At 48.3% G+C, this 63,459-nt stretch overlaps 3 protein-coding genes across 5 annotated transcripts; 2 read left to right on the forward strand and 1 right to left on the reverse strand.

Annotated features, from left to right (window-relative positions):
* Positions 1–2,177: 2,177 nt before the first annotated feature.
* Positions 2,178–8,960, forward strand: OVOL2 (ovo like zinc finger 2). The gene is made up of 5 exons (XM_035557562.2): positions 2,178–2,197; positions 2,260–2,519; positions 3,095–3,285; positions 5,913–6,102; positions 8,650–8,960. The coding sequence occupies exons 2-5, from the start codon at positions 2,420–2,422 to the stop codon at positions 8,958–8,960; spliced, it is 792 nt and encodes a 263-aa protein (XP_035413455.1). The 5' UTR covers positions 2,178–2,197; positions 2,260–2,419.
* A 4,482-nt stretch (positions 8,961–13,442) lies between these two features.
* Positions 13,443–21,803, reverse strand: MGME1 (mitochondrial genome maintenance exonuclease 1). Of its 3 annotated transcripts, XR_007707958.1 has the most exons (7): positions 21,470–21,753; positions 20,436–20,619; positions 17,027–17,628; positions 15,555–15,777; positions 14,989–15,121; positions 13,711–13,892; positions 13,443–13,605 (listed from the first exon to the last, which is right to left on the reverse strand). XR_007707958.1 is itself a non-coding variant. In XM_035557539.2 (6 exons), the coding sequence occupies exons 3-6, from the start codon at positions 17,562–17,564 to the stop codon at positions 13,471–13,473; spliced, it is 1,029 nt and encodes a 342-aa protein (XP_035413432.1). In that variant the 5' UTR covers positions 17,565–17,628; positions 20,436–20,619; positions 21,470–21,803; the 3' UTR covers positions 13,443–13,470. The 3 variants fall into 3 exon arrangements, 2 of the variants coding, with proteins under 2 accessions (XP_035413432.1, XP_035413440.1); XM_035557539.2 differs by lacking the exon at positions 13,711–13,892 and having other exon boundaries at positions 21,470–21,803; XM_035557547.2 differs by lacking the exon at positions 13,711–13,892 and having other exon boundaries at positions 21,502–21,787.
* Positions 21,804–21,823: 20 nt separating this feature from the next.
* On the forward strand, positions 21,824–36,960 carry SNX5 (sorting nexin 5). The gene is made up of 13 exons (XM_035557520.1): positions 21,824–21,942; positions 28,537–28,641; positions 29,137–29,247; positions 29,821–29,942; positions 30,295–30,418; positions 31,045–31,140; positions 32,015–32,120; positions 32,206–32,281; positions 33,107–33,146; positions 33,233–33,319; positions 34,384–34,543; positions 35,288–35,373; positions 36,399–36,960. Exons 1-13 carry the CDS (start codon positions 21,910–21,912, stop codon positions 36,444–36,446), a joined length of 1,194 nt encoding a protein of 397 aa, XP_035413413.1. The 5' UTR covers positions 21,824–21,909; the 3' UTR covers positions 36,447–36,960.
* The last annotated feature ends 26,499 nt before the right edge of the window (positions 36,961–63,459 follow it).

Here is a 63,459-nt window from a genome sequence, read left to right on the forward strand (position 1 = left end):
GCGTAACGTTTCTGCAGCGGCTGGTGGGGAAGGACACCAGGTGACGCGTGATTAAATAACAGCTAGGAATGGTGTTTTTAGGCAAGGCAGCATTTGTCTTCCGCTTCCCAATGGGCTTAGAGGCGTCTGAACCAGTGAGTGGTGCCAGAGTGATGCTCACCCTCTTGCTCCTTCCCTGAGCGTCCAGGAGCCGGACGGGGGACGCTCCCAGCCCCTTTCCCCTTGTGTCCCCAAAGCTCTGCTGCCAGTTTGGGGCAAAAATGCTGCAAGCAGAGCAGAGTGGGCTAAGCCCAAACAACACCAAGGCACGGTCAGTCTGTATTTCCCCCACCACCAGCAAGGTGCTCCATCTGATCCAGGCAGTGTCTCCCCATGCCGCCTCTCCATCCCTCTCCTCTCGCCTTGCCAGAGGCTGCAGGACCTCCTCTCCTCCCTGTGCCATCAACTCCAGGCACACAGCAGCCCTGACTGCTCATTAGGGCTCCAGAGCCAATAATAATAATAATAATAATAATAATAATAATAAAGTTCCTGATTCAGCCGTGCGTGTAAGTGCACGTCTGACTTGGAGCACCCAATTAAACTGAAGAGCGTGCTCCGGTACCTCGCTGAGTGGGAACCTCAAAGCAGGGTTTGAAAAAGCCAAGAACACGCTGAAGTAGTCACAGCAAGCTCTTCATTCAGGAGTGTTGTGATTAATGACGTTTGCTGCCTCTGTTGGCTTAAAAGACAAGGAGTGGTTAAAATAAAAGAAACCTCAAGTTGAAAGCGTTGCAAAAAATCAATTAAAACCCGTGTAGTTGTGTCTTGACCTGGAGCAAAATCGCAGACATAACAGAGAAATTACATAGCCTTAAAGAGAAAGACAGAAAGAGGAGGTTTATGTGCGGTATCCCCCCGAAGGCACGCTCGGGTCGCTTCTCCCCCAGTGCTCACGGGTGCTCTGGTGTCCCCGGGGAGCAGCAGGGGGGTCCCTACTGAAACGCAGCTCCTGGCTGGGAACACCAGGGGTTGGGATGCTCAGCCCTGAGCCCGGCCATGCGGCACCTGATGGTGGCTCTGCTCAGGGGCTGGGGCCATCGCCCACCAAATGCTGGAGGTCCTCACCCCGGGGTCTGGATGGACACACGAGGACCTGCTGCATTCGAGGGCAAGTCCTTTCCAGAAAGCCCCAGCTCTGGCCCCTGCCACCAAACAGCGAGACCCCCGTCATCTCCCAATGGCCCTTTTGCTCTTTGGGAGGAAAATGGCAATTTTGGGGGGGAGCGATGCCGTCCGCAAGGCCTCCCCGTGCGGGGAAGGAGCTCTCCGTGCGCAGCCCCAGCAGCCTGCGAGGATGTGCCCGGGGAGGAAGGCTTGGAAATAACAGGCCCAGGGCAGGAGAAAGCACCCCTGAATGTTGTTAAATATTCAAGGACACTCCATGCGCGGGCTCTGCGGCGCTCGGAGACTTTTCAGTGCAGTTTTGTGGGTTTTCTTCTGTTTCTCTTGCTTCCTTCCCCCCACCCGTCCTCTTTTCTTTTGTTTCATTTCCACTTCGGGAAGAGGGGGGAGAGGACAAGAGGCAAATAAAAAAAAAAAAAAAAAAGGTGGGGGGGAAGGATAGAGAGAAAAGACCGAGGCCTTGACACGCTTTTCATTTGAAACGAACGACTGCAACAAAATAAAGAAATAAAGCCTTTTCTTTTTTTTTTTTTTAATTTTTTTTCCTCCTTCCCAGAAGAAAAGCTTGTCATTAAGAAAAAATAATAACACCAACAACTTTCCCTGCCTGCTGCTGCCCCGAGGACAAGCCCAGCCGCTTCCCCGGCACCCCGGGGTGGGCAGCGCCGGCGGGACCCCGGCCCAGCACCCATGGGTGGGGGGCACCGCCGCCGCCAGCGAGGGGGCTCCGGGTGAGGCAGCAGCGGGTTGTTATTTTATTTTATTTTTTTTTTTTTTAAAAATCCCTTTTTTTTTTTTTTTTTTTTCTTCTTAATTTTCAGACGTGAAATTCTTTTGCAAACATTCATGCCTTAGGAAGGGCTGGAACAAAGCTCAGCCGCTCCAACCGGTCGGACAGGTAAGCAGACTTGTTGACACCGTTATGTTTGCAGCACGCATGCTCCTTCCCAAGTTTCCTGGTGCATTTTTCTATTCCACCTTATGAAACTTTCCTCCCACCCCCCCCCACCCCCCCCCCCCCAACACCACCTCCTCCCCTCTCTCTCTCTCTCTCTCTCTCTCTCTCTCTCTCCCCCCCCACTTTTTTTTTTTTTTTTTTTTTTCGCACCCTCCCCTTCCCCTCCCCGCTCCTCGGGCCCGGTGCGGGCGGCAGCGCGGTGCCCGCTCCCCGCCGGGGTTGCGGCCGCCGGCGGGGGGGAAGAGCTCCGTGCCGAGCCGTGCCGAGCCGTGCCGAGCCGTGCCCCCTGCCCTCGCCATGCCCAGAGCCTTCCTGGTGAAGCGGCGGAGCCCGCAGCCGGCCGTGCGGAGCTGGGCTGGGCTGCCCGACGAGGAGCGAGCCGACACCTACATCCCAGGTGAGGCACCGCCGGACCCCCGTTTTGTCCCCGGGGGGCGACCCCCCGAGCCCGCTGCCCCCCGGGGAAAGGGGGCGGTGGGGAGCCGGGAGGCGGCCCGGTGGGGAGGGGGGCCCCGAGCCTCGCACCCCCATCCCCGGGGGTGTTTTGGGAGCCCCCCGTATTGGGGTGGGAGGTATGGGGTGGTGTGGTGGGGGGGGAGAAGGGGTTGGGGGTCCTCCCGGCTTCCCCCCTTCCCGCTGCCTCTTCCTCCTCCTCCTCCTCCTCCTCCTCCTCCTCCTCCTCCTCCTCCTCGCCTGCCCTTGCCCCGGGTATAACGGGCAGGCGGCGGAGCGGAGCTGGCTTGTTTGAACTTTGGGACCGTCCGTGTTTGAGTTTCCGATTGCGGAGCGAGCAGCCCCGGGGCCCGCCCGCAGGTTAAACAGCCCCTGCCCACGGCACGGCCTCGGGGGGGCCCCGTCCCGCTGCCCCCCGCTCCCCTCACGCCACCTCTGCTCCCCTTCCCTCGCCCCGTCCCGCTCTCATCCCGCTCCACTCTTGGTCTCTCTGCATCCCCGCCCTCGGCCCCGCTGCAGGCGGCATCGGCTGCGTCCTTCTCGGCTACGAAGACAGCTGCAGCCTGGAGAGCAGCGGCAGCAGCGGGACGAGGGACGCCGAGCCCAGCGACCCCCCCACGCCGCAGCCGGCCCCCGCAGACCTGGGCACGGCCGGGGGGATGCTGCTGGACCTGGCCGTGAAGCGCCCCGTGGTCAGGTCGAAAATCAAGGTAACTGGCACGGGTGGCCCCGTGTGGTGACCCCATGTTGAGGGCGGCTGGTGGGGGGCACCAGGCGCCGAGCTCAGCTCCGTTAGTCCGAGGTGCCAGCACCCAGCCCGCAAACCGAGGCAGTCGCCCCCCAGGAGCAGGATGGCGGCGTTGGGACGAGCCTCGCAAGCGATGTACCGTAATCTTCCAGCGCCCTTTGCCTTCCCTTAGCCCTGCCCGGGCCGTGCCGCCCCTGACCTGCTTGGCCACGGGCCCGCCGCAGCTCCGAACCCAGCAGGAAGCACCAGCGTGAGGAGTCGTGCCCCGTGGGACGGGGGTGGATCTGGCCCTCAGCGCCAGGCCTCCTCCAGAGCCCTTCTCCCAGGTGGTGGCTGCGCGGCCACCCCCTCGGTGAGGCTTCTTCCAGCCCCATGCCCTCGTGGCTTATCAGGGCAGCGCCTGGGAGAGGTCCTGTTGGCACCTCGCAGGGTTCTCGGCTGAAAGGGAGCGCTTATCTCAACGTGGGAAGCCCACGGGCAGGAGCCGTGACAGGCTGGGTCCCCTGGGCAGGGCCAGTGGGGCAGAGCGGTGCTTTCACCCCAAAGGTGGTGAGGGCAACTGGGGAGTGGGCTCCTCAGGGCGCTCAGACCCCAAACTCCTGCACGGTGGGGTGGGATGTGCAGTGGGATGCATGGTGTGATGTGAGACACAGGACCATGTCCATCTGCGAGCATGCCAGCTGCCCCTTGAGGTGGAGCCAGGCCCCCAGGCCACCCGTGTGCTGGGAAGGAGGAGATGCCTTTAGCCATGGCTAGTTAGCACCTCGTTAAACCCTGGCTGCTGCTCTGCTGGACAGAGCTGTAAATGTTCCTGCTGTCTGTGTGGGGATTACAGAGTTTCAGCCATGGCATTGTCAATCTTGTGATGAACACTGCGGTTTTCCTCTCCTTATATGCAGCCGTGGTGAGGTGGAGCCCTACCTGTTGCCCAACGTACTTCTCCCTCTGCTGCCCCTCTAGTTTCACATCTCGATGTCTCACAGCTAGCTTGTTGGTTTTTTTTTTTTGGCTTTTACAAACCATTTCAGGTAACGTTACTTCATGAGTAAGTGAAGGAGGAGGAGCAGGAAAAATAACTGGCTCTTCAGGAAAAAGAAACCCCAAACCTATTCCTCTTTTCATGCTTCGCTGCTGTTTGAGTTGAGCCCACTTCTTATAATTTAGTTTGTGCTGCTAGCAAAAATTACATCGAAATCCACGGAGAGGACCTGTGTAGTTAACCTTGTTTCTGCAGAGTTAGGTTTTCTACGAATGCCACAGAAACTTGCCAAAAGCACCCCGAGTGCCGATGCCGTGTGTGTGGTGCTGCTGCTCTGCTTGCTTTCACCTGGCTCGAGTGGCTAGCAGTGAGCACATCGTCTGCCCCAAGGATAATTAAAATAATAATGAAGTATTTGCATATTCCAGACAGTAAACTTTCATTGTAAGGAATGCTCTTCCCAAGAGCTGAATCATCAATGTCTCCCTTAGTCAAGTTAGGTCATGGAGTTGGTGCAATATTTTTGGTATTAGAAATGGGAATGAGGAGATTAACCCATAATGACACTCTCAAGCTAATTAACCAGCAACGGGGACCGATGGGAGGAGATTAGTGCCATTGTTTTAGTCTCCACTGAGTCAGCACAACCTTGCTTCAGTTTATCTCTCCAAATTTACCTGCGCAGCCAGAAACACCATTAACTTTTTTTTTTTTTTTTTGGGTGAAAAACCTCCAGCAGAAACCAGCGATGTTTGCAGGGAGGTCTGTGGCGGGACATCCCCAGGGAAGACGTGGCAGCGTGCGGGAGCATCTCTGAAGGGGAAGCTGCAGGGCATCGTAGCATCTCCCACAGCCTTGAGTTGTGAATTAACATCAGCTCGGCGTGGCAGCGCTGCTCCCTCTCCCGATGCTCCTCCTGCAGTCCAAGGGGCTTTTATTTGTGTCCGCTCCTCGGTCTCATTCAGCCGGGGAGGGATTCAAGCTGAGCTTGCCGTACACGGCCACGCCGGCACCGAGCTGAACTTCCCCATCCCCTGCAATGCCCCTGTGCCGACACAGCTGCTTTTTTTTAACCTCGCCGAGCCGGGCACTGGCAGCGTGAGCGCGAGCGGTCACCGCTGCTCGTCGAGGCAGGCAGCGGGGAGAAGCGCGAGTAGCGGAGGTGCTGCCGGCAGGGAACGCTCGCTGCCCGGTGGCGAGGGGCTCGTGGCCGAAGCAGGCGTGCTGGATGTGGCTGGCGGAGGGTCCCTACTGCTGGGGGGCTCGCGGCACAGCCCAGGAGGGGGCCAGCAGGCGGTGGAGAGGGGGCTGCTGCTTAGGCATGAGGTCTGCTGCGCCTGCAGCCGCGTCCAGCGCTCCCGCAGGTGCCGCTCGCTCCCCGGTAGGGCCGTGTCCGCCTGACGTCTGCCCCGGGTACCTTACTGCAGGGCAAGCAGAGGTCTCCCAAATGCTTTCACTTTTCATTTTGAATTTATCCCCAGAGTTTTTTAACGTAAACAATGAGCCAGCACCCCCCTCCCACCCCCCCTTTTTTTTTTCTTTTTTTTTTTTTTTTTTTTTTGTCTTTGCCATGTCGATACCTACTCACCCGGTCCTGTTCCGTTCCCCAGTTCACCACGGGCACCTGTAACGATGCGACGGTGCACTCCTGCGAGCTGTGTGGCAAGGGCTTTCGCCTGCAGCGCATGCTCAACCGCCACATCAAGTGCCACAGCCAGGTGAAGAGACACTTGTGCACCTTCTGCGGGAAAGGCTTCAACGACACCTTTGATCTGAAAAGGCACGTCCGGACCCACACTGGTGAGCTTGCTGTACCCGGGGGCTCTGGGCTGCTCGGTGGGGGGTGCGAGAAAGGGGTGAGACGGGACAGGGACAGGAGGGGAGGGTAAGCCTCCAAGGGGAAAATGCGAAACCAAGGTAAAGCAAAATTAACAAAAAAATAAATAAAATAGCAGCGATGTGGTGGAGGAAAGGGAACGATGTGAGCCCATCTCCCGGCACGCCTGGCTCCCGCCAGCCCCAGCCGAGCGCGCGCCGGTGAGCGTGGGCAGGCGCTGGGTGAAAACGCTTTGCCCTCTAGAGGAAACGAGCAGCAGTTTCTCCTGCCGTGGTGCGAACCGTCCCTGCGGGCTGGGCTGTGTGGAAAGGGGCTGTGGTGCGATTTTTGGCGCTGTCTGGAGAAAGCAGAACGTGGCTCACGCTGCGCCTCCGGCTTTTGGGAAGCCAGGCGACACGCCCGTGGGCAGCCCGCAAGCAGCGCTGCACAGTCCCGTGCCTGCGTGCTGAACTTGTCTTACCTTAGGCAGGAGTTTACGAGGCTGGTTTTTACCCTGCGACGATTTAAAAATCAGATCCGTGAGGGTCTGTCCTCATTCTGAATGAACTTGGGTCAAAGCAAAGCGTTTCAGACACTGGAAGTAGGGTGCTCACCCCTTCACAGAAGCGCTTGTGTTAACCTGGAGCATGGGGAAGGCTGCTTTTTTTTTTTTTTTTTTTTTCCTTTTTTTTCCCCTCAAAGTGGAAGCGGTGGTTTAAACGCCCTTCAAGTCCATCCTCACCAAACAGGCGCTTTCTGGCAAGCCAGGCTGGCTGCGCTCAGGAGGCTTTTAATTTGCACTGCAGGGCACCCAGAAGAGGCAGCCACATCTCCTGGGCGCGCTCCACCTTTCCGCATTTGCCGTTGCCTACAGGACCTGCTGGTTGCTTGGGGTTGCTCTGCAGTGCCCTTTTCCTTTGCTTATGGGATGAGGCAGAATTAAGCAGGTGCACTGCTAGCGGCGCAGCAGGTCCGCTGGGAGCTGCTCCTTAGCAGTGGACCTCGCAAAAACGATGCCGCCCCTTTTGATTTGAATGCACTGGCCAGAGCCGATGTTTTGGGCTGGTTTGGGTTGTTTGCCAAGAGCCACAGTTGTGATTTTTTTTTTTTTTTTTTCTTTCCTGTCGAAGTCGATTGCTGTTGAGGGAAGCTGGGCGATGTTCGAATACTGGGGCTGGGAGCGGTAGCGTGGGCTTTATTCTGTCGCAGCAGGTGCTGGTCTACACCTGCTTTATTGAATTTCAGTGTCCCGGTGGGAATTGTTTGTAACTGGACTTTGCAACAGCAGGGTAGTGTCACAGGGTGGGAAACCTGAGCCTGCCAGTCGAGGTTCACAGCATAAGCAGAGTTAAATGTTAAAAAGTAACTAATATATGCAGTTAAAGGGAATTTAAAAATGAAGAGGTACAGTTCCTGATCAGCTGATATAGGTCTAGACCCGTGCAGATGCTGAGAGGGGCAACCCATCTCAGCATCAAGATGCTTCTTGGAACTCCGAATGAGCTTGGATTTCTGGTAAAGATTACAGCAAGTGAGTTGTGAACACAATTCGCTTACAAAGTTAAAGCCGTCCGCTGCTTTACACTTCACCCTTTTTTGCCTGCCTGTTACCCTAGGTCTGATCTTCCACGCTCTTTCCATTGAAGAAAAAGAGGGTTTGGGCTAACATTGTGTCAGCTTTAAGGCTGGTCTTTGCTTGAAAATTTACTGAGCTACTCCCTAATAAGTAAAATCACAACAGTGTTTGGGTTTTTCTAGCGTTGGTAAACCCTGAAGTATTTTCCCTTCAAGTGCTGGGGGGGTGGTTGTTGTTAAATCAGTGCTGACTGGTGATAAAATGGATGCTCCACTGCTCGGTCTCTTTTATAATGAAACTGTTCAGGCATTCAAATCACAAGCCAGCCCCTTCTTCCTTCTCCGGAGCACGCATACGTCTTTCTTTCATCTTAATGCACTTCTTTTCTAGAACCCGAGCTTGTAAGCCCAATAATTAAAACTCTATCCTGTGAAAACAGTCTTGCTTGTTTGAAGTGCTGCGATCGCTGAACGCTCGTGTTTGGCAGCCATCCACCGAAGCGTTATTAAGCGTTGCTCACTAAAAGAGAAAAATTAACAACTTACCGAGATACAAGATTTCATTCATTGCAAATGCCAAGATGAAGGGTTAGCTGGAACCGACGGTTTTACCTAATCACAGGACTAAAATTTCAAGTCAGGCATTTTAAGGAGTAAGTTATACCAGAGCGGATAATGGTTTGTTCTTTGGGATCAAAGCACTGATGGGCACCTGTTAGCTTCAGCATCTGCCTGAGCCTTATCAAAACATTTCTATATTCCCAAATATCTCAAACCGTTCCTGAAAATTTTAGCCTAAAAGTAAAATGTCCTATTTAGAGTTTCCTTAGAGCAGCTACCTATTGCTAGGAATTTGCTCAATATCTATTAAGACAAAGACTTTCCCTTAGCTGATTCCTCACTCGGCTGTAATAAATGTAAACCAGAAGAGTAATCGCTGTCTTTTGATGTTGTAGGAATTCGTCCTTACAAATGTGAGGTTTGCAACAAAGCATTTACCCAGCGGTGTTCCCTGGAATCCCACCTTAAGAAGATTCACGGGGTGCAGCAGCAATATGCCTACAAACAGAGGCGAGATAAACTTTACGTGTGCGAGGATTGCGGCTACACCGGCCCCACGCAGGAGGACCTGTACCTGCACGTCAGTAACGTTCACCCTGGCAGTGCTTTCCTGAAAAAAACCTCAAAAAAACTCGCGGCAGTTTTGCAAAACAAACTGAGCCCTGTCCTGCAGAGGAACTCCAAAGACGACGACAAGGATGAATAACACAGTGGATTACAGTGGGCTGCAGGAATGAAGTTTACATGTAGGACTACATATATATTATTATTTTTTTTTTAAAACTATTTTGGAGGAAATCCCTGAAAGAAAAGGGATGCTTTTGTTAACGGGACTCTATTGATCCTGGCAGAACCTCAACTTGAAAGAAATATTCCCACACGTGATGCAAACATCTGTCTGGTCAAAAAATGGAAAGACTGGAAGGGGCTGTCACCTATTTGATGGAGCATTTACTGAACTGGCATTCAGGTGACCTGCTTTGTTTCAGCTCTGCTACGCATCCGAATGGCTGCTGACCACTCAGTTCACCGTTCCCCAGTGCATTTCTTAAAGACGACAACAGTTACCTCCTGTAAAAATTGCCTTTGAGAGGTTTGGGTGAGAGGGGCCACGTAAGAGCAGCTACGAGTACATCGTTCTCATGTGCAAAAATAATTAAAATGAGCTTACAAACAGGAATACATTGTATCGGTACCTAAGTTTAAATGTGCAAATAACCTTAGCTCTGACCCCCCGTGCAGTAAACTAATGATTTCCAGAGCCGTGACCCAAGGCGAGATGAAACTTTATTTAAAAAGGACGCGGAACATTTTCCTCTCCTAAACTTTCTTCTTCTAGCAAGCGACATTCCAGGGCAGCCTTACGGTCACGTTCTAGGTACTTTAAGCTGTGAACTCATTTTATCATATTTAGATTTAAGTGTGTAACCTTAACTCTGACTTCCCTGGACGTGTTATGCATGCTTTGGGGATTATTACCACATTTGATTATTACCACATTCTCTTAACATACATCAATATCAAGCCAGAAACTCAAAGAAAACACTTTAATGACTTGAAGATTTATATTTTCTGTCACATTGAAATGCATTTTTGTGTGTATTTTATGGTGTGCATGTGTGTGTGTGTTGTTTTTTTTAAATTTTTAAAAATCAGGTGCCTTTAGTTAGTCCAACAGAGCTGCGCAATGCAGTTAAGAGCACAACTTAGGCTGTCTGCCTCACAAGATCAATGCAAAACTATACGCATGTATCTGGCCCCTCATGTGTAATCACCATCAGTTTAAATGGCTCCTGGTGAGACTGATGCTACCAGGGAAGAAGGTGGTGATGATGATGAGGGACTGGTACGATGCCTTTGTTGTTTTCAGACTCCCCTTCTATTCCTGCTCCAGCTCCTGTTGACCTAGGACAACCGAGATGGTAGCGCTATAGGGACCATCAAGTGCAAATTCAGGGATTAAAAAGTAAAAAAAAAAAAAGTAGAGGTGCTGTAACTGTTGTTGCTGAAACTTCCTGACACTTTAAACCTCTTCAGAAGTTGCTGCAGCCCTTCCTGGGCACTTGGGTGTCTAAGTTAGGAAAGTCAGGGTGGGGTGGCAACTTCCTCAGCAATCACAGGTTATGCTGGGCCAAGCACATGTTATTCATCTGTCTCATGTCTTAATGGACACAGCTGCTAAACAGGTTTTAATTAACTTAAATGCATCATAATTAATGGTGTTCATTTTTAAATACCCCCAAAGTCATTTGTGTTTCAAAATAAAGCTGTACTTTTGGTGAAGATCACGCCACGTTCTGTATACGTTGAAACAAAAGCTGAACCATAACAGACCTGAAACAGAGTCATGGCCAGGACCAGAATAATCGTTGCTACTAAAATGGTAAGATTCTGAGAATCAAACAAAACAAAAAACCTCTCAAGATGCCTTGGTCTTGTACAGACATATGCTTGAGTTCTTGCAGGGAAGAGCTTTTAGGGTTTCTAAAGATATAAGTATTTTATTCAGCACAACTGTGGGTGCTTGGGACCTTGAAAATGATGATAATAAAGTGACGCTACTGTGTAAAGAACAAACTTGTAATCTATGTAACAGGAAAGTCTGCAGAATACTTCAATAAATAGCAAGTCCATGGAAGAAAAAGCATCTGAGGTAAATTACAAGATACTTTGCAAAAACATCTAAAGCTTACGCGCTGATCCTCAGTTCTTCTGAGACAGTGCCCCTGTAACTGAGTGGTGTCAGTGGAAGGTTGTAGGACCCAGTGCTTTTGATTTCCCTCCACTATGCCAAACTGTGTCTCTGCTGAAGGAACCAGACAGGTTGAGGTGGGTCCTCTATGTGGCTTCAAAGAAAGCACTCAGGGCAGCAGAACAAAATAGTATGTAACAGAAAGTAGCAGAATCGAAACCGCTCTGGCTGGAGAGCAAAGCTCCAACAAGGCTGACCCTACAGCTGCAATGACTGCCCCCATCACCTGTTTTGTGCAGAAGACAGATACTCCCCGGAGCAGATGCCTTGGGCACATCAGTTTGACAGTCAGACGAGTTAGTTTAAACTGGTGACAAAGGGGGTTTCAGTTTGCATGGGACTGGCAACGTCTTGTTACGGGACAAAACTGGCAACAGCTTCTTCAGAGCTGTTTGAGAGCTCACACGGGGATGCCTGAGGCAGCCGGGCTTCCAGAAGTGCTAGACACGAGGAACTTCTACCAATATTCTCTTTGAAGACTGCCTACCTCCTCCTGGCTCTCTGATGTTACAGGCTCGTCCAAGACTTCAGGATAGTTTTACAATCTGACATTGTCTGATAGGCTGCCAACTTCCGTAGCAGAAGGCTTTTGTTACACAGATGACCACAGGTGAAGCCAACAGGTGCCTGTGCTGCCCGGGCTCCAGGCTCGTCCTCACTCAGCAGGAGGCAGGATGAGGATGAAACCTTACAGAGCCCAGAGACACCCAATGGCTGTACGCATGAGGCACTGAGGGAGGATGCAGTCCCATCCCAATGCTGCCCAGCTGTTCCGTACTCCCTTGATTTACCCAATCCCAATCAACACATGGAGTCCAGAACATTTTATCACCTCCTGCTTCTGCCCAAGACAACTCCTCTCCTGTTTATGCCCACCTTCTTTGCACCTCCAGAGCCACCTTTCACAGCAAATTGACTGTGTTCAGTGATGTTGGCCTACCCACTTGCTAAAATTCTGTGATGTGGGGATGTACTTGCCAAACAGGTACAACTTCTGAGCACGCACACAGCTTTGTTGTAATCAGCCATCTCTGAACCTAGCTTCTCAGTCTCCACGTTTGTCTCTTTAGTTAGAAACCTAATTAACCACACTGTCACCAGACCAGTGTTTGAATGAGCAAGTACCAGTACAGCTCAAGGTTTACTGCGCAGGTTTCCACAGTGCAGTACTCCAGAGGAGCTGAGGACTAAACACTACAGAGGCTCAGGTTTCTTCAGCAGCAAGCTTGCCTGTTGCTTGTTTAGATATGGCTCTGGCTGATTTTCTTGAAGTTCAGGGGTTGGGCTTATTTTTATATGCAATCTTCAGTGGTATTATGAAAACTCATACCTACAATTCAGAGAAAAAGTGGATGAGGAAAAAAGCTTTCCAGGCTTGCAATGCACAAAGCACTATCACCTGACATCATCAGGGCTTATTCTGTGTGTCTATGAACTTAATTTTATGAAACAAGCTTCAAAAGTAACGCTTCTGTTTTAGAACATTTATTCACAAACTTATTTGAAAACAAACAAACAAGAACAATTCAAAAAAAAAAAAAAAGCAGCTCTTTGTCCCTCAGAAGGCCCAGCTTCAAAGTCACAAGTCTGGGACTGTTACAAGGAAATGTACTTGCACTGGCAAACGCTACAACCTGACCCTGGAGATAGTTCCATATGGGAAGGCTCCTTGTCCCCGCAGACCCACAGCCAGGTCAGAAGAGCCCTAGACAGTCGCAGACCTGGCCTGTAGAGCCCACTGTAAGGTCACAACCTAGTGCCCAAAGCCCATTTACACTCTCGTATTTATTTTACGTGGGCTACGCAGCCCGTTAAGAAACCTGCAGGAGGGCTTACCAGAAGTAGTCAAACTTCCCACCTTTCAGAACACTTGCTGGAAATTTTTAAGTGTAACAGTTCTGCCCCTCTGTTCCTAAGCCACTTCTGTTATACAATCAACTTTTACTCAGTATTTTAAACAAGCACTTACGAGAGTTTGGTTGTAATTCATCGAGCAGTTTTCCCAATTGTATCTTTTCTTACAGCAACAAATAGTAACAGACCTGTTAATAGATATCTTTGAAATGGGCAAGAACTAAGCTGGCTGAAACCCAGTCTACTACATTCATTCATTGTTTACATTTCTCTCAGCACAGACAACGCAGATGTTGTTTTGCTTTAGTTTACCCATTCCATTTTCAGAGTCTCAAGCTCTGCAACAGCTTTTTCTCAAAAATGAAAAAAGGATAATTCGACTGACTGAAGTCTCCTACAACTTAGGCAAATATGCATTCCCCGTTCTGATTTTTCTTTCCTTTTTTTTCTAAGGGGAAAAACAATATTAAGAAATTAGCTCAAGTTACTAAAAAAAGAATATTACTTACAGTATTAAAAAAAAAAAAAAGATTTAAAAAAAAAGAAAGATTTGTGCCTTGGATCTGTGCTCAGACCACTTGCCTTGACCACTTGTATAGCTTAGTTTGGGTCAGTTTCTGTCCATGTATTCCTCGAGGCGCAGAAGCCACTTATTCCAGTACTGTGAGCACAGGTCTGGATCCATGAAATGCGGATGTGCGGGGCAACCGTTCTTATAGGCAACCACTATGAGTCCACAACTGACCTGCAGTTAAAACCAGGAGGCTGTTAGAAATGGAACATTTACACGCAACTTCAGTCAGCGGTTTTAGAGACCAAGCCTGACTGCAAAATGTCAGCTTACACATACATATCACAGACTCAAAGAACAGCTGAGGTGGGAAGAGACCTCCGCAGGCCAGCTGGTCCAACCCTCTGCTCGAGCAGGGACACCCGGAGCAGGGTGCCCAGGACCACGTCCAGGTGGTTTTGAAGATCTCCAAGGAGGGAGATTCCACAACCTCTGGGCAGCCTGTGTCAGTGCTCCATCACCTGCACAGTAACAAAGTGCTCCTTCATATCTTAAATAAGAAATATTTAGTTTATAAGAAATATCTAAAGAGAGAAAACGAGGAACAAAACCCAGCAATAATTCACCGTAAGATACTTGGAGACTAACATTCAAATGTTGGGAGTCCAGAGCTCTGACTGACCTGGGTGAAAACTGGAGGACTCAAACTCTGAATATCAATTTTTTAGGGTCCGCTTACACCTTCCAGATGCTGTTAAAATTCCCAGTGACTGACGAGGTTTTGCCTGGGGTCATATGATCAGACTGACGCCATTCTCCAGCATCACTCTGAGTGGGAACGCTTACTCAGGCCTGTTCTGAAATATTTAATACTTGACAAACAGCTCTAATCCAAACACCGAGCAACCAACAGGGGTGAAGAGAAAGTGGTGGAGTCAGAAGGCTGACGGCAGAATCCTTGAATTACTGCCCGTACTGCATTCTAAGGATCATGTTTGTTAAGCACTTCAGATCAGTAAACCGATCTCTGTAATATCCTAGAAAGTCCTTTGCAGAACCCATGAATTACCCTGCTCTCTTCTGCTCTACATTTTCCCCCCTTCAAGGCTTTGCATTGAAATAACAATCCTTCAGGCCAAGCAGGCCTGGCTAGATTGCCTGTGGAGTCTTTGAAGCGACACATGACGTGAGCAACGTGCTCCCATCCCATTTCCCTGTTTGCAAGGTCTTTTGCTTCACTTCCTCTCCTCCCGCTTCCTACTCCTGACACAAACCAGAAGCATACAGAACTAAGCACTGGGGACTGGCCAAATGTCAAGTAACCGGGATTTCACCTGACCTCCTGGGACACCAAGCATCCATCCCTGAACAGGGATTCCCTTAAAACCAGGGACAAGATACTACTGACAAGCAATGGCAGCATGATAAGCAAGAGTAATGGAATCATTTTACAGTACAGCTTTATGTCAGCTAAACCTGATCTAAGCCCGGGCTGCTTTGTTACAAATCCTACCAACAGTTCCATCACGGCCAGCAGGTGCTGGAGACAGTAAGTGGGGAGAAATGAAAGTAACAGGGGCACTGCTGCTTGTCTTGGCAGGTAGCAGGCCTGCTGACCTGGAAGTCGTAATTGGCATCGTGATTTATGGCTCCAACATATGCTGCAACCTGCAGTGGGTTGTCAAAAGTATTCTTCAGAGACGGCTTCAGTTTCTCTGATGTCTTCCAGTCAATCACACACAACTGGCCTCTGCATAAGACAACAAGAAAGGACAGTGTTTTAGCTTAAAATCAGTCACAGCAGGAAATTAGACATGGCACAGCAAAGACAGGTGTATCACTCAGCCCATTTCAACCCGAAGTCCTGTTGCTCGTCATCACTTCCAGTCTAAGGAAGTCTCCCCCATACTGGTAGCTTAGATCCCAAAATTCAAGGTGTAGTAACACCTGCTGCAGCTCCTGGAGACTGCTGAGGATCACCTAACCCTGCCCTGCTCAGTCAGGCATCCTCCACCAGGAACAGCGGCGCTTCTGTCAGTGGGCTCACCTCTGAGTTCATCCACTTCACCCCCTCTCAGAGATTTTCCCAGCTTCCCCTCAACAGCTCACCAAGGCGGCTGCTCCAGCCTCCCACGTGCCACAGAGCACCAATTATCGGGTCTCTCAGAGAACCAGGACCTCACCGATACTTAGCCACGCAGTCTACCAGGCCCAGATACTGAAGAGTTTCATGCTGAACTGCGCTTTCCAGAACTTTGACTTCACTGATATCTTTTAAGACATGTTGCACGCTTGTTAAGTAGCCAGAAATAGCAGCGTCTTCTCCCTGCTCCTTAGTTGCCAAGTCTTCAGGTAAAAACATAGATTCCAAAGCTGCATGGAAGAGCTCTCCTTGGATGAAAAGATCTAAGAAAGATGCGACATTTCAGACACTACTCATGATACACGATGGACTTGTATATTAGACATTACACAACAAACCCTTAAATCAGACAGTTTTTGTACTGAAAACTTAAGGATGTGGGGAGGAGAAGGGAATGAGATAGAAAAATAACTTGTGTCAACAGTGAAATTATCTCTCTTACATTAATGCTTACTTTACTTTTTTTTTTCCCTAATTCTGCAGAAACAGAATAAGAGCTTTATTTTACTGTTTATTAAAAGGCATTGTTTTACTGTGTATTAAAAACGTGAATTTCTGTGAACGAAAAAAATATCATTCCAGGCTTCTGGCTGCATTTGCTTCTTCTGCTGTACAGGTTCATTTGAACTGAACAAATCTGAAATGGGTGGGCATAGCTCTTAGGAGCAAGGGCTTATCTCAGAAACAATTCAAAGACAATTTTAAACAGCTATATAAGGTTGTGTCAGTTCTTCGTACTAAGCTTATTCAGTCAAGCACTTTGTAGCTCAAAAAGAGCATAAACAAAGGATATTCAGTTTTCCAAAAGCATAATTGTTCATGTGAGGAGCACTAGGATGTTTATCAATCTTGCTGCAAGAGCCTACCTATTGCTCCCCAGGTCTCCCCAAATCCTCTTCAGTCCCACAGCTGGGGGGAGCTACCTTATGAAATGAAAGCCTCTAAAACCTCTGAACTTCACAGAAGGGGCTGGCTGTACTCTACATACTCTACATACTGAATGGTTACTGAAGAACTTCAGCATATTTGGCAGGACCTGTTTTTTAAACACTCAAGGTGATACAATTTCAGAATGCTCACTCCCACCTGTTACAAAGTGCCTTTGGATCTGCAGGCAGGCTCAATAAAATCAGCTGGAAAATATCTATTTGTAAACAGATATCTATCTAATATATATCTATATATAACAGATATCTATCTAATATCTATCTGTAAACAGCACGTAGAGAAATAGTGGAGAGGCAGGTAGGACAGAACAAAGGGTGTCTACAGTCTAATTCTAGTTTCCCCACTCGTTTCTGAATCAGTTTTAGCAGTCCTAGAGCAAAGATTAGAGCTTATATTCATCGAGAACAGGTGCCCTCATAATATGCTCTTCTCCCCTGAAATGGAAACAAGGAACTTTCAAAACACTCGACTTCTAGAGCTGGATAATGCAGCTCTGGTAACGTGTCCCAGACAACTATTCAGACCATTGCTCCCACTTCATCATGACACTGTGCTAAGACTTACTTTTAGTATACTCTGCAAAACCATCCTTCCCAAGTTCCAGTATCATTTTCTGCTTCCACCTTTCTAGGTAAAAGGCTTGCTGCGGAGGGATGGTCTGTTGAAGGATACGGGTAACACTGGGTATTTTTGTTTTTTGTAAAGCAATTTTCATGGGAAGGCTGGAATCGCTGTCAAGAAGTGGAGCTCTCTTGTTGGGGTTTATGAGAGGAACCCAGTTCTTGGGAGCGTTTGTTTCAGCTTCATTTGGAGGTGCGTGTTTAAGTGGTTGTCCACATAACAAACCGTCTTCTTCAAGTATCGTCTCTGGTGTTTGGGCACTGGCTTTGTAAGATGTAACAGAATAGACCAAGCTGTTGTATTTTTCTTGATCAACTTGTTCATAACCGTTCGCTTTTTTCTTTTTGCTATAAAGACAAGCAGAGGTAGCCAGACACATGTATGGGAACTGCTTTTTGCAATATCGTAGTCGAAAAACCATTTCCAGTCTCTCGGGTTTCCTGGACAGTAGCTGTAGGAAATTCATTCTGACAAGAAGCATTTGTGACTAGTTACAGTTCTCTTCCTTTTGTTAGGAGCAGTCTGTAGGATACCAAAATCTGCCCCTGTAGAAAAATAAATCAGTTATTTTCAGAGTCATAAAACACCATCAACCATTTTGTCCTTTGCCAAATAAAGAAGTACTATGGTCATAAAGTGCCTTCATACACTTTATACCACCAAAATTTAGATAAACAATACAAAAACAAAAAACCTGTAACTAATGAAAGAGGAAACGATCCTGAGAAGAACCAGCGCTGGCTGGCAGAATCTGAAACAGCAAACACAAAGATGCCGCAAGTAGCAAAAACTGCAGAAGGTGCTCTTACAGCAACAGTACCAGAACTGTCAGGAAAGGAAACACACAAACTGATCTGTAACAAACCACCCCCAAAAGTAAGAGCGGGGAATAAGAAACAAACAAACAACCCTTTGTAGAGGAGAATGAAGCAAACCCATTGACGTGAGACAGTAAGTGTGATTAAGTTCACAGCGCATGCTGAAATTGGGAGTCTTGAGACTGGGAAAGCCAGAGAGAAATCAGACACGTTGCAAGTACCTTCAGACTTAAATAAATCTTTTAAAGACCAGAGGAAAACAAAAATTATTTTTCCAAAAGAAGTTTCAACCATAGTTACGTTCTAAGACACTTAGGAAGTTTTAAAACAAACCCAGTATACCATAATTATTGTTCATGGCATAGCTTTCAAAACTATTTTATAACTCCAACGCTAAGTCCCATGGAAGTCTATGAACACGGCTAAAACAAACACGTGAACTGTGGCATTTAATTCAACGCTCAATAACTGCAGAATTGAGGCCTTTTCTCCTACTGAAAGTTATCTGCCTACCACTACAAAGTTCCCTTCCATCCATCCTCTGCAAAAGAATACACACAACACACATCGCCAGTCAACATCAGCATTTTGCTTTGGACAATACTTTTAACAGTACTCTTTTTTTCTTCCCCCCCCCCCCCCCCCCCCCCCCCCCCCCCCCCCAGTTCTTACACAGCACTTCATACACTGCCCAAAACGTAGGCAGCACAGAAGACAAATACGTGATAGGAGGAGTTATTTTGCATGGACAGATCCTGAACTCACGCAGAACTGCAGGGACACCAGAGTGTGGGTGCAGGCATCTGTCACACAGAACAACTTGCAAAGTGGGGCGATACCAGCTGCAGCTGTTTAGATCAAGGAACCTTGTAACAAAAGGGTGAGACCTTGGATTCTGGTTCCATAAATATTGTTCTTCACTTGTGAAGGACAAAACCTGCCAGCTGTAGAAGTTTAATCAGCAGTAGGCAGATACACCACATTTTTTCTTTACCGGCTTTACACTTTTCACACTGACTTTGTAAAGCTTGGGCAAATAATAACTGATCTAACAAAAAGCGTACATAAAACATCAACAGTGCAAACAGATAGCATGCAACCTCTGCAAAATTAACCTGTCAAAAGCAGACAATTTCAACCATTTTATTGCCATGAAAGCGTGCAAGTTTTGCCAAAAAATAGAGCAACCTGTTTTAGACAGGTTACACATCAGTGAGAAATTGGATTGTCCACGTTCTGTAACTTCTGCCCTGCTTTATTTCATGGATGTCTGAGGAAGCTTTACAATGTTGAGTGAAATATATCCAAATTCTCTATTACCTCTCATTTTTATTCAGTGTCAAGGAACTGTTTCTACAATTTGCTAGAAATTTGTAAGAGCTTAAGAAGGTACTTTTAATAAAGTACACGTCTGTTTGAATTTTTCAGTCCTTCTTGGGTTTTCAGCCAGTGTATTTTGTATGGCCTCATTTTTACTACTAATCATTCTAATGCATTTCTTTTTAAGAAGCTCTCCATGTTTTGCTTTTCAACTATCAGAAAGTAGCTCACTTCTGCAAAGCTGCTATGCCAAAATTTGCAACAGCTCATTCTTCTAACACGATCACATTTTTTAATAGATTTGCGATCTTGGAATTGGTTACCTGTCAGAATCTGCCACTTGCTGAAAAAGAAGCAATAAACTATATTAGCACATTACATCAGGTTTCACTTTGCTGCAGGTGGTAACAAGAAATAGCAAAAGCTTCAGAAGAATACCTAAGAGTCAAACCTTAATACCATAAGCTAATTTTTTCACGGTATTTTTTCCATCATAAAGAGCAGGGCACAAAAATTAATCTCTTCGCTTTCTGGGGTCTGCCTCTAAATAAGGTTACTGAAGCTGTAGTTTAAACTAAATAGGAAAACAAAACAAAACAAAACAGAACAACCCTTACTCAAATGCAATAGTATCCGAGCTTGCAGTTTCTCAGGCCATTGTTTAACGGCCATTACAATCTTACCCAAGTGCATCAAGTGCATCCATCAGAACAGAATAAACACTGGGTCAATGACTGGGTATTTGTTAAGCTAGCCAGAACACAAAAGAAATAGCTTATGCTGGCTTTGTGTCAGTGGCAGCAGGCAAGATGATACCTGATCAAGCATAAAGCTCACTTGTAGTAAGCTGCCCCCTCAATAATTTTTAAGGAGTAACCTTATACCAGACCAGTGCTTTAAATCAGAGGGCCATGAGAATGCTCAATATTACAAGCACTAAAGCTGATTTACTGTAACACTCATGCAGTGTTTCAGTAATGTCTAGTACGAATTTTAAATTTACAGCCTATTTTGTTCTGGAGTAATATGTCTGGAAATGTTTGTGCACAGTATGAAGTGAACAACAGAGAAAGGAAAAGTTTGTCTGCTGCTGTGCTGTTCTACAAAGATGTTCTAGGACCATTCAGAAATAAAGAATGCTTGTACTTAACATACTGAAGAATCACATGCGTTGTTCAGTTAATCGCAGTGACATTTCTGTACAAAGAACTTACATTTACAAGAAAGCAAAGGGTCTGGGGCGGCCTGGATTTGCTCTTGCACAGACAGACTGGAATTTGATGGATATTTCTCTCAGGGGAAGCGTCTCCCTTCTCCCTCAAACCGTTGGTGCTGGTAGAATTGTTTCAAGTACCGTGCGATGAGCCAGACTGCAGACTTGAACCGAAATAAAATAACCTGAAAAAAGCACAAAAAGAAGAACTTTTTTTTAACTTCCCCAAGCTAGTTGACTTTGCAGCTCCAACATCAACGGCACCAACATAACTGATGAAGTTTTTCCAGGATACGAACGAGCAGCCTACGTGTGAGAAACAGAAAGGATCGCTTCAGTGTTCATGGCCACCAAAACACTGCTGCAGCCATGGTTTCAGACAGCACCCAGTACACCTTTTTCTTCACTCACCAATCAGGCAAACAAAAGCACTAGCTCACTTCAGAGATGCTAAGAAAGGACACTACTAAACATGCTTACAGACCTGTTATCCTGCGTACCTAATTTGAGTACATCGAAAACACTTACGAAGGTATAATTTTAAGTTAATATCACAGGCTTTTGCCTGATAAGAAGTAGCATTACTAGTTGATGTGGAGAGGCAATAACAACTTTTTAATTTATTTTTTCATCAGAAAAACAACAGTAAGCTATGTTTTTCATCAGAATAACCACTTTTTTTTTTTTTTTTTAAATAGCATTTTAATAACGTGAGGCTCTGAGAGCTCTGTAAACTTTAGGACCTTGCACAGTTCCTCATTCCCCATCTCCCTCTGTCCACCTTGCTACTCATTGCCCTGCCGCAGGTTATAAATACCCATCCCCCATCCGGGAAGAAAAAGAGGAGAGAAAAAGAGTAAGGAGAAAAAGGCGCTTCCCAATTTAAAAAAGGATGGAAAAAAGGCTCAGCTCAGCAGCCCAGCTTCCAGCACAAGCCCGTACCGGAGAGAAAGGAGCCCCCCAGCAGGCAGCAGCCCCCCTGCGTTGCCCCAAATCCCCTCACAGAGCCGCCCCCCAACACAGCCCCCCCCTCACCGTCGGGACGCCCCCTCGGGGGGCGCCGGTACCTCAGGGCCGCACTGCCCGCTCGGCCGCACACGTGCGGCAGCAACACCGCACACACCGCGCATGTGCCGGCGCCCCGCTGCCTCTCGGGATTTGTAGTTCTGCACCCCCCATGCGTGTGGGGGGCGCTAAAGCCCCTAAAAACCGTTGAAATAGGATTTCTTCCCTTCTCGAGGTTTTATCCTTTTCATTTAAAGGGCTCCCAAAACGTTTAAAAGCGAAGGGAAAATAAGAAAAGCGCCGCCATCTTGGATGAAGGCGAAGCGGCGCCCTGCCCTCACTCAAGATGGCCGCCTCCTCGCGCGGGCCGCCGGGAGGGGGGGGGCGGTGGCGGTGATGGCGGCGTGAGGCGGCTCCGCCCCGGGCTATATGAGGCGCGGCGGGGCGGGGGGCGGGCGGCTGCCGGCGACATGGCTCTGCTCCGGGAGGACGCGCAGAGCAAGGTGAGGGCTGCCCGGCTCCTGCCCTGGGGGTGCCGGGGCTCGGAGGGCGAGGTCTGGCAGCGGGGAGCCGCCTGGCATGGCGCTGTGCCCGCCGGGGGGCGGCTTGTGCCGTGCGGTGCTGGGGGCGTGAGGGCTGTCTTCTCGTCCGTGCTTCCCCCAGCCCCTGGGGGATGCCTCGGGAGGAGCTGAGCGGAGTTGAGCGTCTTGTCCTGCAGATATTTGCTTTGGATTGCGAATTAGTGTTTCTGCCTCCTGATCCGTATGGAACTTAGCAATGGGTAAAATATCCGTGCTCCCACCTTTTTCTGCTCTGCATTAAACTTAGCAACGAGTAAAATATCTCTCACTTAAGAATAGCGAGTGGAAAAGCCTCTGTGGGCTTGGATCTGCGGGTGGGGAGGTGAAATGCCAGCTGTCTTGCAGCACCTCGTGCCTTTGGTCCTGTGCCTTCCTGCCTTGGTAGGCAGCAATCTTGGGGGAAGGGGGAAATATGCCTGCCGAGGGTCCAGTAGCTTTAACCCCAGCAGAAACTGGCCAAAGATTAACCAGGTTTGTCAGGTAGCGGGGCCGCCTTGGGATTCTGGCTGCTGGGGGGAGGATAGAAGTGCTGCTATCTTGTCTGTTCCTGTTTACCTAAGGAAACAGCAACACGAAGCTGGTATGTGGCCCGTAGATAAAAGCCTCTCTGTCTATAAAGGAAACTTAACAAGGTATTAACCTTGAGTAGGAATCGTTGGGAAGTATAAACTAAAAGCTGACCCTGAGTTGGCAAAGCAGGAGACGGTCAGGATACGTGGGAAGAAGAAGGGAGGGTGGGATAAGGGGGATTGGAAGTGCTGTGGGAAAGGCAGTATAATGGGGAGGAAAACACTCTTCAGAAAGTGAAGTAGTGAGATTGCCAAGCTAAGCTTGTGTGAATGTACCGGTGTTTCGTAATGTCACTGTTTTGATAGCTTAAGTGCAGGCTTGAGCTTTCTGAATACTGGTCTAGATCAAAATGGTGACAGTGGGTATTGTAGCAGCTCTTCCTAAAAAAAAAAAAAAAAAGAGTCAGTGGAAAACTGACTGTAAAAAACTGTCATCACTTCTGAACAGCAGTTCTTAGTGCCAGACAACTTCTTCTGGGTGCTCTGGGAAGAATGAGACCTATCAGGTCTTGCTTATGCTCCACAAGAGAACTGCTGCATGGGAGCAAAAGCTTGTACAGAGATGAACTGCTAACAAGGTGAAAGCTACTGAACAGGAATAATGTACTACCCAGGACATAAATCTCTGTAAAGTTGGCCCAGCAGCCTGGACTAATGGTAAAATTTCAGATCCATGGGAGTTGAAGAATGTATGGTGGGGCTGTATTGCACAGTTCCTTCTGCCAGCTCTGGCCTCGCTGCAGGAGGCCACTAAAACATTCTTGTAAGTGCTGAACACGGCTTAGGGGCTTGCTTCTGTTGCACAGTTTCCATCTTAACTGGGCATACTTCATGTTACAGATGAAATATGGGCTGGAAGTGCTGTGCTGTGCAGGCAGATTGCTGCGGCGGGGCGGATTTGGCCTGTGCTGCCAAAGCTGCTGCTTGACTCCTGGAGAGCTGTGGGAGTGGAGAGAGGGGTGGGGGTGTCCTGGGTGCTGCTAGCTGGAATAAGGGGAACTAGAGGCTTTCGCTTGGAATATGGGATCCTTGAATGCTGCCAGCCCCGTCCCTCTGTAGGTGTGTGACCGCTTGCTTTCTGCAGAGTGAAGCTGAGATCCCTGTGGCAGGAGAGCGGAGTCATCAGGCCTGCTTGTTGCACAACCGGTAGCAACAGGTGCTATGGCTGTAGACCCTGCTTCCTGCTTACTTGGCAGGCACCACGCTTGGTGAGGAACTTAGAGGGCTAGACTAAGCTGCTATTTGTCTTAGAACAAAGACTAAGAGGGCATAATCAAACCATTGCATCCCTGGAGTTCTGCTGTCCAAAATGACCAAATTGGGGGTCTGCTATAGCACGAGTAGTGATGTGAAGAGTGCATGTGAGAAGGCTGGTTCGGTTTTCCTGGTGATGTGTAATTTGTTTTACTTTAGGACTGTTTCAACTAAATATCAGAGAGCTAACAGCAGGTCTGTCATGAAGGCTCCAAAATCAAAGCTTTTCATCTACTGTACTAGCTCCTTGCTGCTGCAGGTGTGCGGGGTACTTTCAGACATATTTTTACTATCTTGATTAAGGGGAAACTTGTGCTGAATATGACTGAAACATAATTCTAGCAACTAATGCCTGTGAAATGTGCTGTCCAGATACTTGGAAAGGCTGCTGGTTAGCTTCTAGGTGTTGAAATGAGGTGCTCTGGAACTGAAAGGTCTGTATAAACTTCTAGAAAGCATCATGATCTTCTAGTGCTCTCTAGAGAGCACTTATGCTGGTTTAATTAGACTACTCTCTAAAAACTAATGGATGCTGGGTAGTGGCAGATGTAATTACTGCTGACGTCTTATTTGTGGCTGTTTGAGTGGCAGCAGGGAGGCGATCAGCAAAAGGATGCTTGGTTATAAGGTAGCTGACAATATGTAGAAAGCTCTGATGTGTAAACTCCTGTTGAAGGGGTTTCCTTGCTCCTTCTAGGAGCCCAGTTATGTTGGAAACCCCTGGATTAATCGGGTTTTGAGAATGAATACGGGTTCTTACGTCACTAGTGGTTGGATGCTGTGTCACAGCTGCTTGCACTGGCAGATTCTTTTCTTAGAATGGAGAAGTAACATGGTCATCTAAAAATGATGCTAAAACTGCAAGGAATGTAACTTCAAAAGCAGCAGCTCAGGCCGCCCCACAGCCCTGGGCAGCCTCTGTGGCCAAGGATATTTCCTTCCACTGGGTGCTCGCAAGCATGAAGGTGTGTGCTGCATTGAGGGAAGCCTGGGCAGAAACTTGTTCATCAAGTTGAAGTCTGAGGAGCTGATGGTCGGTGCTGGATTGTATTTAGGTGGTCTGACTTCTTTTTTTATTGTCTTTAAGCAATGGAAATAAACAACTGTTGCAAAACTCTGCCTGGATTGGCCGGAGTAGTGCCCTCCCTGCTGTCTCTTCGCTTGGGCTTCTTGATGAGGCGATTATGGCACTACCTAGGGCACTGCGATAACATCTGGGTTGTGTCCTGGAGCTGGAAGCGATCGATATGATGACTCTGTTGTTCTGGAGAGCTCTGCTTGATGTCCTGCTCTAATTTCTGGGTCAGGCTAAGTAGGAGTCATGGTGGACAGTCTGAACAGGGAAGAGTTTTTTCCCTGAATCCTCAAGAAAGCCAAAGGATCCCAGTGCAAGTCACTAAAGAGGCATGAGCCAAGAACTTCAAAGCATCAGAGCAGCTGCAACAGCTGCTGTGGTTGTTGCAAACCAGAAGCCTCTAGAACCTTTCTGAGGAAGGGAAACGAGAGGTGAAAGTGGGGGCACTGCACTGAGCTTGGGGAAGTGCTCAGGTTTCTAACACAACCTGCCTGTCTCCCTGGTAGGGGCTGCCATCCTTGGCACCTCCCTGCTGTACGTGAGGCATGCTGTCACCTCTGCTGAGCTGTGGATATGGCTGAATATGGGGAGCTCAGCTGGGGTGACTTCCTGGGAAGGCCCTGGGCTGTGTGTCTGCTGCCGTACAGGAACCAGCTCGGGGCCTGCAGATGAAAGAAGGCTTGGCAAAGCCTCCGTGTGACCATAAGCGAGTTGTTTCTCATTCCTGCGTGTAGGGTGGGTGTAGAAGGAATGGAGTAAAGCATCCTGGAGGATGAGTTGCTGGTGCTGATCGAGGGCTGGTGCAGAGCATCTGCTTGGGGTGCTCCCTGGGTGAGTGCCTTGTGGAGCTGGGACCAGAAATGGGGCTTCTTGCTCCCAGTTCAGTGGGGAAATGCTGGTCCAGCGCTTCCTGTGGGGGAACAAAGCCCTCTGCCCCGAGGTTGGGCAATGTGAATGCTCTCTTTTGTAGTATGAGCCTTTCTGCCGTGGTTGTGTAATCCAAAAGGTCCCCGGCCTGGAGTTAGGAGCCTGCAGTGACCTTCACAGGAGGAGAGTAGACCAGTGGTTTTCTGGTCCTCAGTTTCGTATTACTGAAGGGCCTGAAGCTAAGACTCCTTAGGGGCAGAGCTGATAATCCTGTGCTCTTTTCCAAAAGTGATACGTTTGATGTTTCAGCCTGCAGCAGTCAATAAGCATAAACTGGGCCATGTATGTTCACAGCAGATGTAATGGTACACAAACTGCTTTGACCTGACGAAGCAGTACCACCTCATGTCCATACGCCCCCACCTCCTGTGCAGGCAGCTACTCAGCGCGGAGGGGTGTGAGGACAGCATCTAATCATGAGTTACTTTCTCTGCAACACTTAATAAGAAAGCTCACAACTTCAGGACTGGATGATTTGTGTAATCCTTCCCTTGGTTTAGCTGAGGGGAAGCAGTTTCCTTTGGCTTATCGTACTTTTCCCAGACTCAGCAGTTTGTATTGTTAGCTCTGCTGATCCTGTTTGGACAGTGAAGATAAGTAAGCAGGATGCAAAACACCGAGTAGAAGGGTCTGCATCTCATACTTTGGCTGCTAGCACGGTCTGGCTATCGTAGCAGGACGTGCTCTGTAAGCTCAGTGCCCTCCCTAACCCCAGCAAACAGCTGGGATGCAGCAGGTAGGAATCTTTATATGGCCACAAGGATGGAGGCTGTGGTGGCCGGGGTATCCCTCGCTCAGGCATGAGGAGCTGAGCATAACAGGAACCCCTGGTGACAGCCAGAGCCAGCCAGCAGCAGGCTGGGTGGAGGCAAAAGCTGCCCTGCAGAGGTCCCTTCTGACCTCAGCCATCCCGTGAGAGGCTCTCCAGCCCGATGGCTGGGTCCTCTGCAGGCTGGCAGAGAGGTTTCCTGCTTGCTGCTCTGGATTGCAGTTCACAGATGGCCGGAGCAGGGGGAGGGAGCCGCCGAAGCTTTTTGGAAGTGACGCCTCACCTTAAAAAGGGCAGCCTCTCAACAGCTCTTGCGCAGCTTTACAGGAGCTTAAAGTGGCATCTGAGCCATCTGTAATGTGAGGGGGTTGCTCAGATGCTGTCTGGGCTGCCGTCAGATGCCTGTGGGCTCGGCGCTGGGTCTGGTGCTTGGCTGGTGGTACCTGCAGGCTCCTGCCTGGTGGCCTCTTTTGGCTAGCATGCTGTGGTGTGGCAAAACAGCATCGGTCCTGGACCAGCTCTCTGCCTTTCTTTCCTTGTAACACGTTTAAAATTTTCCCTAAAGGACAGCCTTGGGATTTGGCCCGGCTCTGACAGCTGCTCTTCAGCGCACTTCCCCTGTTGTGATCCCTGGCAGTTTCTCCCTTGTGCAGAAAATAAGAGTGATGTGTTAGTGCTGAAGGAAGAGCCTCTGGAAAGACAAGTCCTGTGGCACAGGAAGGCACCATATCGTGGTAGGCTGGGCTTCTTGAAGAAATAAGTCCCCTCCTGCTAAGGAAGGCGCTGGCTCTATTTAAGGCCCCTCTTTGAATCACTGAAGGTAAATCTGGTCTCTGTTGAAGCTGGTATGCTCTGGGGCCTCCTGCAAACAGTTTTCTTGGGGCACATCCTCACAGCGTGCTCTGAAACCTCTCCCTGGCTGCTCTGAGTAGAAGCAAATAGCATTAAAACGTTGCCAGGCCCAAAACTGTGTCTAGGGAAGATAAGACCTGAATTTAGCAGAGGAAAAGAGGCTCGTGGCTACAAGCATAAATAGCTTTTGTAAAGCAAAGTTCGGGTATCGTTGAATCTGGTTCTTATTCTAGCTTACTGGGGCTTTTATTAAAAAAGTGTGCATTCTAGCAGCAATTAATAACATGATGCCAGGTATCTTGAGAGTAAGTTTATGCAGATGTGGTGTTAGTGCCCCGGTGTTCTTGGGTTTTGGTCCCGTTTTTGGCAAGCAGTTGGACCTTAGACTCATACAGGAGTCTAAAGAGTCTTTGTGCAGCTGCTCCCCTCTTCCCCCAAGGTCAGGGAGAAGACAGCCTTTGCAGCTGCCAGCAGCTACTGGAGGTGGTGCCTGCCGTCCTTCTGGGAGATGGGAATGGTACAGTGACCGATCTGCGCCCGGGGAGGAAGCACCAGCCTATGGCTTGCACTTCACGATAGATAAAATCACTTAATTCTTCTTGTGCCAGACTGAAGCAGCTGTCTGATGTAAGGATGAGGAAACGGATCACAAGACTAGGCTATTAAGCCTGGGATGATGAAGAGAAAACTATTAGGGTTGTTACTCTCTTCAAAATGGTATTGTAGGCCTTGGCTTGTTGTGCTCCAAGTAAAGAAGCTGGAGAAGTGCTGGAAGGAGAATGTGGAATATTTCTAGGGAGAAGCAAATACCTTTAGTGTGATCTCTAACGATTGGTTTTGCAGACTTTAAGCTGCAAGCCTTTAAGCCTTTTTTTCTTTCATGTGTTTGGAAGGGAAGGCTTGTGGCAGTGATGTGCAGCTTGTGTCAAGGCTGTCATATTCCTTCATGTGTACTCTCCTGGAGGCAGCAGTCCAGTGCAACACGGTTTTTGTTGACAATGATGACCAGTCTAGCTTCACTAAGTCCGCTTGATGCTTGACCAGGGCTTGTTCTGTGAATTCTGTTACAGCTGAGGTCTGTGTCTGTAGACCTGAATGTTGATCCTTCTCTCCAAATTGATATACCGGATGCCCTGAGTGAAAAGGACAGAGTGAAGTTCACGGTACATACTAAGGTAAGAAGATCATGGGGTACTAAGTGGACTTTGTAAATATGATGCGGATACTCTGTTTGTAATACACGTACCTGCAGGAATGGACTTGGCAATGAGGAAAATCTCATTAGATGGAGTTTTTCCACTTAGAGGTGGCCTGAGGCTAAAAAGGCAGAAACTTTAAATTTCCTAAGTCTTGAATGCTCCATTTAGAGACAAGGTAACTGATATGCTAGGTTGGCTTTCCTAAGAAACTGTAGTTTGTGATCAGAAGGCTGGGGGTGGGGAAGCCAGCCACTGTGAAACTTCACAAAATAAACTGTATTAATGCTGCTCTGCAGCAGTGCCTGTTCTTTAAATAGCGTCCTTAGTAGTAAGACTCACTCGAGTGCCAGCTCAGCTAAAAGAGTAGGCGAGGCTCTTACTAGGCAAAATAGCTTCCTTTGGAAGTAGACAGAACTGTTTCTAAAAGCACTAATTTACAAAACAGTAGGGCTTCTATATCTTCTCTTCCAGACTACGCTGCCAGCTTTTCAAAGCTCTGAGTTTTCAGTTACAAGGCAGCATGAAGACTTTGTGTGGCTGCATGATACGCTCACTGAAACTGAGGAATACGCCGGACTCATTGTAAGTACTTCCTGAAAATGCGATTCTAAATAACATACTATGGTGATTTAATATGGAAACTAGTAAAGACACAAAGTTTGCTTTACCATTGTTGTTAGTGTTTCGTGACTCGGGTATTCCCTATGCTTGCTTCTGCTTTAATTACCAAACAACTCGAGTGTTACGGCTCTACTGTTAAGCTTCTGTGTAGTTTGGCTGGGAGCAGGAAAACAGCTATACCCTCTGTGAGTCCTCAACCCCGTCCTGGTACTGATATCTGCCTGAAAATGACACAGTGGGCTGCTCTATTAAATAGTCTCTTGGGTCAGGATTATTCAGCTGCCACAGGAGCCGCTGGCTAGTGGGTGGAGAGTAGAGGCTATTCCTCTTGGAATAGCCCCTGCGCTTCAGGGGTACCACGGAGCTGGGAGGGGCAATCAAGCACCTAGACATCAACTTGCCTGTAGGCTTCCCGGGTCCAGAACCTTCCTGGCTTGGTATGACCATATGAAAGAGCCTCTCTACAAAAGATGAGAAGTAATTTTGGGAAACTTACACTTGCTATCATCTATCATTAACCAATTCCTTGCCTAGATACCTCCAGCACCTTCAAAGCCGGACTTTGATGGTCCCAGAGAGAAGATGCAGAAACTAGGAGAAGGAGAAGTGTCTATGACAAAAGAGGAGTTTGCCAAAATGAAGCAAGAACTGGAAGCGTAAGTAGAGTCTGCTGAAGGCTGAATGTAAATAGGTCTCCTGGGAGAGCAACGTATTTGTTGGTTACTGATGTTGAGTGTGACTATTCTGGAGAGTGTCTGCTGCTGCTGCCTGATATTCTGTAAAATCACTGGAACTGGGGAGTTGTCAAAAGCTTTTCTCAAACTGGAAAACTTCCTCAATAAAAAGACTGAAAATGGCTTCTCTGTGAAAATGGCTTCTCTATCACTCTATAGAGAAGCTCTATCACTACTTCAGAAACACACTGAGTATTTTTCCTGGAAAAGCAAAGCAATTATTTGTGCAATGAAATGGGTAGTACAGAAGGGATCTGTGTTTTTTTCCTTTCAGTGAATACCTTGCTGTCTTCAAGAAGACTGTATCATCACATGAGATCTTCCTTCAGCGGATTTCTTCTCACCCTGTGCTCAGCAAAGATCGCAATTTTCATGTTTTCCTGGAGTATGACCAGGATGTAAGTCGCTTTTTCCTTTCCATGTGAGGCAAGGTGTTACAAGTGGTATCCCTCTTCTGTGCAGTTAGACTGCTATGTAAATCTACACACAGCGTCAGTGAGCAGATACTGCCTGTAATTCTGTGAGATGGTTAAAAGGTGAAGACCTGTCTTTAGACCTTCTGCCATAAATCTCATAGCATTGCTTAATCCTGCTCAAGTTGGTTAGGAAGCCAATTTGATGTGTCCTGGGATCTTAGGAACAAGTATGGTTTAGGTGTGCCTTTGCTGTCATGTGTGCCTCATGGTCCTTAAAATGGAAGAATGGAAGTGTGTTGAAGTTAGTATTACATCTATTTTGTTGCCTCATTATCAGTGGTGGATGCTGATCCAGGAAATGTAAGGAGAAACTGAGATGTTCCTGGGAATGGGGAAAATTTCTGGCACAGACCAGTTGAACTTCTAGTAAAGCCATTTGTTCCCAAAGCCATTGTACAGCTTAGAGCGGTGGTTATGGAGAGCTTGCAAATCAGGCTGCTTTATCACATGCTAGATACAAATTATATCACCACTCTGCAAACGTTTAAAATAGTCACTTTTTCTCCCCCCTGGATGACTTTGAAGCTATCTTGGTCTCTCTGTTCTAGCTGAGTGTTCGGAGGAAAAACACAAAAGAGATGTTTGGTGGCTTTTTAAAAAGTGTGGTAAAGAGTGCTGATGAAGTTCTCTTCTCTGGAGTCAAGGTAAGGTAGCTGGTTTTCCTCCTGTTCACCTTACTCTTGATTGCTTCTTGCTTCCTTCTTCAGGGAAGTTGGTTATCTGCTTCAGGCTTGATGTGTGTGAGGCTTGGAGCTGCTATGCTAACCTCACAACTTAGAACAGCAGTGTGGAGTAGCCTATATTAATTTTGACTACTTTATTTAAAAAAAAAAAAAGTAAAAGGACATTGAGGCTATAGACTGTTTAAAAATTTGAGAGTATGTTTCAAGTGTCTGATGCACAAGAGTTGCCAGAACATGTGATACCGGTGGGGAGGAAGGAATTTATACCTTCAGCAAATATATTTTTGGCTACTTCAGGGTCTGAACAAACATGATTTACATGTTTTTGCTTGTACTAGTTAAGATCAAATACCAAGGACTCCTGTAAGTGGTCCAGCTTCAGCTTTTCTACCCTGTTGCCATGGAAGCTCTTCCTAATAGACTTGCCGTCTGAAAAGCAATGTCATAAAACATTACAGTACATGTGTCTTGTATGGATGTGAAACAGGCTTGTAAACTGCTTAATGTTTAGCTACTGTGCAGTGGCAGGCCCAGGAAACAAAATTCCAACAGCTAGTACCCTTGAGGGCTCTCTGATAACTTACTGGTACTTCAGACAGCCTGCAGCACTGAATAGTTGAGCGTCAAATCCGTCTTCACTTCACTGTGAAGTGGAAACTTAGCAAATGGTTTGGAAATCCTCAGGGTTTTTTTCTGTGAACTCTGCTTTTCAATAGTGAGTGACAAGCATAATCTTCAGGTGGCTAAAGTTCTTTGTTTGGACCCTTCCCTAAACAGGGAAGAGCCTGTGTTCTGTGCTAAAGTAACTGACTTAACAGGTTATACTCTCTTTCAGGAAGTAGATGACTTTTTTGAGCAAGAGAAGACTTTTCTTGTAAACTACTACAACAGAATCAAGGATGCATGTGCAAAAGCAGATAAGATGACAAGATCTCATAAAAGTGAATCTTTTCAAAGACCTTTCTAAAGACCTGCAGTCTTGCTGAGTGATTTTTGTAGCCTGAAAGCCTTGTCTTGTTCTTGCAGATGTCGCAGACGACTATATTTATACTTCAGCCTGCTTGAACAGCCTGGCATTAGAAGAACCTACAGTTATCAAAAAGTAAGCAACGCTAACTATTTGTGAACATTCAGAGTCCAGGTATTCTATGTTTTCAGAAAATTAAGGGGAATGAGTCATAGCTGGTTTGGGTTTCTTGAATTGCATGCAAGTGGCATTGAAACTTTCCTTTGATGTTCCTGGTGTGACATTTCTCAAACTATCAATTGCATTGGATTCTCAGACTAGCTGACCTCTTGCCAGTTGTGCAGTAGAGCTGAATTGTACTGCTCATTAAAGCTCCTTCTAAATAGAAGTCTCCCTGAGTGTTATTCAGGTCACAAACTTCTGGAGAAAAAAGTTTGTGAAAGTTAAGGGGTTATGCATCTGTTTTCTAATGTGCTGTTAAATACATCTATAGCTTATACTAGGCCTGTATTATCTTCTGGACCTGGGAGGTTCCAAAATAGTTTTTTTCCAACTTATGGAAACCTGGTCATTTTAAGAGGTAAATAGTTTTTAATAACTTTGCTATTAATTCACTGAAACCTTATTAATACAGTTAACAGCTGAATAAACAAAATGATCCATCAGTCTTGGGGAGTAGCAGTGGGGAAATTCTCTACAATATCTTCATGCTGCTTATTGTTGCTCATCTTAATGGTGTCCAGCTGCTTATCTCTACTGGTCTGTTAGGCTGGAATCCAGCACCTCTTGCATTAAACTTTATGTTTAGGACTGTGCCTAGACCTTCTTTCAAAGCTCTTGTCTGGATATGTGTGTAGGAACAAACTCCAGCCTTCAGCTTCTTGGTTTCATGCTAATTGATTCTGGCATTTATCACATCAAAATGTCTAACATTTACTTGCAATTTTCTTCTTCCCCAAGGTATCTCTTGAAAGTTGCTGAGCTCTTTGAGAAACTCAGGGTAAGAGAAGTTTTGGAAAAAAAAAATCTGTTAATGTGGATGATGCTGTGTCCTGTTACATACAAACTATATAATCTCTTCTGCAGAAAGTGGAGAGTAGAGTTTCATCAGATGAAGACTTAAAGCTCTCTGAACTGTTGAGATACTACATGCTCAATATAGAAGCTGCTAAGGTGAGGAATTTTTTTTGAAGGTCTATTTTATTAGGGGGATTGTGACCCACTTTTATTTGTGCTTGGAGAAGACAGGAAAGTGGACCCTTGTCTTGCTTAAGAAATCTGGTACTTCTGAATGACAGCAGAATATAGAAGCCGTGTATTGGCTAGCTGTGGTCCAGTCCCTTGCTGGACTAAGGGTACAGCTCTCTGACCAGTTCCTCTTCGGCATGTAGAGGAAAAGAACTCATTGGATTCCTCCAAGTTAGAGCCAAATGAGTTTCCAGTTCTGGCACATCCATTGTGTGAGTTCTCATGACACATACTGATAACTACAGCACTTGGGATTTACTTAATGATTTCTAATTAGTCCTTTTACGTGGACATGTGATAACGTGAAAGTGACTGGAGTTTGGAATTCTATCAGTCCTGCCTGGTAGATGGATGTGACTGCGAAACACTTGCCAGTAACAAATATCCTAACAAATATTTGGCTTGGCAAGGGCATGACTATGCTGAGAAATGGTATCTGGGTATATTCTGACAGGCCTCTCCTTCCAGTGCCATCTCCAATGTCACATACCCTGGGGCATTCAGTACAGGCTCTGTGTGATGTACTGCTCCAAGTATTAGGACTATTTTGCTGCTAGATTAGAAAGGAGTTGGCACTGAGACGTGCTGCTTATGACTAGGTTAGTATAGTGCTTCAGTCAAATTGCCAAATCTCCAAGGAACGAAATACGCTGTATGCCCTGCTGGAAGCAGACTGAGGGAATTCAGAAAGTGCTATTACTACTTGGTGGGAAGGCCCACCTTATAGAAGGATGAAACTACTTTAAGGGAAGAAGTGATGTCTACAATAGCCCTCAAACTTCATTGATTAAGGCACAAGTGACTGTCCTGAACATGTGTTGTACTGGTGAAGGGCTTTTGTTGCTGGGCTAAGAATACAGCAGGTTATAACAGCTTCTTAGGGAAGGCATAATCTGGTGCTGAAAGAAGTGAAATCTCCTGCTAAAGCATTTGTAACCTCAGTTTGGGCAATAGTCTTAAGGATTTGCATTATTCCTGTGTACTTTCAGGATCTTCTGTACAGACGTACAAGGGCTCTCGTCAATTATGAAAATTCGAACAAAGCTCTAGACAAAGCCAGGCTAAAGAGCAAGGATGTCAGGTTGGCAGAGGAACATCAACAGGACTGTTGTCAGAAGTTTGAAAAGATTTCAGAATCTGCAAAACAAGGTAAAACAGGCTTTGCTGTGTTTCTCCTGAAGGGAGACTCTAATGCAGCCCAGGTCTCCATCTGACCTTCAGCAACTGAAGTCTGCTGAAGGCTGTCCTGAAACAAGTAGTCCATACATACCAGGGACAGTGTAAATGTCTGTAAAAAATGATGCAACTCAATCTTTTGAAGAATGATTGCCTGAGGCTGGTCAATGTCAGTACTAGACCAGTCTCAAGTATAAGCCCCCACTTGCTTTCTAGACTGAACTCTTGTTCTCAGGCTCCATCTGAATATAACAACTCAGGCTTCTGATTTTCTCCAACAGAACTGTGCAAATAGGCTTTTCAGCTGTCCTGGGACAGAGCAGTGCCTGATACCAAGTCTCACACTGCTTCTTAGTTGGATGTCTTTGGCCAATATAAAATAGAGACATACCTTCATGGTGCACACTGCTGCTCCCTTCCTATTCCCAGTGTTCAAATGCTCCAGTTTCTTGCAGAGCTTGTGTGGCCTACTCCTGTTTCATTTGTCTTCCTATAAAACCTCCCTGTCTTAGCAGAGAAATAGCCGTCTTGTCTACTAAGATAGCAGTATTGTGTGATGGAATGCATCTTCTGGCTAGAAATAAGACTAAACTCAAATCTTTTTGTGGTCAAATGCTGTAACAAGAGCTGTATACTATGAAACAAAGGGCACTACTGAAACTTTAGTCACTACTCTGTACATATGTCTTATCTGTGCTTATTCTTTCTTCCCTACAGAATTGATGAGCTTCAAACAGAAGAGAATAGCAGCCTTCCGCAAAAACTTAATTGAAATGGCAGAACTGGAAATAAAACATGCAAAGGTGTGTTCTTTGGAATTTGACGTATGTAACTTGAAGAAAGTGACTAATGTTTAACTTAGAGGACTTGCTGGGTTTTCTTTTAAGGCTAGGAAGTCTAAAATAGAATTGGCAGGCCCTCTAACTGAGATCTGAAGAGGGGAAGAGAAAGGAATTGAAGGTTTGTAGGTGTTGTGCATACAATGAACAAGTGCTGGCAGTCTTACCTGTCTCATACAGTCAGTCTGTTTTCAGCCTGTCGCTCCTAGGACATTGGCCTATTGTACTGTAAATAAGAAGTCTGTTTTGCAGGTAGTAGGCAATATCTCACTTAATTTTCTGTGATGCCTGCAGATGCTTCATCTTAGGGAGTTTCTCCACTAGATTCAGGAGGGGGTCAGCTATTGTACAGACAAGTGCTGTGAGAGCATGTTCTGCAGCCTGTCATCTGGCTGTCAACCCTTCTTAACTAGCTTATTAGTGAAAGGAGACGCTGGCTTGCAGGTCTGTCATGAGGCCTCTGCCAAGGTGTGCTGAGCGTGCTTGAAGTAGGATAGGGAGACCGCACTGTGTATTGTCAGCTTAATCTAGGAAAGTACGTACTGGTTGCTGTCTATGTAGGGTCTGCTAACTTAGCAAAGTGGGAAGCCTCAGGAAGAGGTAACCTCAGCCTCTCTGAGGAAGAAGAATCTAATTTTCTACTTCCTGATTGCCCTGAACTTCATCACAGGTAGCTGCTTCAGTGCAGTGCTTGAACGTGACACAAGAAAGGCTCAGTTTGGCCCACTTAAGTTTATTGCTTTCCTAGTCTCCTGCTCCTCTCTTCCTTCCCGCAAAGTCACGGTTGCAGGCCTGCAGGGAGGGGCAGATTTCAGACTGACCTGTTTGACACATTGCCTGAATACTTGTTCCTGCAATATAATCTCTTTAGCACTGACAATCTACAAAATCCTGGGGTGGACCTACTATTTTGAAAGCTCCTGCATTGTGGAAAGCAAGATTTAAACAATCAGTCATACTCATCTGAAACTAATTCTCTTCCTTTCCAGAACAATGTATCTCTCCTGCAAAGCTGTATTGACTTGTTCAAGAACTAAGGCGCCTTATTCTGAAAATGTGAAGAAAAAAAAGCATCAGTTGCACTCAATGGCCAAGGGGAACTTATTGGCTTGATTTCATTAGCTTAAAATAAATATTGTCACTGAGATTATGACTAATACCTAAATATATTGATAGTGATGCATTGAGTTGGTATAAATGAGAGCTGAAATGCGTATGAATTGTCTGGATGTAGCTAACATCCTGTTGGCTGATAACTCAAAATGAGTCAAATGTAAGAAATCAATTTGATGTTGACTGACTCTTCATCTAGCAGAAAACGTTTTCTGAGAAGAACTTTTTGTTTCAGCATCATAAAGTGATCTGTCATAGCCCTGATATATTTGAAACTTGCAAGTGGGAATGACTTGTGTAGTAATTTTATAAAGTAAATATCTTAACATTCCACTTCCCAGACAGATTTCTACTACAGTATATTTTGAATTTCTATAAACACATTCAGTATTTGTACACTTGGATGATACAGCAAATAAAGATGTCTGATAAAAACAAGCTGTTGCGCTATGGCAAGACTGTCATTTTACATCCCACACAAACAGGCTTCAAGCACAGAATTACCACATTACTCATCACCTGGAGCTCTTCATTGAGAGCACTAGAGATTACATATATTTGACTTGGTAGGATTGCTTTCAGAATGGGTGTTGACATGAAATGTGGGGACTTCAGGTCATGCTGCTGTTTGAGTAGCTCTCAAACTTTTAATTCCTCTATGCTACACAGCAGGGAAACTAAACCTTTCTAGAACAGAACAGTGTCTAGATGGCTTGGACTCCTTCAGGTTACATTACAGCACTTCATACGTATCCATCTTGATACCTCCTGCTGGCAAGGGCTGTCCTCCAGAAGCACTGAAGAAGCCTTGAAGTCCTCTATGTAAGTTAAGCCTCTGTATGCCTGGTTGGCCATGCTAAGTTTACATTGCCATAGTTTAGGCAACTTGGCCTATAAATTCCAAGGTCACCGTGCTACATTTTGGCTGTCAACTGGCATATGTGGAGATGGGTCAGCAAGCCATACCCGTCCTGAGGCAGCTTTCTGTGGAGTGGAAAGAATATCTGAGCATGTTATTTCTTATGTCTGAAATTTCTTATGTCTAACCACCTACTTGTGCACAAAGTAGGCTATGTAGCTACACTCTGAGCAGGCTGCCTGAAGCAGTTTCAACCAGAGAAGCTCTGAGAATGGGCTGCTCAACAGCAGTATCTAATGGTTGTTCAGGAGTTTACTCTTCCCTAAGCTATTGCTTTATTTATTTGGAGCCCCCATGGAAACTGTGCAGCTCTTGGTAGCCACAACCTCTTGCAGTGGTCTAGATGGGAAATATCTGAACTCTGTCACCTTTTAACTTCATTTGACAGGAGCAGTTTCAGCTTATGGTTGATGAGATTTCTGGCATTTGTGTTCAGCCTCTGCCCAAATAGCTCACTTACAGCAGCAGTTATAAAAGCACGCTGTTTGTGGACATCTGGCCCTTTATAGGTAGGGTTGGTAGGTACCATTGCACAGGCATTATATTGCATATGACAAAGATAAAGCACTTGTCCTGGTTAATTAATTATTCCTCCCAAGCTGGACACTTCATGCTGGCAAAGCTTTGACTCTTTCTAAAACTGTACAAATCCTTTTGCGCTCACTTTGGCTGCTTCATTCAGAGAGCAGGCTGGAGATGCTGGGCTTTGTTGGTATGCCAGCTGTGCCACGATGAACTTTTAGTCTGCTGTGGCTCACAGAAGCTGTGGTTGCTTCTTTCCCTTCCATAACTATTGCACATGCTACAGGGCAAGTAGTATCCCTTTGCTTATGATGCTTGGCAGTAATATGCTGTTTATATGGTGGATCTTTCTGAAACTGGCTGTAGTAGTTGGGTCATCTTTGTAAATCAAAGTCAGTAGCTAGGAGCATACAGGTTGTATCAGTATTTATGCTGAATCTGAAGAAGCTGGGCTCTGACTATGTTTGTCTTTAACTATGTCAACTCAGTTTGCAGGTTCTCCCCCTGAGAAAGTCTGCACCTAGTATTCATATGAGAAAACACTTTGTCTTTACTTCAGAAGCAGTCTAGGTTGTTGTGGGCTACCTGCGCTGCCAGCATCTGTGTGTTTGAAGCTTTAAGTGAGAATCTTTTTACTCTTGCATAGCCTGACTTGGATTAAAGTACTAATCTAATCAGATTAAAGTATTGGAAAGATTTTGAATGGATGTAACTAAGGTTTTATACTGATGTTGTAGTTAAATCACATTAACCGCAGGAAACTAGCTAGAAAGTAGCCTTTGTCAATAACGCTGTTGCTTTAAAGGAAGCTGCTTTGTGTTAGCTGTGCCAGTAGAGTGCATCACAGTCAGCTTCAATGTCTGAAGCAAGTTGACTTGCAAAATATTACTCACAGCACAGATCGTGCTCCTGGAGGCCAGTGGGTGGCAGCCTGGGACAATTGCTGGTAACTAGTAGCACCACGTTTGCTTTCAGACTGAGCTGTAATGAAATACTGGAAAGATGCTGCATACCCTAGTTTCCTACCTGACAGCTAGACTGATGTTGATATTTGAAAAATTGTCTGCATGTGCGAACAGTCTGCTCATAAGAAATTAAAATCTTTAACTAATGTAATATGGCTTGCCTTGTAGCATGGCCTTGAATAGAACAAAGATCAGCACAAGCAAGTTGGTGTAACAAGACAATATAATCAATGTAAAACCAAGTGTTCAGAAATATTGCTGAGACTCAATTTAAAAGGCAAAAGCAGAGTTTATAGATGTCCCATACAAGGGCTGACTGTTTAGCGTACTCTTACCCATCACACCTGTGAAGCAGTTTATGTTTACAGCCTGTTGCTCTGGTCTAGGAGTTGTGTTTCTCCACCAAAGCCCATCCACAAGCTTCACCATTGTCATGGTTATTGTGGTATGTGGCTTTTTGTGTAAAGTCAGAGGGAAGGCTAACTATGATGAAGTTTGCTCAGGCTTGTTAAACATCCAGCTCTAATTTTGACAGAGGCAGTCACTGCTATTACCTGGAGGTAGGAGATAGCACAGAGAAACTGCCCTCTGAGGGAGAGTGCTTCTACTGGCGTGCAGCTTCTGGGCTGTACAGGGTGTTGTAGGATGCAGTGCTCCCTTCCACACATGGTAAATTTGGAGTCTGGCTTTTTCTGTTCCATCTTGGGAAGGAGCAGATGTTTTTCTTTTTTACCCTCGCAACAGATGCACGGATCCTGAGGAATCCAGCTATGTGCTCAGCATTAGGGAGCAGGGAGGTGATTCATGTCCTTGGACAGCAGTCGTGCTTCTCTGCTTACAGAGAAGTGAAGGTGATTGCCGGGATGGTGCAGGTGAAGTGGCTAGAACCAAGCCCATGGGTGCTGCAGGTTTCTGGCTGTTTCCAGCAGAGCTGGAAGGTAAGACAAGAACAGAGCTGTGGATTTGGGTCAGTGCAAACCCAGAAGGGGTTAGCTTAACCCAGAAGATAGCTGGATGCAGAAGGCCATGGTCTTGGTATGGGGAGTTTGCAATGGGTGAGGCATGTTAAAATGAGAGCATTTGGGGATGGGTGAAATAGGTGTCAATTGTACTCAGGGTGTAGGCAGCATCTGGGCATTGGAAAACTGCAGGTGGGAACCAACCTGGTCAAGTATGATAAGCTGATAAACGTGTCCTGTTGCATGAGATTGCTATTTCAAGTGGTGCAAGAAACGAGGAATTCAATAAAACAGTGTTCTGTAGCCACAGAAAGGGTACGATTAAGGGTCAAGTGTGCTTGGAAAAAGAGCTGTTTTACCCTGATTTATGCAAGTACTAATGATTCTAGGGAGACACATCACATGCTAAGGGTGGTGAACCGTGAAGAGAACAGTTCCCGTGCCTTTGGGATACAGAAAGCCCAGGGAAGCTGTGAGCATGGATCGTGTATGCTAAGTTATTGCTGGTTTTGTGATGCTCACAGTGGTTCTGCAGCTATGACTAGCTTCACGAGCCTGAGAAACTCTGCTAAACACCCTGGTCCTGGCTGGAGGGAGAAATTCAGCTGCAGTCTGAGTTATCTTGGGATGATTACTGATGTTTTAATTAGGTTTATCACCACTAGTGTTTTTTTTTTTTATTGCTCCTGATTTTTTTCAGCTTCTCTCTTCTCTGCTCTATCCCATTTCTTCTTGATTCCACACACTTCAGGGATGCTCAGCTCTGATCTGAGGCCCTGTCCTCCAGTAGCTTTGTAGCTGTGTGCTACGCTTCTGATGGCAGCAAACGTGAATTTCTCTACATGTGGAGCTAGGAAGATTCTCCTGGTAGGTATTAATAGCCTCTGGCACCTGCAGCCTCTCTTAAAAGACGGGGAGGAACAGCTTGCTTGCTTGTGCTGTGAAGCAAAGAGCTCCGCAGAGGTCCCATTCTTGAGCGTAGCTTTCAGTACTCTCCTGCTATCGTAGCACTTGCTGCTGTGCCTGAGCGAGCAGCTCTGAGTTATTTCAGCTTGTGCTCCTGAGAAACACCTGCGTCACTGCATGGTTACAGTGGAATAGCTGAACTGGCTTTGAAATCTGTCCATTTGCAGCTCACTAGTCACTGGGGAATGAATACCAGCTCTGGTGATCCGTTTTAATCCCTCAGGTCGTTGCCTGGTTCTGGCTTTAGACCTGCAGCCGGTTGGTTTCTGGAAACGTGCTTTATCTGCTATCAAACACTGTCCAGTGGCCGAGCTCTGGTGTGGGCTCAGCCTTGCTTTGTTTACTTTTTATATTACAGAGCTGATGAGAAGGCCCAGCTGAGATCAGAGTCCATCTCAGCTGGGTTTTCGTGCTTGCGTGCTAAAAATAACCCCTGCTGGGACAGCCTTATAATTTGAACAGACCAGCAAGAACAGGACCCCTTTTGCAGGGGAGGGGATTCACGTAGAGCACGGAAAAGGTGACTTGCCTGTCATCCCACAGGGAATGTGCAGCAGAGGCAGAAATTTAACTTGGATCTAAAATCCCAGTCCAGGGGCTCCCGCTGTCTCGATCTGCTGCTGCTGGAAGCAGCCAAATGAGTTTGTGATTTCAGTTTGACTGTCCCTTGGCCGCGCTTTGCTGCTCTTCTGTGGAAACGTGGTAACTGCTGGTGTGACTGTTCTGTGTCCAGCCCAACGCAGTGAAATGTGTCAGCTTAAGTGGCTTTTAGTGCTCTGTTTTGTGGGTCTGTTTTACTTGGCAGCGGCATTGCAAGGTCACTTTTTGCAGGGAGGGTGGCGGAGTCCCAGGCGCTTGGAAATGCATTGCAAGTACTTTGCTGCTGATACCTCAGCTTCTTGTCAACGCTGAAAGGCAGAGTGCAGCGGCCAGGTCGTGTGTGCTTACTGCGTATAACGCCTTAACTTCTTTTGGGTAAGGCTATAGGATTGTCCCTATCAATTAAAGGGATTTTAATTCATTTTCTGTTTCTTTTGTTTAGCATAAATTTACTTTTACTTACGAACTTTCCTAAGCCTGTTCTTTATGAAACATGCCTCTGACAGTCTGATTCACTGGTATAAAAAATGAGTGAAAAGTATTTTAAGGTTCCTTTTTGATGCTAGCCTACTGCCTGCTTTGAAACTAATTTACTACTTTACTGTGTCTGTTTTAGTTTGGATCAGGTTTGTTCTGATAGAAACCACCCAGGCCTCTCTCATAAGGCAGCACAGGTTTAGTTTGTACCTGTGGCTCAGCTCAAAAACTTACCTCAGGTTTGGCTTCATTTAGTCAGAGGCTCCCAGCTCTTTCTTGAAGTACTCCTCCTTGAAGGTCTTGCTCAAAAAAACCCTCATCTTCAGGCATAAGAGGTTAATGAGCGATTTAGCAGAGCTACGCTAGTAAAGTTGTCTAATTAAATTTGGTCAGTGAAAGATGTAGTTTCATCACAAGCTTGCTGCCACTGAAAGGGGATGGCCTCACTTCCCCTCCTGTTTTGTTCCTCTTGCTTCCCTTGGGCTGGTCCTGATGTTCGTGTGGCCGTGTGCCAAGCTGATGTAACTCACTAAAATGGCATGAGATGGGCCAAAATGGAGGTGGGCCAAACCAAAGATGGGCCTGTCGCCAGCTCTGTGTACTGAATCTGTGTTCCTGGAGCAGAGCAACACGCAGGCAGGCCGAGAGGGGATGAGAAGGGGAGACTTTGCAGGGAAGGCTTAGCTCAGCTCTGCTTTGAAACTGTTGGACCAGTGCTTCCTTTTCGGGAGGGACTTCTAAACCTGCAGGGGGAAAACATGGGCCACGTAACCCCAAGGCTGTCTGCATGATGGGGACTGACTCCGAAATGAGAATCGCGCCTTGTTAGCAAAGGCTTTGGAAGGTGGTTAGTCAGCTCTAGCTGGGAGGTGACGGTGTTGGTGCCTTCTTCAGAAAGATTAGTTTCTGAAGTACTAGTAGGGACTGAGATCAGTTTCTGAAGTACTGGTAGGGGTTGGGAATAGCTTCCCATGCGTGGGCAGTTGCAACACTGGAGATTAGCCCCATTCACGAGTGGTTCTGGACCGTGGATGTGGAAAACATCAGCAAGCTGAAGCTTGGAGCGAACAGGCAGTGCCACTTTAAAATTTTTCATTCTGCTGTGGAGATTATTGGCACGGCCTCCTTCAGTAAATGCAAGGTTGTTGCCATGGAGGACAGGAAATCCCTCGTCTGCACAGAGAAGGAAAACATTGGAAACTGTCCTACTGTAAAGCACAGCTGCCTCTGTGGGGGAAGAGGGGTGCTTGCTAGCATGGAGTGTTTTCCAAAGGTCTCGGTTTTGTCTGCAGATCTTTGCACGTTTGCTCTGTCTTAGTGTGCTTCTTGTGTGTTTGAAGAGGCGATGGACAAAGGAAGTGGGAGCAGCTGGTTAGGACTAGTCCTAAGTGCCCTGATTAATGTGAGAAGCAGAAGGGATTTTCTCTTGGGAGTAAGATATTTAGCAAATTTACACCATTTGCCTCTTACTTTAAATCCACAGTTCCTCTTATTCCTTTTTTTTTTTTGCTCTACTGTTTGCAGAGGAAGGTCTCTGCCTTTTCTTCCACTGGGCCTCCTAAAGCAGGAGGCATTTCTGCAGTGGTGGGTCTGTATTCTTCACCTGGCAGTCTGAGGCGTGTCCTGGCTGCTGCTGCTGGAGGCAGGGGCAGCAGTTTGGGCCATATTTGCAGCTCTAGCAGCTGGCTGGTTCCTGCAGACGCCTAGATGGTGAGAGCTGCCCTGTCCCTGTGGGACAGAGAAGAAGTGAGATTTGAGAAGGATCTTTCAGGACGTGTTAGCACCATCCTTCCAGTGCAGGCTCTGCGAGAGGACCCAGTTCCTGCAGGAGTTGAGACCAGATAAGTCCGTGGGGGCTAATTAGCTTCGTTGAGCCATTGCTGTTAGCTTTAAGTTACGTACAGGTTGGGGTGCTTGGTTGCTGCTAGGTGCAACCACAATACCCATGACCAATATTTGTCTGTCTTTCCCATCGTCTGCCTCAGAGGTCAGACCAGCAGATTACCACTGATGCACACCAGTGGTTATTGATAATCTGCAGAGGGGCCACTGGATCAGGAGTTTCCCTGCCTTCAGAAACAGGTTTGTCTGTTCAGGTCTGGTTCTGTCCCATTGCTGTCCTGTCTGTCCACACTGTTGTAGTCCTGAGTTGTGGTAGGTGATGAACAGAAGCAGGTAGAGAAAATCCTGGCTGACTCATGGAGCTTTAACCTGTGCTTGGCAATGTTTTCTGGGCCAAATTTTTATGCTGACATTCACGAAGCTGAACTTGCTGTTGCAAGGCTCCAGAGGATACTTCTGCATTGTAGCCCATGGTGTTATACAAGGTGTCCTGGCTGGAGAGGAAAGGCAGCTTGTGCTTTTCAGCTCCTCAGTACACACCAGTCAGTGTTGACTTGTAACACGGTATGTTTAAATGAGCTGTGTGCCTCCTAGTGCTGTATGCTGTTAAATCAGCAGCAATGCCTCTGGGTTATGTCTTGGGGGTTGCTCATAGGGATGGTGTGGGTGAAGCCAAGCACCTTTGACAAGCAACGTGATGGGAACAGCATCAAAAACTCAGGGCTCTGGTTGAGGGGTGAAACTCCCAGATCTTCCCTAAAGCGACTCCAGGATTTCCCTGGCAGCTGTTCCTGGACTTGCCACAGCCCAGCTTTTTTGCAGTGCAGGATGATGTAATCCTAGTTCAAACAAGCCTCTTGCATGGTTTCTTCTCATATTGGGAGAGGAGGCTGGAGTGTCTTCTGATGTAACCTGGCATCACGTTGACTTGCACGGATGCAAGGCTGATTTACACCGATAGGGCTCCATGGCCGTGTTTGTCTAGCTCTGAACATGGTTGCTTTTGACGTCTGTCTGGAGTCAGTATGCAGTGACCTGATTCTCGTCTTCCTTTTATGACTGACCACAAAGCACCACCACCTCCTTTCTATACCAGCCCTCCCTAGGTATATTTGCACGAGTCACGTCCCACCCTCTGTGCTGCTTTATTTTCCCATTGATAACTGACAGTATGTTTATATGTCTTCACTTTGACGTGCTTCCTCTGCCCAGATGGGAGACCAGGCTTTTTAAACTTAGCTGGGGCCTGTTTATTTGCATCTATCTACTGCAGAAAGTTTTTTGCAGCCCTGGGATGACCTTCTGGGTCCGGGCTGGCACCATTTGGCCTGCTGGTGCAGGTCCTGTCTCAGTTTCTTTAAGGCTGCCAGTTCTTTGTGGAGTTTCAGCCCTATGTCCTGTGAAACATGCAAGGTGATGCAGAAGCTGGTCACTGACATTGACAAGATGATATAAAAAAAAAACTTGCCTGTCCTTCCTGTGTGCAAAGAGAAACAAAATGTAGGAATTCAAGGCAGTAAATGAAGACGGTGATGGTGTAGCTTATCTTCAGTTTGGTTGTCAGCGACAACTGTTCTGGCAACTGTGTGCTGTGTGTCTTTTATTTTCTGGAGGGGCCAGGCCACCCTTCGGTACGAAGGAGGAGGCAAAGGAGCATGGCTCTGGGGAGACTGAATGAATTGTATGTCACATTAGGCCCTGGGACAGTGTCTCCTTGTCCTGTGGCAAGGCTTGGCAAAAGCGCAGCCAGGGTTAGCACTGCTGCAGGAGGAAGCAGGGAGGTATTAGTAGTGGAGCCAGTGATGCAAAACAGGGTGGCTGGGTGTGCTTCTGCCCCATCTTTTCTATGGGTGCAGACACTTATAAGTCCTATAAGGCACTTCTAGGGTCTCTGGAGAGGGTGACTTTTACAAAATCCTTGTGCTTGCATTGCACCAAGCACAAAGTGTTACGTGGGGCCTGGATGCTGCAAGCAGCTCAACCTTGGGGAGAGGGGAAGAAGGAAAATGCACTGTTTATTTGCTGTCCTTGGAACTGCGCATGTAATGTTTGCCTGCTTGAGTGAAATTGCAAGCTGGAGGATCTATTCTGAAGGAAGAAAGATGATGCTTGGCTGAAAAACTTTCCTGAGGCAGGGTAATTTAGTCTACAGAAACTGGTTAATCATAGGAGCTATGTGGTGTGTGAGTATGCAAATCCCGAACCACCACAGCTCCCTCAGTGCACACAACAACCAGAGGGAGGCACAATGAAAACAGGGAGTTCTCTGTGGGAGACAAGCATCCCTGTGTCTTAGTGGGGAAATCTTTGCAAATAAACCACCTGGCTGTGTTTGGTTACAGAGGAGCTAAAAAAAGGAGCAAGGACGCTGAGGATGGACACCCTGGCTGGTAGCTGATGAGAGATGGATTACTTCAGTGAAAGACAGAGGTAGCAACAGCTTCCTCCCCTCTTTCCTCCCGGGCTTCACCCATGGCAGAAAGGACGTACGAATCGTGTTATCGCACGTTAGTGTTGTGCTGTTGAGTATTCCTGCTCGGTGTCCAGTGCCCCACCAGCGGACGGGCTGTCTCCTTGCTCCTCTTGGTACTATGTCTGGTACAACATGGAGCAGTGGGCCCAGGGTCTCCTCTCAGCTCCCCATGGGCCAGATGGACAAAGCACTTTTGGGGAGACTGCAGGAGGTTCAAAGACGGACCACTTCTTCTGAAAGCACATCAGAGAGGAGGAAACGGGAGGCTTGAGGGCACCCCCTGCCCTCTGCCAGCCCTGGTGTGCCGCTCTGAGCGTAAGCAGGGCCTGCCAAAGCCGTGCGATAAGGCAGTCCTGCAAGGAGGCTTGTTTGCCGAGCTGTGCGCTGAAATTGCCCAATCCTTGTTTAAGTGGCTGCCGTGTGGCTCTGCAGAGAGTAACGAAGCAGGTGAAGGAGAGGTGGGCAGGGGGCTGCCCCCAGGCGACTGCAGAGAAGGGCCAGCATGCCAGTGGTGTTGGGGTGCTGCTGCCTCGCAAAGTTGGCCAGAAGAGTGGCAGCACTTCCCAGCAAAGTAGTAATGTGACTTCTCACAGCTCAGCAGTTGTTTTCCCTTGCTGCTCACAACACTGGAATAAATTGAGGATCCCCTGGTTGCAGGACTGTGTCTTAAGCCCCCCCATCAAAGAATTTAGGGGTGGATGTCTCCATATCTGCAGCTGCCTTGCTTGCTGAGTGTCCCCACAGCCCCACCACGGCCTGTGTCTCGGCTAGGCCTCCTGTTGGGCCGTGTGAGATGTGCTCCCGCCATATGGTTTTTGTTGCCATGAATGAGTGAGTCCAGAAATCTGATATGTGAAAGCAATATCACGGCTGATTTCTTGGGCTGGTAAGTACGGGAATTAGAGAAATACTTCGGCATGTTTCAGTGAGGTGCTTCTTGTAGCGTAGCACTGGGCTGGGGGACAAAAAGCAGAAAGTGGAGGGTGATCAGCTGTGACTAGGACACCACAGCAGGTGGGCGAAGGTTTTTAACATGAGTGTTTCCATACTTCAAGGTCCTACTGTAAATTTGGGGGGAATATGTTTCTTTGCCGAGGCAAGGCTGGATGAAATTCTCCCTGTTAAATATCAAAAGCAGTTTCTGCTTCCCTGGCCAACAGCTTGCTTTCCAGCCTTGGAAAAAAAAAGAAAAACCCCAGGAAACTGGCCTGAGGCTTCAGATGTCTGCAAAGGTCAAATTAAAGAAGAATTTTTGCAAGAAAACCAGAGTGAAAGGGGATCCACCCCTCACCCACCTCCATCCCTCCCCCAGGGCGCTTGTCTTTAGGTCTCCAAAAGGAGAAAGGAGGATGTAGGGGGACACATTTCTTCGAGGAAGTATGCAGGAGTGTTTTTTGTCCCAGCTGGCTGGGTTTGGCCAAGTCCATGTATTATTAAATTACCTCCAGAGCAGGGTAGCCATGTTCATGCTGCCTGGTGGAAATGCTGTCTGGCCCACGCTATCTCAAATCTGGGATATCTGCAGAACGAAGTTACTTGGCGTGAGCTCAAGCCACACCAAGGACCTTCCTAACAGTCACATTTCCAGTTCCCAGCTGTGTTTCCTGGTATGTTTAAATACATTATTCCTAGAACACTGAAACTGCCTCCTCCTCCCCTCGGTACAGCACAAGGCTGGCTTGTCCTTGCTGGTGTGCATCAGGGCAGGGGGATGTCCCGGCTCCGGGACTTGCTGGACAACAAGGATTGAACATATTGAAAGAGGGCATTTTTGGTATTTAGCACTGACCAGGAGGTGCTGGTGGCATTCCCGTGGTCGCTTTCCTCTCCCGTAACAGTGCCAGCCCTCCCTGCGGGCAGCAGACTCGTCGTGGCAGCGATGTCTGGCGTGGGGTGTTGTGGTGGTGGTCCAGCTGGCGTGCTGGGGAGCCTTGTGGAACTGGGCAGGTTAACACAATTGCTTCCCCCACCCTCAGCTGTGTCCAGATCAGCACGTCGGCTTTCAAACAAATGCCTTGAAATCAGCCCAAGGAAAATGCTTTGCCGCCGAATCCAGGATTTGCCAGGTCTGTCTCGGGGGCAGGCACCCGCCGCAGGCACCCTGGTATTTCCATTTGCTGGTCAGCAGCACCCACAAACACAATGTCTGGCAGAGCTCCCGCCTTCGCCTCGTCTGTAAATATTTGCATCCTTCCCTTGGCATCAGCAGCCTGGTATTTGCGCAGGGAGAAGGTAACAGATGTTTGAAGAATTAATTTTCTGTGCAGCCCATTCGCAGGAGCTGTGTAGGAAGGCTTCTTGGGGTGACTGCAGCGTAGCCAAGCAGAGAAAGCAGCGGTGTTGCCTTCTGCCAAGGGGCATGGTCTCAGCAATGTTCTCCTTGTGATTTATGGAGCACTGAGCTTATCTAGCACCTACCCACAAAACAGGAGGTGCTATCGCCTTGAAGCACCAGTATTTGTAGGCTGCTGTGCCCAAGAGGAAAGAACAGGGCTGTTGGTAAACTAACAGCATGTCTAATCTCTCATCTTTCAATGCTCTTCTGAATCAGCCAGTTTAGTGGTTACAGTTTTACTGTTTCTTTTTTCTAAGACTTGCTGGTGGTTCGCTTTGGCTGGTCATCCAGAGGCAGGATGTGTGGGCAGGCATCTTTTTCCTGCAGAGCAATGCTCGCCAAGGTCCCACCATCCTGGTTTCCCTCCTGCTCCTGTGTGGTGGGCAGGTTTCTGCTTCCATGGGGAGGGAACCAAGGTGGGGGGCTCTGAGCTGAGGCTTCCTATGGGGTCCCACCAACCTGCCTCCTTGCAGATCTCACTCAGTGGTCCCAGCCCAAATACCACTCTCCCTCCATCCTGAACATGGATTCATCAGCAGTGCTTTGGTTCCCCAGGGACATCAGCTGTGTGATTTTGGTCCAGCTCTGCCCCATCAGCAGCTCTATAGTGGACTGGAGCAGGGATCTGCTCTGGCTTAAAGCCCTCTTCCCTCCCCGTGCATTCCCCCACAAACCAAACCAAACCAAACCTCGGTCCACTGTACCAAACAGCCTCATGTTTTCAAACTGTGGTGGTCTCCTGACCCCACTGTCCGTGGTGTTTAATAGGGAGTACACCTTCACCACCAGCCAGCCCAAGGGGCAAAGATGGGGAGGAAAGCCAGGTCCAGGGAAAGTAGGTAAATTTTTTCATCTCTTCATCTACTGAGGTCACTGTAGAAGCTGTAACGTGTGCCTTAAGGGCACGTCTGCGTTGGTCTTTGGACAAAGCTGGTTTGAAACAGGCTGATTTGTGCCGCATGCTTAAGCAATGCCTTCTCTTCCTGTCTTCTGTTCGGTCGCGATCCTGCTTTGTGGGGCGAGGTGTAAAACAGCAGGTGACTGACCCAAGCTGAAACAACCTGGCAAAAGCAGTGGCTTAGCTGTTGCTGCTGATGCTGCTTGTGGAACTATGGCCGTGGTCAGAGAAGTTAGGTGGGCTTTCAGATTTCTGCTGTAGGTTTTCAGGTACAGGCTAAAGCACCACGTTTTGCCTAAAAAGCCACAAGGCCAATATTAGAGATGTTTTTTAGAAATGTGCTTTCTCTGCTGGCATGCCAGTTCTTTAAGAGAATAACAGTGTGTTTCAGATTAGGAAAGCCCCAAACCCTTAATCCCTCCTAGAAAAGGCCAAAGTGAGTGTAAATCATGCCCCAGCCCATGTCTCTCACCCGACGTTTCATTTTCTGATTGGGTTCTGGAGGAGACATTTGCCCTTGTTAGAGGGGTGTAACACTTGCATGGCATCAAACGCTTCATTTTGATCTGCCAGAAGCAAAGCAAGCAGCAGAGGGGAATTAGCCAATATCAGCACCAGAAAAGTGAGGAGGCAGCTCGTATTATTGTGGGTAAGTCCCTGCCAGCCCTCTCACATGCTGTGTATTTCCCAGAAAGAGTGCCCAGCCACTTCTGCACCAGGGCAATAACGTTTGCCTGCCGGGGGGGCTTGCAAGAAGGGCTGTATCCTTTGTGTGATTAAAGCAAACAGTAATTAGGGATGCGGCAGCTCTGTGTGGGGCTCAAAGGGACAGCAGGCTGCTGTAACGTGGCACAGCTAAGCCACAGCTTTGTCTTGGCTGAAGACTGGTCCCCAGCCTCGCTTTATTTAGCATCAAAGGAAGCACAGAAACCCCAGGGAACAGTTGGGAGTGCTGTTGACATTTGCTAGCAGGTTCTCCTCCAGAGGAGACAAGGGCTGATCCCAGAGTATGCTTCCAGAGCGGGCTGGGATATCCCAAGGAACACAAGGGAACTGAGTGCCTGAGCCTTCCCGAGAGGGACACAGTGTCTGCCTCCTTTTGGTCTGTGTTAATAGCTTGTCCTTTTGGTATTTTTGGAAAACCAGGTTTGTAGCATAGGTAGAAATTCACTTTGAGTTCTGTGGGCTTTGCATGTGTCCAGCACCCCCTGAAACACATTCCCCATTTGGATAAAGGTAAGGAGTAAGTCACTGCCTGTTTTCGGCCGTGGTAAACGTTCAGTGTGTGTGCAAATGTGCAAAACATTGCTGGTGGCCGGGCTGGGATGTCCTCGGGATGTCCAAGGGATGTTGTGTGTGTCATGCTGCTGTGAGCTGGCACCAGCCGCTCTGGCTGCGTCTGAGGTGTCCCCACAGGAGTGTGCCAGGCCCGGGCGAAGAAACTGCTGCTGTGCTCTGCTCCCCTCCCTCCGAGGGCTACCAACGAACTCCTTAAAACACAACCCGTCTGTTCTCAGCCTGTGGGCTGTTTGAGATAGGGGCTGTCATTGTCATGTGTGTTTGAACAGCGCTGCAGAAAGGGGTCCTGGCCTTGGGCGCGGTGACAAGAACAACATGAAGCTCCTGGTGAAGTGGCTGCATGTCCTGGCATGGCCGTAGGCTGCTGAAGCTCTCAAGAGAAATGGCATGTTCTTGTACTTTCAGCCATGTGCAGAAACCATCACAACTGCAGAAGTAGGCCTGCTCGGTTTGGAGGTGTTTTACTGTCCCCTTACAGCTGCTGCCTTCACATCGCGGGTACGGCTAAACCACGTCATTCTCCCAGATCTGTTTTTTCATGCTGTCTTTTACTGTCATATCCTGAGTTTCTTGGACTTTTTGCTTTTCTGGAAGAGTGGTGGAGGAGCTGAGGTTTGTGTCTGTGCGTCTGTGTGGTCCTGACTTAACCAGGTCTCCTGGATCCCTCTCCAGAGCGAGGCGAGCGCGCCACTCGTCACGCACCACGTCTTGTGCCGCCTCCTGCCCTCTGCCATGGTTTCGCCCCGGGCTGGAGGCTGTGGTTTCAGGGCTCCTGATAACCACATCAAAAGTATCTTGGCCCCGTGACGCAAGGCTCTAATTACCAATGCAAACTCACTTTTCTGGTTCAGATTTGTTAAATATTTTTGGCAGGCCGACTGGAGAGCCTTGTGCCACATCAGGCGCTGCCCTCCCTGTGTCCGTGCCCTGCTGGCTGCGTGTCGGGTCGTGCACTGCCTGTGTGTCTGCACACAGAGAGCGTAAACCCCGCAGCCGTGGCTAATTGGGCAGAAATTAGATGTTCTGCTCAGGCAAAACCTAGATCAAATGTATGCTTCTCAGAGCTCTGGTGCACAGATGCTGTGTTACTGAGTGTGGAAGCACAGCCTGCGGGGACGGGAGACCTGGTGTGGTGCTGTCTCGGGGTGGGCGATGCTGCTCCATTGCTCGGTCTTCTCCACAGCTTCGGCTGCAGGTTCGTGGTTATGTGGCTCATTCGTGAAGTCCTCACAGTTTGTAGGGTCTGGAACCAATTTTTTTTTTTTCCTGCTGTAAAATTGTTGCTATGTAATTACATGTTGCAACCTTCCGGATAGGCAAATCTGTCAGATTTTGACATTTGACAGCGTTCTATGTATGACTTTTATTAAAAGTGGGCTTTTACCAAACATCTCAATAACCACCTCAGTTTAAAAGCACATCTAAAGGTCAGCTTACCTAACGTCATTTTGGGGAATGTTTTAACTTAAAAAATGGCATAAAAAAAAAATCAGTCTACGTGACAGTAAAAATGCAGTCATCTCTCCTCGCTCTCTGGGTGGTGGCAGAGGGAAGCTGTGATCTGATTTGCTTTCATCCTTCTTGGCTATGCCTACACGGATAACCTAACCTGATTTCAGACGCCAGAACAAAATTACTCCAGCCACCATCTGCGTGTGGATACAACGTGAGCCCCAAAGGCGGTGCTGGCTGGGCGCTGCTGCCCGGCGTGCCACGCCGTCCCGCGGGGGTGTGAGGAGGAGGACAGGGCTGGGGAATCTCTTAACGATGCCGTGACCATCAGAAAGCCAGCCCCTGCAGCCAGACTTGTGTCAGCGAGCTGTTTGCCAGCCGTGCGGGCAGGCTTAGTGCATAGGTCATGTGGCATGGACGCGAATTTAGCGCGCTTGGAAACTGAGCTAAGCCTGGGAGCTGTACGGTAAGCCTGGGAGACCAGCTGTTGGGGCAGCGGGTAAACGGCTGGAGAGCAAAAAAACACTATTTCCCTGTTTCAGAGACAGAGAAATCTCTGTGTGTTTCGTGCTTAGGGCCCTGCAGCGAGGTTTGGGGTTTTACCATGGGACCCAGGTGGGAGTAATGGTCTTGGCTGCAGCCCTCAAAGGAGGGCTGAGCCCCCAACTTTTTTTCCTGGGTGGAAATGAGTATGTTTGCCTGGCTTCCAATCCCATGCCACCAGATGAACCATGAAGAGATGTTTTGATATTGAAGGGTTAAGCAGCGTGGACACAAGGAATGAGCTGTGGTGCTCCTTTTGTGAGTCAAAGAGGGAAAAATGTGCCCTCCCTCTCTGATGTTTCCCTCTGTCCAAAAAAGGCTAAATGGGCTCAGTGAAAAAACCAAGGAGGAATTCCTCATATTCTCTAGAGTAATTAGATTTAAAAGCCCAGATTTAAAGGGGTAGCTTGCAGCAAATTACATATGGCTCTGGGAGGAGTTCACCTTCTTCAGGAAAGCCAGCCGTGCACTGGGTAATGCAGGAGGAGCTGGGCAACGGCTGGAGAAAGACAAGGCTGTGTCAGAGATGGACATTAACGAGTGATCCATTAGTCAGCACAGATTATTAAACACAGGAGGGCAGTTTGTCTTCTTTATTTTATTGGGGATGGCTGACATGCAGCAATAACCACAGGGCTCAGCTGGGTTTGCAGCAGCTCCCGAGTGCGCAGGTTAATGGTATCTACCCCGCTCCAAAACCCGTTCAAGTCAACGGGAGACTTTCCAGTGACTTTCAACGCACTTTGGAGCGCGACCAGAGTTAGTTTAATAAGCTGGTTTAATATATCCTGCGATCTGTCTGCAGCCAAACAGCCTGCGTCATCTGCACTGCACCAGGATCGCAGGCACTTAGTGCATCCCTTGCTGGTGGCAGCCTGCCTCTGGTGAAACACACGTGAGGGCTGGTTGGCAGCACACACCTCCGTGCAGAGAAGGATCACCTCTGCCTCCAGCCCCTCCTGAGGCCCCTCTGCCGCCCAGCGAGGGCTCACAGAGGTGGCTGATCCGAGACCTGAATGATGAGGGGGAAGGACAAGCTTTAAAAAATAAAGGAAAATGAAGAATAAAGGAACATTGTGGCTGTGTTGTGGTCCTTTCTTCCTATCTCTGGCCAGCTGGAGATGCTGATAGCATGGAACAAACCTTTGGCACAGGTTAATTGTTGCCTCCCCCTCTTGACAGGTCCAGAGCTGGAGAGGTGCCTACCTGCTCCTGGCTGCCCAAAAGCAGGATTTTAGCAAGGCTGGGCTAGGAACAGAGCCACCCTTGCCCTAGGGAATAAGCAGAAAGATCCCTGGTAAGCCATGAATCACCAGGCATAGGTGGGACTAAGAGGACAGTAATGTGCATTAAATCCCATCCCTTTTAAATCCCCACTAAATGACCTAAAGCCTCAATGCCCCGTGAGCAGAGGTTTCCCCCATTCTACATTGTGTGGAGGATCCCACTATTTTGAGATGGGTTTTCATCAAATCTCTTCTCAATTTCCGTCCCAGGCTATGGGATTGTGTGAAATGTGAAATTCAGGAGAGAAAGTAGGGGAAGAAGGAACTGGGGGGCTGGGGAAGGTGGAGGAGGTGTCTTCAGGATGTGTCTCTGGATAAGAGTTTCCTGTTCCCTTTGGGCAGATTGACTTTCTGGGTGAGTGGGCTGGAGACCAGGTTTCTTCATCCCTGAAGACAGGGCTAACTTTGCTTTGAAATTTATGTCTAGGACAGAGCTCCTGGCTGGGTATCCCAAACAAAGGCAGAGGGTCTCTCTCCTTAGGTGATCGTATCCTTTGTTGGATAAGGACTGAGCTCTTCTTGGTGGCTGCTGCAAGTGCCAGGCCCGGGCAGCTCACTCCGCCTTCAGCACCCGGACAGAAATGACGCAGTTTCTCAGCATCAAGCCTACATCTGCTGGTGGCTTTCAGCCTGCAAAAGTTGGCCACCTGTGCAGGAAGCCAAACCCAGGGCTTCTGAGCCACAGGTCCTCCCCCAGCACGTTTCCAGCACAGTGTGCTGGCACAATACAGCCTTTAGGGGAGCGTGCTGGAGAAGGCTCCTTGCCAAAGGGTCCTGCGGGAGCATCTCAAGAGGCCTGCAGTCACTTGGTCTCTTTACAGCTGCAAACGCCTCAGGAGCAGGCTGCAGGCACCCGAGGTGGGGAACGCTCTGTCACGGTGCCTGTGCTCGTTGCTCCTGACACCGTGACGAGGACTTTGTGTGGGTGTTTTAGGAGCAGCTGCCGATGCTGGGCAGCGCTTCCATGAGGCTGTGGGTTGGGTCCTCGCAGGGGCTCAGCCAGGTGCTGACTTCCCCAGCGATTTCAGGGTGTCACTGCTCCATGGTTCCTCGAGCAGTTTCCCATCCGACTTCTGTGTGTTTAATCGGTGAATTAAATTACACTTGTGCCTTGCCCGGAGGCTGTCCTGCAGCAGTGGGAATACCTGCCTGGCTTTGCTGTGGAGCACAGCCAGCCCCGACAGCGTGGTGAAGTTAAGCAGGAGTGTGTTTAAAGGGAGGGAAGGGCTGTGGTGTGCTTGGGCTTTTCCTTGCAAGGAAATGCCGTTCAAGAGGAGCCCTGGGAGAGGCGGGCGCCGGGACGGGGGAGCAGCACGGTGACTCCAAGACCTTGCAGGGAGGTGAGGACTGCAGCGAGGTGCCTTAGCTCAGGGGAGGATCCAGCTGGACCCTCCCTCACTTAAATGCCTGCAACACATTGCAGTGCTGTTCTGCAAAGGTCTATTTGATAGCAAATCGTGGTTTGATCCATGTGAAACTCTCCAGCACGGATTTGCCAGATTTACTTCTGCCTGGTGAATATGGAGGGGCTAACGCCGTGCTTTATCCCATCACTCACAGCATCAGGCTGTGTGTCCCCAGCTCGAGCTCCATCCCCAGAGCTCTGAACAAAACCCGTGGGGGGGCTGGGGCTGGCCGAGCCAAGAACAGAGCCAAACTGCTTCACCGTGCTTCCTCCCCATTGTGCCTTGCGCTCCGGCACGTTGTGCACTGCGTGGGCAGAGCATCCTACAGGGAGGGGGGGGTCTGGCTCTTGGAAATCAAAAGAGAGCCTGGTGGAAAATAGCTCGTTTGGTGAGACTCATTCTCACCCAGCTTTTCTGGAGTCAGCCGTGTGCAAGTTGGTCCTCGGTGCTTGGTTTAGGCTCTCAGAAGGATGCTGGGGTGACGCTGGCTAACCCTCTGTGGTCGGGATACCTTGAGTAACCTGAAAGAGATGGGAAGAGGAAAGGCAAGGTTAGGAACACAGAACAAATTGAGAGAATGAATTCCTGCCTGCATTGACTCTTCTTCTCGGGGTGCAGAAGTTGTTTTTCTCTCAACTTGCAGACTTATAAGCTCTCCATCCCCCCCTCCCCCCTTTTCCTTTCCCTTCAGTGTAAAATGGCAATCACTAAGCAAAACCAGCAGCTGGGGCGTGTTTAGGAGTGTGACTCAGCCTTTGGAACAGCGAGTGCCTCAGCTGTTCAGCTTGCACGGTCAGGTGCAGGTGAGTGCTCAAGGGCTTTGTTTTTTTGGCCCAAAGTCTCCCGTTTCCCTCAATTTCAAATTGGCTGCTGAGCTTTCCTGCTGGCGCTGTCTCCTTTAGGGGAGTGTGTACCTGCGTCATGGGCACGGGCAGGGCAAGGGGGTCAGCAGTACGCTTCTGCAGCCCACCCGTATTCCTGTCTTCTGAACAGGACCCTTCTCCCAGCTTTAGGACGTTCTGCCTTTTATTTTCCTTTTATACTGCTAAGTCTTGAGATGGTAGGCTGAAAGCACGATGCGTATCTCTAGCTGTCCTCCTTCCCTGATACTAATGTGGATCAGATCCTCGGAGGAGAGACACATCTCCGTTTACCCGTAGGGAATTGGGCTGCACTTTTGCAGGGAGAGAGAACCAACATTTTGATCCTATTAAAGCCTCTGACCCGTGAGCATCATTTTGCTGCCAGCTCAGTGTCAAAAAAGAGGGTATCAGAAGCGCTTCAAAAAAAATGAAAAAGTGCTGAAACCCGTTTTTAACATATTTTTCTCCATGACCTAAAAGAGAAGAAGCCCGTGTGTCTTGTGTGTGTGCTGCTTTACACGAAACCTGACATTTCTTTGCAGTCCTGACTCATCTTCAATGGAGAAGCCCCCACCAGACACCATGAGAGCCAAAAGCATTGCGAGCTGGAAAACATCTTCCACTTTCCCTCCCTGGCCTGTAAGAGGAAGCAGGTAGAAAGCCTCGCTTCTTTCTTTATGCCAGAAAAGAGATTTGAAAGGGCTTTGCGGCAGCAGCTGAAAACCAGGCAGCTCGCACGTGACCCCTCCATGCCACCTTCCCCGTGGCTGCCCCTTTTCCTGGCAGACGCGGGCATTTCCCGTGATATTTCAAGTTTGGGAGAGTATCCGCATCTCCGGGACAAAGAAACGCCTGGAGGCAAACCTTCTGCCTTGCTTAGCGGGGCTGCGGGCAGCCGTGCGGCGTGGCGTGGCCGTGGGGAAAGCCTACGTGCCGGTCGGTGCCTTTCTTCTGCCGTCAGCTGCTGGAAGCATCTCCCGTGCCCGCGGGATGACTCCGTGCCTGGCAGAGGCAGGGAGGGCAGGCGGCCCCCGACCCGCGCCCGAACAGGCTGGGCTTTGTGCTGGCCGGCTTAAAGGAGCTTTATGGCTCCTCCGGGCATGGCGTGCGCCCCGGCTCCTGCACAGGACCCTCTTTGTGGGGGTGACGTGGTGCTGGGGTGGAGGCGAGGCAAGGCTTCGCTTGCATGGGCTCGAGGCGTCCCCGGAGGGCTGCAGGCACTGCGGCACCACCAGACACATCACTGGCCATAAGTCAGCATCGCAGGTCTCATAAATGGCCAGGGAAGGCTTAGTAACACCCACCTTGCCAAGAGTCTCCTAATTACATGTAAATGTGTGAAATCTCAGCTCTGCAAGGGTTTTGTTCCCACTTCTGCTGCTTGGTTTCGTGTTAAAACCCCCTCTGCAGCTGCAGTCTCTTTCGGTTGCAGGGACAACGCTGTGAATAAGTGTTTTGGCAGTTTGGCTCTCAAACCAAAATATTGATTTGGGGCTCACCTGGATGAAACAAGTTTTTGATAACTTGCCACAAAACAGTCTGAGTGTGGAAGGATTTGTTTGCTTCTAGTATTCCTAGCAGGGCTTAAATCTTAAAAGATCTTTTCAAAATGAAAAGAGTTCTCACACCTTCTCAAACAAGAAGTTTTGACATAAAAAAGATTTTTTTTTAATTTTTTTTTGGCAGAACGGTTCACTGGTTATGGCGTGAATCTGCAAACACTTGTTTCAGCTGGAGCTGCATATTTTGGCAACAGAAATTAGTCACCTGAATAATTGCACCAGCTCTGTTTGCCATTCTTGCCTAGTGCTTCCCACCTGCTAGTCAAGTGTTTCCAGCGCCGTTTCTGGAGACAGTTTCTCACTCTTTCCTCACCCATTTACTTCAGTGGGTAACAGAAGTGGGAAATCTGTGCTCTCTCATCTCCTCCCAACACCACTGCCCGCTGCACAGCTCCCACATTTGTGGGAAACCAAGCCACAGCTTTATTAAAATCCTCACAGCCGCAGGGTGCTATGGAGGTTGTAAATGTTGGGCCCTGTGATGCTGTCTGTGTTGCACAGAGTTGGTTGGCTCCTCTCCTTCCCCAAGGGCTGGACACTCCTCCTGCTGGTGGGGCTTATTGCAGCGTGCCTGCTGGAAATGTCTCTTTTTGCAACGTGGCTGCAGCTTTTGTCTATTTTTGTTTGAATTCCATCAAGCTCCACAACGATTCGCACACAGGCAGCTGAAAGACGAGGATTTTTAAGTACTGTTTGCAAACAGCATTAAGAATCATAGAGTGAACTAGGATGAATAAGACCTTCAAGATCATCAAGCCCAACCATCAGCCTGACCTACTGAGTCCCATCTACTGAGTCCCATCACTAAACCATGTCCCTTAGTGCCAAATCCACGTCTCTTGAATACCTCCAGGGATGGGGACTCCACCACTTCCCTGGGCAGCCCACTCACATGCTTGACCATCCTCTGTGAAGAAATTCTTCCTAATGCCCAATCTAAACCTCCCCTGGTGCAGCTTGAGACCATTGCTTTATTGCAGTTTTAGGGCTCCACCACTTTTGCCATGTTACCTCATCGGCTGCTGGGCATTTGCACAGCTGAAATTCTGGAATGACACAAGGTGAGCCCGGCCTTAAACATGCATAGGAACAGCTACGATTGGGTAATTTTTCTTATAGGGATGCTGCTGAGCCCCAAGAGGGGACTCAGCAAGATGTTCGACCAGTGCTTTGGAGAGCGGTTGCTGCCAAGGAGGAGGACAGAAGTCTGCACGTCACATATAATGGGGCCACAGCTCCTCAAACCTGAGAAGAAACCTGGCTTCGATGCTCCTGTATGCAGTTTTATGGATAAGGAGAACCAGGATGAGCACGTGACCTGGTGGCAGGATGTGTCTTTTGTGTGGCCTCCGATGTCAGTGTACCTGCTGTCTGGTGTGTGTTAGCAAGTCAGCAGTGTCATGAGGAGGAAACGCTCCTTCACTGTGCGGGTGACAGGGCCCCGGCACAGGCTGCCCACAGAGGCTGTGGGGTCTCCTCCTTGGAGATCTTCAGGCCCCACCTGGACGTGGTCCTGGGCAAGCAGCTCTGGGTGGCCCTGCTTGAGCAGGGGGTGCACCAGATGGCCCCAGAGGTCCCTTCCCGCCTCAGCCCTTCTGGGATCTTTGACCAGATCTGGAGCAGATGGGGTCTGTAACCAACAGGTTTGCCTGTGGGCCCAACAGCATGCTCAGCCAGGCAGATCCCAGCACCAGGGCACTCGAGGCTGACAGGATGAGACCTTGTGCATTTGCAGGCCAGGAATTATTGGCGCTGGGCCAGCCCTTGGCACTTTTGAGAAAAATCACTATTATGCACGTGTTTCTGTCCAGAAACCCACACAGCTGCAGGGCTGGGAGATACCAGTGCATCTGAAACTGTGGCAGAAGAGCACGATGCTATGTGTTAAATGCCCCCTGCATCAGGCATTGGTGATCATGAGCTAAGATTTAAAGTGAAAAAAGATAGTACGCCTCTTTGTTGCGGGAAATAGCTTGCTAGCAGCCAAATAGGGACGCTGAAGTCGGGCTGACAGGTGAATTAACACCGCTACTAGCCACCCTTTTAGTTCTTGAAAGTACCAGGGTGTATTTTTAGCACCAGGGTTTTAGGTGTTTTAGGCCTGAAACCACCTCGGAGTCTGAAAGTCAAGCCCGCCCTGCAAAACCACGCAGCTGCGCTTGGGCAGCCAGACGTTGAGAAAGGAAAAGCCACATAGCTAGAGAATTCAAACAAAAGCTGTCGTGGTTCACCAGCTGGGGAGATACAGCAGGGCTGGGGAGAAAATGGTCGCTGGGGAACGTCACTGCTCTGCCGAAGAGGATTTGGGGGGATTTGGTGAGAAGAAATGCCCGGTTCCTGCAGTGACAGGGATCACGGTCTGCCAGGATTAATGCCATCTTGTTATGACTGAGGTGCTCTGGGGTCGGATGGTGCATGGTGTCTGGGCAATGAAACCTGAGCTCTTGAGAGAAGAGGGGAGTTTTAATCAGGAACCGTGAAATGGTTCGCATTTGCCGAGCCATTTGGGGGAAAGAGCTGACTTTTGGACAAGAGAGAGATATGTGGAAAGATCTGTCTTATAAAGTCTTCTTTCTGGGGCTCTTGGCTGTCTGTGCTGCCTCTGTCTGTGGCACAGATTTCAGCTGAACTAATCCTGTAAAAATGCTGCAACATCCTCTTAATTCCCTCTAAACCAGATTTTCCTCGGGATAACCACAGCAGAGGCCTGAATCAGTGCAGTCTGTGTTCAGACGTTTCCCGTTGCCTTGAATCACAGTTTGGATGAGCTGAGCTGAGATGCTGGGCAGGGAGCTGGAAGGGCTGGTGGGTCTCATGCTCTCCTGCCACCCTTTGATGGGGCAATAAATTTGGCTGGAGGGCCTGTGGGATGGCCAGGCTATTTTTTTTTTTTTTAATATGTAAAAATAGAAAAGGGGGGGAAAAAAAACAACTCTTAAAATTCTTTCTTTCCTTGTCCAGCTTTCTACAGAAACAGCAAGGAGAAAAAGTCCCAGGAGAGCAGTCACTTGGGGCATAGGCAGAGGGTCCATCTAGATTTGCTGAGTCCAGAGACAAGACACAAAACACATCGCACCAAGCCCCTGGTTTCTTCCTCTTCATGCCATGAAGAACATTTCCTTAAGTGAGAGCACTGTGCCATGCAATTTGCAGACCTCCTGCAACAAAATTTAGAGGGGAAGAAAATCCCCCAGTTTCCCGGGTCCTGAGGGAGCAAAAGGTCTAAACCCAAAGGTCTACTAAACCCGTAGGGCTGATGTTCCTACATCAGGATCTGAGGCTGCTGGTTTTTCATGGTGCTGGGACACAGCTGGAGGAAATCCCATGGGACTTGTAAGGAAACAGAGAGGGAAGAGACAAAGAGAAGATGGAGAAAGACAGAGGACAGGCTGATTGAGATGATCAACATATAAATGTAACTAAAAACTAGCGAGCATGTCAAAAACACATTCCCTGGCATCTTGTACAACCTCCCATGATTTTACAGAGACAATATCCATGGTTTATCAACAACAGCAGGTGAGTACAACCCTGAGACTGCTCTGGTGCCTCTTAATCCCCTTAGCACAGCCCCAGGCATCCTGAGGGCAATGTTATGTGCATCAGCACAGCAGGACCATCATCTTATGAACAATCTCATGTCCTTCTACTGTGAGGACCAGGGCTTTCACCCAGAGGTGGGGCCTGCTTCTCTCACTCAGCTGGTTGCCCTGCTTTGCTCTGAGAGCACTGGTCAGAAGATACATTTGCCCCTCAATGCCCTTCGGATGTTTTAAGGAGTTGGGCTGAGCCTGGTCAGGCATGGAAGGAGGGTTGGAAGGAGAATGGCCAGGTGGGTTTCTGGGAGCCATCCCCAGGTGGGTAAAATTTGAATCAAACAACTCCAGGGGAATGTGGACTGGGAAAGGAAAGGTCACGTAGAAACCCAGGAGGAACCTACAGGTCTTCTACCTACAGAAAAGAGAGGTGACAGTAGTGTTGGAGATAAATGCTTTGTCTCCAGCTAATTAACAGTGCTGATTCCTGCTCACTGAGCCTAGACAGGCCTTTCAGTGAACGTCTAAACATTAACAAGGCAAGCGGTGTGCACACAGCGAAGCAGCTCAAACACGGCGTGGGTGGCATGCTGGCGGGCATTCACACGCAGACACAAAGGAAGGGGTCCTCCAGTGTTCAAGGCTGCCTTCTATCGCTTCGTCAAATATTTGTTTGCGTCTGTGACCTTCCGGCATTCCCATCATGGGGGTGATTTCGGCTGCAGGTACGCTGGCAGCCACTTTGAATTGCAGCAGGGACGTGGAAGGAGGGCAGGTCAGCAGAAATCCTCACAGGTGGGGTTCCTCCAGGAGGTCTTCATTCCTGCAGCACCCAGCGCCAGGCCCTGGAAAATTCGCCAGTGCCCTGGGACAAGGCTCTCAAAAGTGCTCTTTTCTTCAGAAAGGTTTTTCTGAGGTAAAGTGGTGCCAGAGGAACCTCTGGTTTGGCGCAGGGCAGCGCTGCAGCCCCGGGGACGGAGCTGCCCCAGGCCGCTTCAGCTGCAGGCCATGCGGTGCAAGGGGGTGAAGAGGAGCCAAGCGCTGCTGCCAGCGATGGGTCAAGGGCTTCCCTGCTCTGGGCTGCTGTAAGCTCAGCCTTTTAAAACACCGCCACGCCGGCCAAAAGGTTCTTTCCACGTGTTGGGAAGGCAAATAGAGCCGAGCACCAGGGAGCAGGCAGAACTGGCCTTTAGTTGCCAGCTCTTCTTGGCTGGTCAGAGAGGATGTTTCCTGAGACCTAATGTACCTCCCACTTTTATTTATTTATTTACGGCAGGGTGCAGAGCCGGGGGCTGGGGTAGGACGTGCACCAACTCACCGTGTGTTCGGCATCGCGCAGCTGCCTTAGGGAATTCTTTCCCCTCCCCTCCACCCAGGCTGCCCCTCCTCATCTCCTGGAGCTGCAGCCTGCTTGGGAGCAATGCCACTGCAGCGCTGGGACCTGGGGGAGGTCCTGCCTCCAAAAATAATCCTGTCTGCCCAGTATCCACTTTATTTATTTATTTATTTTAAGCTGGATTGATTCCGTGATCAAACCCGTAGTAGGGTGAGCTGTGGTGGGTCACTGGGGAGGGGAAGGTGGCATTTTCCTGTACAGGCCCTGGATATTCAGCACAGGATGGCCTGGTTGGCCACCAAAAGCCCTGCCAGACTCAGAGCAGAGGGACAGAGCACCAAAAATGTTGCCTGATGCTCCTCAAGCAGCAGAGGCTCCCGGAGCTGTTCTGCTGTTGCGTAGCCTGGATGTCCATGGGTGCAACACAAGCCCGCAGTGTCTGGTGGACAGGCCCTTGTTGTTATGTCCCAATGACAAGCTGCATCCAAGGAACGTTGAAGAGCATTGCTGATGTCTGTGGGGTAGCCTACAGGCTCACGGACCTGTCCCAACACCACTTAGTGCTTTGGTGAGACCGTCTACCTGGGATAGATGTTTACATCCCCGGTCACACAGGGGTTTACACATTTCAGGCTAGCAGGGCTCTTCATGTCATCTTGTCCATGATGATTTTGTCCAAGATACTCCTGAACATCATA

Source organism: Cygnus atratus, chromosome 3 (assembly GCF_013377495.2).
Source record: "Cygnus atratus isolate AKBS03 ecotype Queensland, Australia chromosome 3, CAtr_DNAZoo_HiC_assembly, whole genome shotgun sequence".
Taxonomy (NCBI): Eukaryota; Metazoa; Chordata; class Aves; order Anseriformes; family Anatidae; genus Cygnus; species Cygnus atratus.

Excerpts from the sequence above, each read along its gene's own strand:
- OVOL2 (XM_035557562.2), top strand. The coding sequence starts at position 2,420 with ATGCCCAGAGCCTTCCTGGTGAAGCGGCGGAGCCCGCAGCCGGCCGTG. Across the intron at positions 3,286-5,912 it reads TGGTCAGGTCGAAAATCAAG|TTCACCACGGGCACCTGTAA; the intron begins GTAACTGGCACG and ends TCCGTTCCCCAG. Across the intron at positions 6,103-8,649 it reads GCACGTCCGGACCCACACTG|GAATTCGTCCTTACAAATGT; the intron begins GTGAGCTTGCTG and ends TTGATGTTGTAG.
- MGME1 (XM_035557539.2), bottom strand. The coding sequence starts at position 17,564 with ATGCTTCTTGTCAGAATGAATTTCCTACAGCTACTGTCCAGGAAACCC. Across the intron at positions 15,122-15,554 it reads GACTGCGTGGCTAAGTATCG|AGGCCAGTTGTGTGTGATTG; the intron begins GTGAGGTCCTGG and ends TGTCTTATGCAG. Across the intron at positions 13,606-14,988 it reads ATGCCAATTACGACTTCCAG|GTCAGTTGTGGACTCATAGT; the intron begins GTCAGCAGGCCT and ends TTTTAACTGCAG.
- SNX5 (XM_035557520.1), top strand. The coding sequence starts at position 21,910 with ATGGCTCTGCTCCGGGAGGACGCGCAGAGCAAG. Across the intron at positions 33,147-33,232 it reads AGCTCTTTGAGAAACTCAGG|AAAGTGGAGAGTAGAGTTTC; the intron begins GTAAGAGAAGTT and ends TCTCTTCTGCAG. Across the intron at positions 35,374-36,398 it reads TGGAAATAAAACATGCAAAG|AACAATGTATCTCTCCTGCA; the intron begins GTGTGTTCTTTG and ends CTTCCTTTCCAG.